Here is a 71,312-nt window from a genome sequence, read left to right as displayed (position 1 = left end):
GAGGATTTCTTGGTTGAGAGGTGCAATGCGCGCACCCATTTTTGTTCTGTTGTTTGAGTTTCCTTTGAGTACTAGAGGAGGATTTTTTGGTTGAGAGGTGCAATGCGTGCACCCATTTTTGTTCTGTTGTTTGAGTTTCCTTTGAGTAATAGGAGGATTTTTTGGTTGAGAGGTGCAATGCGTGCACCCATTTTTGTTCTGTTGTTTGAGTTTCCTTTGAGTACTAGAGGAGGATTTTTTGGTTGAGAGGTGCAATGCGTGCACCCATTTTTGTTCTGTTGTTTGAGTTTCCTTTGAGTAATAGGATGATTTTTTGGTTGAGAGGTGCAATGCGTGCACCCATTTTTGTTCTGTTGTTTGAGTTTCCTTTGAGTACTAGAGGAGGATTTTTTGGTTGAGAGGTGCAATGCGTGCACCCATTTTTGTTCTGTTGTTTGAGTTTCCTTTGAGTAATAGGAGGATTTCTTGGTTGAGAGGTGCAATGCGTGCACCCATTTTTGTTCTGTTGTTTGAGTTTCCTTTGAGTACTAGAGGAGGATTTTTTGGTTGAGAGGTGCAATGCGTGCACCCATTTTTGTTCTGTTGTTTGAGTTTCCTTTGAGTACTAGAGGAGGATTTTTTGGTTGAGAGGTGCAATGCGTGCACCCATTTTTGTTCTGTTGTTTGAGTTTCCTTTGAGTAATAGGAGGATTTTTTGGTTGAGAGGTGCAATGCGTGCACCCATTTTTGTTCTGTTGTTTGAGTTTCCTTTGAGTACTAGAGGAGGATTTCTTGGTTGAGAGGTGCAATGCGCGCACCCATTTTTGTTCTGTTGTTTGAGTTTCCTTTGAGTACTAGAGGAGGATTTCTTGGTTGAGAGGTGCAATGCGCGCACCCATTTTTGTTCTGTTGTTTGAGTTTCCTTTGAGTAATAGGAGGATTTCTTGGTTGAGAGGTGCAATGCGCGCACCCATTTTTGTTCTGTTGTTTGAGTTTCCTTTGAGTAATAGGAGGATTTCTTGGTTGAGAGGTGCAATGCGCGCACCCATTTTTGTTCTGTTGTTTGAGTTTCCTTTGAGTACTAGAGGAGGATTTTTTGGTTGAGAGGTGCAATGCGTGCACCCATTTTTGTTCTGTTGTTTGAGTTTCCTTTGAGTAATAGGAGGATTTTTTGGTTGAGAGGTGCAATGCGTGCACCCATTTTTGTTCTGTTGTTTGAGTTTCCTTTGAGTACTAGAGGAGGATTTTTTGGTTGAGAGGTGCAATGCGTGCACCCATTTTTGTTCAGTTGTTTGAGTTTCCTTTGAGTAATAGGAGGATTTCTTGGTTGAGAGGTGCAATGCGTGCACCCATTTTTGTTCTGTTGTTTGAGTTTCCTTTGAGTACTAGAGGAGGATTTTTTGGTTGAGAGGTGCAATGCGTGCACCCATTTTTGTTCTGTTGTTTGAGTTTCCTTTGAGTACTAGAGGAGGATTTTTTGGTTGAGAGGTGCAATGCGTGCACCCATTTTTGTTCTGTTGTTTGAGTTTCCTTTGAGTAATAGGATGATTTTTTGGTTGAGAGGTGCAATGCGTGCACCCATTTTTGTTCTGTTGTTTGAGTTTCCTTTGAGTACTAGAGGAGGATTTTTTGGTTGAGAGGTGCAATGCGTGCACCCATTTTTGTTCTGTTGTTTGAGCTTCCTTTGAGTAATAGGAGGATTTCTTGGTTGAGAGGTGCAATGCGCGCACCCATTTTTGTTCTGTTGTTTGAGTTTCCTTTGAGTACTAGAGGAGGATTTCTTGGTTGAGAGGTGCAATGCGCGCACCCATTTTTGTTCTGATGTTTGAGTTTCCTTTGAGTAATAGGAGGATTTTTTGGTTGAGAGGTGCAATGCGTGCACCCATTTTTGTTCTGTTGTTTGAGTTTCCTTTGAGTACTAGAGGAGGATTTTTTGGTTGAGAGGTGCAATGCGTGCACCCATTTTTGTTCTGTTGTTTGAGTTTCCTTTGAGTAATAGGAGGATTTCTTGGTTGAGAGGTGCAATGCGCGCACCCATTTTTGTTCTGTTGTTTGAGTTTCCTTTGAGTACTAGAGGAGGATTTCTTGGTTGAGAGGTGCAATGCGCGCACCCATTTTTGTTCTGTTGTTTGAGTTTCCTTTGAGTAATAGGAGGATTTCTTGGTTGAGAGGTGCAATGCGCGCACCCATTTTTGTTCTGTTGTTTGAGTTTCCTTTGAGTAATAGGAGGATGTCTTGGTTGAGAGGTGCAATGCGCGCACCCATTTTTGTTCTGTTGTTTGAGTTTCCTTTGAGTACTAGAGGAGGATTTTTTGGTTGAGAGGTGCAATGCGTGCACCCATTTTTGTTCTGTTGTTTGAGTTTCCTTTGAGTAATAGGAGGATTTTTTGGTTGAGAGGTGCAATGCGTGCACCCATTTTTGTTCTGTTGTTTGAGTTTCCTTTGAGTAATAGGAGGATTTTTTGGTTGAGAGGTGCAATGCGTGCACCCATTTTTGTTCTGTTGTTTGAGTTTCCTTTGAGTACTAGAGGAGGATTTTTTGGTTGAGAGGTGCAATGCGTGCACCCATTTTTGTTCAGTTGTTTGAGTTTCCTTTGAGTAATAGGAGGATTTCTTGGTTGAGAGGTGCAATGCGTGCACCCATTTTTGTTCTGTTGTTTGAGTTTCCTTTGAGTACTAGAGGAGGATTTTTTGGTTGAGAGGTGCAATGCGTGCACCCATTTTTGTTCTGTTGTTTGAGTTTCCTTTGAGTACTAGAGGAGGATTTTTTGGTTGAGAGGTGCAATGCGTGCACCCATTTTTGTTCTGTTGTTTGAGTTTCCTTTGAGTAATAGGATGATTTTTTGGTTGAGAGGTGCAATGCGTGCACCCATTTTTGTTCTGTTGTTTGAGTTTCCTTTGAGTACTAGAGGAGGATTTTTTGGTTGAGAGGTGCAATGCGTGCACCCATTTTTGTTCTGTTGTTTGAGCTTCCTTTGAGTAATAGGAGGATTTCTTGGTTGAGAGGTGCAATGCGCGCACCCATTTTTGTTCTGTTGTTTGAGTTTCCTTTGAGTACTAGAGGAGGATTTCTTGGTTGAGAGGTGCAATGCGCGCACCCATTTTTGTTCTGATGTTTGAGTTTCCTTTGAGTAATAGGAGGATTTTTTGGTTGAGAGGTGCAATGCGTGCACCCATTTTTGTTCTGTTGTTTGAGTTTCCTTTGAGTACTAGAGGAGGATTTTTTGGTTGAGAGGTGCAATGCGTGCACCCATTTTTGTTCTGTTGTTTGAGTTTCCTTTGAGTAATAGGAGGATTTCTTGGTTGAGAGGTGCAATGCGCGCACCCATTTTTGTTCTGTTGTTTGAGTTTCCTTTGAGTACTAGAGGAGGATTTCTTGGTTGAGAGGTGCAATGCGCGCACCCATTTTTGTTCTGTTGTTTGAGTTTCCTTTGAGTAATAGGAGGATTTCTTGGTTGAGAGGTGCAATGCGCGCACCCATTTTTGTTCTGTTGTTTGAGTTTCCTTTGAGTAATAGGAGGATGTCTTGGTTGAGAGGTGCAATGCGCGCACCCATTTTTGTTCTGTTGTTTGAGTTTCCTTTGAGTACTAGAGGAGGATTTTTTGGTTGAGAGGTGCAATGCGTGCACCCATTTTTGTTCTGTTGTTTGAGTTTCCTTTGAGTAATAGGAGGATTTTTTGGTTGAGAGGTGCAATGCGTGCACCCATTTTTGTTCTGTTGTTTGAGTTTCCTTTGAGTACTAGAGGAGGATTTTTTGGTTGAGAGGTGCAATGCGTGCACCCATTTTTGTTCTGTTGTTTGAGTTTCCTTTGAGTAATAGGAGGATTTCTTGGTTGAGAGGTGCAATGCGTGCACCCATTTTTGTTCGATTGTTTGAGTTTCCTTTGAGTACTAGAGGAGGATTTTTTGGTTGAGAGGTGCAATGCGTGCACCCATTTTTGTTCTGTTGTTTGAGTTTCCTTTGAGTACTAGAGGAGGATTTTTTGGTTGAGAGGTGCAATGCGTGCACCCATTTTTGTTCTGTTGTTTGAGTTTCCTTTGAGTAATAGGAGGATTTTTTGGTTGAGAGGTGCAATGCGTGCACCCATTTTTGTTCTGTTGTTTGAGTTTCCTTTGAGTACTAGAGGAGGATTTCTTGGTTGAGAGGTGCAATGCGCGCACCCATTTTTGTTCTGTTGTTTGAGTTTCCTTTGAGTAATAGGAGGATTTCTTGGTTGAGAGGTGCAATGCGCGCACCCATTTTTGTTCTGTTGTTTGAGTTTCCTTTGAGTACTAGAGGAGGATTTTTTGGTTGAGAGGTGCAATGCGTGCACCCATTTTTGTTCTGTTGTTTGAGTTTCCTTTGAGTAATAGGAGGATTTTTTGGTTGAGAGGTGCAATGCGTGCACCCATTTTTGTTCTGTTGTTTGAGTTTCCTTTGAGTACTAGAGGAGGATTTTTTGGTTGAGAGGTGCAATGCGTGCACCCATTTTTGTTCTGTTGTTTGAGTTTCCTTTGAGTAATAGGATGATTTTTTGGTTGAGAGGTGCAATGCGTGCACCCATTTTTGTTCTGTTGTTTGAGTTTCCTTTGAGTACTAGAGGAGGATTTTTTGGTTGAGAGGTGCAATGCGTGCACCCATTTTTGTTCTGTTGTTTGAGTTTCCTTTGAGTAATAGGAGGATTTCTTGGTTGAGAGGTGCAATGCGCGCACCCATTTTTGTTCTGTTGTTTGAGTTTCCTTTGAGTACTAGAGGAGGATTTCTTGGTTGAGAGGTGCAATGCGCGCACCCATTTTTGTTCTGTTGTTTGAGTTTCCTTTGAGTAATAGGAGGATTTTTTGGTTGAGAGGTGCAATGGGTGCACCCATTTTTGTTCTGTTGTTTGAGTTTCCTTTGAGTACTAGAGGAGGATTTTTTGGTTGAGAGGTGCAATGCGTGCACCCATTTTTGTTCGGTTGTTTGAGTTTCCTTTGAGTAATAGGAGGATTTCTTGGTTGAGAGGTGCAATGCGCGCACCCATTTTTGTTCTGTTGTTTGAGTTTCCTTTGAGTACTAGAGGAGGATTTCTTGGTTGAGAGGTGCAATGCGCGCACCCATTTTTGTTCTGTTGTTTGAGTTTCCTTTGAGTAATAGGAGGATTTCTTGGTTGAGAGGTGCAATGCGCGCACCCTGTTTTGTTCTGTTGTTTGAGTTTCCTTTGAGTAATAGGAGGATTTCTTGGTTGAGAGGTGCAATGCGCGCACCCATTTTTGTTCTGTTGTTTGAGTTTCCTTTGAGTACTAGAGGAGGATTTCTTGGTTGAGAGGTGCAATGCGCGCACCCATTTTTGTTCTGTTGTTTGAGTTTCCTTTGAGTAATAGGAGGATTTCTTGGTTGAGAGGTGCAAAGCGCGCACCCATTTTTGTTCTGTTGTTTGAGTTTCCTTTGAGTAATAGGAGGATTTCTTGGTTGAGAGGTGCAATGCGCGCACCCATTTTTGTTCTGTTGTTTGAGTTTCCTTTGAGTACTAGAGGAGGATTTCTTGGTTGAGAGGTGCAATGCGCGCACCCATTTTTGTTCTGTTGTTTGAGTTTCCTTTGAGTACTAGAGGAGGATTTTTTGGTTGAGAGGTGCAATGCGTGCACCCATTTTTGTTCTGTTGTTTGAGTTTCCTTTGAGTAATAGGAGGATTTCTTGGTTGAGAGGTGCAATGCGCTCACCCATTTTTGTTCTGTAGTTTGAGTTTCCTTTGAGTACTAGAGGAGGATTTCTTGGTTGAGAGGTGCAATGCGCGCACCCATTTTTGTTCTGTTGTTTGAGTTTCCTTTGAGTAATAGGAGGATTTTTTGGTTGAGAGGTGCAATGCGTGCACCCATTTTTGTTCTGTTGTTTGAGTTTCCTTTGAGTACTAGAGGAGGATTTTTTGGTTGAGAGGTGCAATGCGTGCACCCATTTTTGTTCTGTTGTTTGAGTTTCCTTTGAGTAATAGGAGGATTTCTTGGTTGAGAGGTGCAATGCGCGCACCCATTTTTGTTCTGTTGTTTGAGTTTCCTTTGAGTACTAGAGGAGGATTTCTTGGTTGAGAGGTGCAATGCGCGCACCCATTTTTGTTCTGTTGTTTGAGTTTCCTTTGAGTAATAGGAGGATTTCTTGGTTGAGAGGTGCAATGCGCGCACCCATTTTTGTTCTGTTGTTTGAGTTTCCTTTGAGTAATAGGAGGATTTCTTGGTTGAGAGGTGCAATGCGCGCACCCATTTTTGTTCTGTTGTTTGAGTTTCCTTTGAGTACTAGAGGAGGATTTCTTGGTTGAGAGGTGCAATGCGCGCACCCATTTTTGTTCTGTTGTTTGAGTTTCCTTTGAGTACTAGAGGAGGATTTCTTGGTTGAGAGGTGCAATGCGCGCACCCATTTTTGTTCTGTTGTTTGAGTTTCCTTTGAGTAATAGGAGGATTTCTTGGTTGAGAGGTGCAATGCGCTCACCCATTTTTGTTCTGTTGTTTGAGTTTCCTTTGAGTACTAGAGGAGGATTTTTTGGTTGAGAGGTGCAATGCGTGCACCCATTTTTGTTCTGTTGTTTGAGTTTCCTTTGAGTAATAGGAGGATTTTTTGGTTGAGAGGTGCAATGCGTGCACCCATTTTTGTTCTGTTGTTTGAGTTTCCTTTGAGTACTAGAGGAGGATTTCTTGGTTGAGAGGTGCAATGCGCGCACCCATTTTTGTTCTGTTGTTTGAGTTTCCTTTGAGTACTAGAGGAGGATTTCTTGGTTGAGAGGTGCAATGCGCGCACCCATTTTTGTTCTGTTGTTTGAGTTTCCTTTGAGTAATAGGAGGATTTCTTGGTTGAGAGGTGCAATGCGCGCACCCATTTTTGTTCTGTTGTTTGAGTTTCCTTTGAATAATAGGAGGATTTCTTGGTTGAGAGGTGCAATGCGCGCACCCATTTTTGTTCTGTTGTTTGAGTTTCCTTTGAGTACTAGAGGAGGATTTTTTGGTTGAGAGGTGCAATGCGTGCACCCATTTTTGTTCTGTTGTTTGAGTTTCCTTTGAGTAATAGGAGGATTTTTTGGTTGAGAGGTGCAATGCGTGCACCCATTTTTGTTCTGTTGTTTGAGTTTCCTTTGAGTACTAGAGGAGGATTTTTTGGTTGAGAGGTGCAATGCGTGCACCCATTTTTGTTCAGTTGTTTGAGTTTCCTTTGAGTAATAGGAGGATTTCTTGGTTGAGAGGTGCAATGCGTGCACCCATTTTTGTTCTGTTGTTTGAGTTTCCTTTGAGTACTAGAGGAGGATTTTTTGGTTGAGAGGTGCAATGCGTGCACCCATTTTTGTTCTGTTGTTTGAGTTTCCTTTGAGTACTAGAGGAGGATTTTTTGGTTGAGAGGTGCAATGCGTGCACCCATTTTTGTTCTGTTGTTTGAGTTTCCTTTGAGTAATAGGAGGATTTTTTGGTTGAGAGGTGCAATGCGTGCACCCATTTTTGTTCTGTTGTTTGAGTTTCCTTTGAGTACTAGAGGAGGATTTCTTGGTTGAGAGGTGCAATGCGCGCACCCATTTTTGTTCTGTTGTTTGAGTTTCCTTTGAGTAATAGGAGGATTTCTTGGTTGAGAGGTGCAATGCGCGCACCCATTTTTGTTCTGTTGTTTGAGTTTCCTTTGAGTACTAGAGGAGGATTTTTTGGTTGAGAGGTGCAATGCGTGCACCCATTTTTGTTCTGTTGTTTGAGTTTCCTTTGAGTAATAGGAGGATTTTTTGGTTGAGAGGTGGAATGCGTGCACCCATTTTTGTTCTGTTGTTTGAGTTTCCTTTGAGTACTAGAGGAGGATTTTTTGGTTGAGAGGTGCAATGCGTGCACCCATTTTTGTTCTGTTGTTTGAGTTTCCTTTGAGTAATAGGATGATTTTTTGGTTGAGAGGTGCAATGCGTGCACCCATTTTTGTTCTGTTGTTTGAGTTTCCTTTGAGTACTAGAGGAGGATTTTTTGGTTGAGAGGTGCAATGCGTGCACCCATTTTTGTTCTGTTGTTTGAGTTTCCTTTGAGTAATAGGAGGATTTCTTGGTTGAGAGGTGCAATGCGCGCACCCATTTTTGTTCTGTTGTTTGAGTTTCCTTTGAGTACTAGAGGAGGATTTCTTGGTTGAGAGGTGCAATGCGCGCACCCATTTTTGTTCTGTTGTTTGAGTTTCCTTTGAGTAATAGGAGGATTTCTTGGTTGAGAGGTGCAATGCGCGCACCCATTTTTGTTCTGTTGTTTGAGTTTCCTTTGAGTAATAGGAGGATGTCTTGGTTGAGAGGTGCAATGCGCGCACCCATTTTTGTTCTGTTGTTTGAGTTTCCTTTGAGTACTAGAGGAGGATTTTTTGGTTGAGAGGTGCAATGCGTGCACCCATTTTTGTTCTGTTGTTTGAGTTTCCTTTGAGTAATAGGAGGATTTTTTGGTTGAGAGGTGCAATGCGTGCACCCATTTTTGTTCTGTTGTTTGAGTTTCCTTTGAGTACTAGAGGAGGATTTCTTGGTTGAGAGGTGCAATGCGCGCACCCATTTTTGTTCTGTTGTTTGAGTTTCCTTTGAGTAATAGGAGGATTTCTTGGTTGAGAGGTGCAATGCGCGCACCCATTTTTGTTCTGTTGTTTGAGTTTCCTTTGAGTAATAGGAGGATGTCTTGGTTGAGAGGTGCAATGCGCGCACCCATTTTTGTTCTGTTGTTTGAGTTTCCTTTGAGTACTAGAGGAGGATTTTTTGGTTGAGAGGTGCAATGCGTGCACCCATTTTTGTTCTGTTGTTTGAGTTTCCTTTGAGTAATAGGAGGATTTTTTGGTTGAGAGGTGCAATGCGTGCACCCATTTTTGTTCTGTTGTTTGAGTTTCCTTTGAGTACTAGAGGAGGATTTTTTGGTTGAGAGGTGCAATGCGTGCACCCATTTTTGTTCTGTTGTTTGAGTTTCCTTTGAGTAATAGGAGGATTTCTTGGTTGAGAGGTGCAATGCGTGCACCCATTTTTGTTCTGTTGTTTGAGTTTCCTTTGAGTACTAGAGGAGGATTTTTTGGTTGAGAGGTGCAATGCGTGCACCCATTTTTGTTCTGTTGTTTGAGTTTCCTTTGAGTACTAGAGGAGGATTTTTTGGTTGAGAGGTGCAATGCGTGCACCCATTTTTGTTCTGTTGTTTGAGTTTCCTTTGAGTAATAGGAGGATTTTTTGGTTGAGAGGTGCAATGCGTGCACCCATTTTTGTTCTGTTGTTTGAGTTTCCTTTGAATACTAGAGGAGGATTTTTTGGTTGAGAGGTGCAATGGGTGCACCCATTTTTGTTCTGTTGTTTGAGTTTCCTTTGAGTAATAGGAGGATTTTTTGGTTGAGAGGTGCAATGCGTGCACCCATTTTTGTTCTGTTGTTTGAGTTTCCTTTGAGTAATAGGAGGATTTCTTGGTTGAGAGGTGCAATGCGCTCACCCATTTTTGTTCTGTTGTTTGAGTTTCCTTTGAGTACTAGAGGAGGATTTCTTGGTTGAGAGGTGCAATGCGCGCACCCATTTTTTTCTGTTGTTTGAGTTTCCTTTGAGTAATAGGAGGATTTTTTGGTTGAGAGGTGCAATGCGTGCACCCATTTTTGTTCTGTTGTTTGAGTTTCCTTTGAGTACTAGAGGAGGATTTTTTGGTTGAGAGGTGCAATGCGTGCACCCATTTTTGTTCTGTTGTTTGAGTTTCCTTTGAGTAATAGGAGGATTTCTTGGTTGAGAGGTGCAATGCGTGCACCCATTTTTGTTCGATTGTTTGAGTTTCCTTTGAGTACTAGAGGAGGATTTTTTGGTTGAGAGGTGCAATGCGTGCACCCATTTTTGTTCTGTTGTTTGAGTTTCCTTTGAGTACTAGAGGAGGATTTTTTGGTTGAGAGGTGCAATGCGTGCACCCATTTTTGTTCTGTTGTTTGAGTTTCCTTTGAGTAATAGGAGGATTTTTTGGTTGAGAGGTGCAATGCGTGCACCCATTTTTGTTCTGTTGTTTGAGTTTCCTTTGAGTACTAGAGGAGGATTTCTTGGTTGAGAGGTGCAATGCGCGCACCCATTTTTGTTCTGTTGTTTGAGTTTCCTTTGAGTAATAGGAGGATTTCTTGGTTGAGAGGTGCAATGCGCGCACCCATTTTTGTTCTGTTGTTTGAGTTTCCTTTGAGTACTAGAGGAGGATTTTTTGGTTGAGAGGTGCAATGCGTGCACCCATTTTTGTTCTGTTGTTTGAGTTTCCTTTGAGTAATAGGAGGATTTTTTGGTTGAGAGGTGCAATGCGTGCACCCATTTTTGTTCTGTTGTTTGAGTTTCCTTTGAGTACTAGAGGAGGATTTTTTGGTTGAGAGGTGCAATGCGTGCACCCATTTTTGTTCTGTTGTTTGAGTTTCCTTTGAGTAATAGGATGATTTTTTGGTTGAGAGGTGCAATGCGTGCACCCATTTTTGTTCTGTTGTTTGAGTTTCCTTTGAGTACTAGAGGAGGATTTTTTGGTTGAGAGGTGCAATGCGTGCACCCATTTTTGTTCTGTTGTTTGAGTTTCCTTTGAGTAATAGGAGGATTTCTTGGTTGAGAGGTGCAATGCGCGCACCCATTTTTGTTCTGTTGTTTGAGTTTCCTTTGAGTACTAGAGGAGGATTTCTTGGTTGAGAGGTGCAATGCGCGCACCCATTTTTGTTCTGTTGTTTGAGTTTCCTTTGAGTAATAGGAGGATTTTTTGGTTGAGAGGTGCAATGGGTGCACCCATTTTTGTTCTGTTGTTTGAGTTTCCTTTGAGTACTAGAGGAGGATTTTTTGGTTGAGAGGTGCAATGCGTGCACCCATTTTTGTTCGGTTGTTTGAGTTTCCTTTGAGTAATAGGAGGATTTCTTGGTTGAGAGGTGCAATGCGCGCACCCATTTTTGTTCTGTTGTTTGAGTTTCCTTTGAGTACTAGAGGAGGATTTCTTGGTTGAGAGGTGCAATGCGCGCACCCATTTTTGTTCTGTTGTTTGAGTTTCCTTTGAGTAATAGGAGGATTTCTTGGTTGAGAGGTGCAATGCGCGCACCCATTTTTGTTCTGTTGTTTGAGTTTCCTTTGAGTAATAGGAGGATTTCTTGGTTGAGAGGTGCAATGCGCGCACCCATTTTTATTCTGTTCTTTGAGTTTCCTTTGAGTACTAGAGGAGGATTTCTTGGTTGAGAGGTGCAATGCGCGCACCCATTTTTGTTCTGTTGTTTGAGTTTCCTTTGAGTAATAGGAGGATTTCTTGGTTGAGAGGTGCAAAGCGCGCACCCATTTTTGTTCTGTTGTTTGAGTTTCCTTTGAGTAATAGGAGGATTTCTTGGTTGAGAGGTGCAATGCGCGCACCCATTTTTGTTCTGTTGTTTGAGTTTCCTTTGAGTACTAGAGGAGGATTTCTTGGTTGAGAGGTGCAATGCGCGCACCCATTTTTGTTCTGTTGTTTGAGTTTCCTTTGAGTACTAGAGGAGGATTTTTTGGTTGAGAGGTGCAATGCGTGCACCCATTTTTGTCTGTTGTTTGAGTTTCCTTTGAGTAATAGGAGGATTTCTTGGTTGAGAGGTGCAATGCGCTCACCCATTTTTGTTCTGTAGTTTGAGTTTCCTTTGAGTACTAGAGGAGGATTTCTTGGTTGAGAGGTGCAATGCGCGCACCCATTTTTGTTCTGTTGTTTGAGTTTCCTTTGAGTAATAGGAGGATTTTTTGGTTGAGAGGTGCAATGCGTGCACCCATTTTTGTTCTGTTGTTTGAGTTTCCTTTGAGTACTAGAGGAGGATTTTTTGGTTGAGAGGTGCAATGCGTGCACCCATTTTTGTTCTGTTGTTTGAGTTTCCTTTGAGTAATAGGAGGATTTCTTGGTTGAGAGGTGCAATGCGCGCACCCATTTTTGTTCTGTTGTTTGAGTTTCCTTTGAGTAATAGGAGGATTTCTTGGTTGAGAGGTGCAATGCGCGCACCCATTTTTGTTCTGTTGTTTGAGTTTCCTTTGAGTACTAGAGGAGGATTTCTTGGTTGAGAGGTGCAATGCGCGCACCCATTTTTGTTCTGTTGTTTGAGTTTCCTTTGAGTACTAGAGGAGGATTTCTTGGTTGAGAGGTGCAATGCGCGCACCCATTTTTGTTCTGTTGTTTGAGTTTCCTTTGAGTAATAGGAGGATTTCTTGGTTGAGAGGTGCAATGCGCTCACCCATTTTTGTTCTGTTGTTTGAGTTTCCTTTGAGTACTAGAGGAGGATTTTTTGGTTGAGAGGTGCAATGCGTGCACCCATTTTTGTTCTGTTGTTTGAGTTTCCTTTGAGTAATAGGAGGATTTTTTGGTTGAGAGGTGCAATGCGTGCACTCATTTTTGTTCTGTTGTTTGAGTTTCCTTTGAGTACTAGAGGAGGATTTCTTGGTTGAGAGGTGCAATGCGCGCACCCATTTTTGTTCTGTTGTTTGAGTTTCCTTTGAGTAATAGGAGGATTTCTTGGTTGAGAGGTGCAATGCGCGCACCCATTTTTGTTCTGTTGTTTGAGTTTCCTTTGAGTACGAGAGGAGGATTTTTTGGTTGAGAGGTGCAATGCGTGCACCCATTTTTGTTCTGTTGTTTGAGTTTCCTTTGAGTAATAGGAGGATTTTTTGGTTGAGAGGTGCAATGCGTGCACCCATTTTTGTTCTGTTGTTTGAGTTTCCTTTGAGTACTAGAGGAGGATTTTTTGGTTGAGAGGTGCAATGCGTGCACCCATTTTTGTTCTGTTGTTTGAGTTTCCTTTGAGTAATAGGAGGATTTTTTGGTTGAGAGGTGCAATGCGTGCACCCATTTTTGTTCTCTTGTTTGAGTTTCCTTTGAGTACTAGAGGAGGATTTTTTGGTTGAGAGGTGCAATGCGTGCACCCATTTTTGTTCTGTTGTTTGAGTTTCCTTTGAGTAATAGGAGGATTTCTTGGTTGAGAGGTGCAATGCGCGCACCCATTTTTGTTCTGTTGTTTGAGTTTCCTTTGAGTACTAGAGGAGGATTTCTTGGTTGAGAGGTGCAATGCGCGCACCCATTTTTGTTCTGTTGTTTGAGTTTCCTTTGAGTAATAGGAGGATTTTTTGGTTGAGAGGTGCAATGCGTGCACCCATTTTTGTTCTGTTGTTTGAGTTTCCTTTGAGTACTAGAGGAGGATTTTTTGGTTGAGAGGTGCAATGCGTGCACCCATTTTTGTTCTGTTGTTTGAGTTTCCTTTGAGTAATAGGAGGATTTCTTGGTTGAGAGGTGCAATGCGCGCACCCATTTTTGTTCTGTTGTTTGAGTTTCCTTTGAGTACTAGAGGAGGATTTCTTGGTTGAGAGGTGCAATGCGCGCACCCATTTTTGTTCTGTTGTTTGAGTTTCCTTTGAGTACTAGAGGAGGATTTTTTGGTTGAGAGGTGCAATGCGCGCACCCATTTTTGTTTTGTTGTTTGAGTTTCCTTTGAGTAATAGGAGGATTTCTTGGTTGAGAGGTGCAATGCGCGCACCCATTTTTGTTCTGTTGTTTGAGTTTCCTTTGAGTACTAGAGGAGGATTTCTTGGTTGAGAGGTGCAATGCGCGCACCCATTTTTGTTCTGTTGTTTGAGTTTCCTTTGAGTAATAGGAGGATTTTTTGGTTGAGAGGTGCAATGCGTGCACCCATTTTTGTTCTGTTGTTTGAGTTTCCTTTGAGTAATAGGAGGATTTTTTGGTTGAGAGGTGCAATGCGTGCACCCATTTTTGTTCTGTTGTATTTGCCTCTTTCTATTTATGCTTATCCAGCTGCAATGCCAGCGTGCTTTTTTTATTTACACATTTCGAAGGCGCCTAGTCATTCACACTGGAATCGTTACAAATAGTTGTCGATTTCTGTGTATGGGTTTTGTACTGCGATATTTATATTGCTTCACTGTGTTGTAGCTTACTGCACTCATTATGAAGCGTTACCGCATAGTGTTTGCACTGTGATATTTTCATTTCGGCACAGTGAGGCTAAGGTGCAACGACTACAATGTCGTCTTTTTTTCAGAGCACCAAACTAGTCACTCTTTAAGTTGCATAGTTTCACAAATGAAAATGACCATCATCATTGCACCACACCAGTGATTGGTTTCCTCTAGTCTTCGTTCCAAGGGAGTCATTGCAAGAATAAGGTTCACGCGTGACACTTTCTGGGTGCTGTGAGATTGCAGAGCCAATTATTCATGTTTTATGTAACATGTCTCATCAGAGCTGGCAAGTGCACTCACCTTTTTACAATTATGATTCACCTGTTGTTTAGCATTGCACTACAATTGCTGCCGAGAAATGAATGCTTCTAGTCAGTGACTTGTAGCGTTCCTATTTAAAGGACACAGTAGACGTAAAGCATTGCTGTGGAACTGGCGTCCATCTTGTCTACATTTTTTATTCCCACTTCATTCTTCTCTTCTCCTGTCTCCCGGTTCTCGCGCTTCTTCATCTTCTATTCGAAGGCTCATACCGCTTCACCCTTCCAGGTTTCTTTTGCTAACCCCTCCTGGGGTAATACTTGAAAACGTTTCCAATCGAAGCACATTCAACTGCGCCCCGTTCACCAATGTACCACACAGTCTTCAATATTCCTTTCTGAGTCGCTGTCTTTGTCACAGAGTAAGGACCATAAAATTTGGCACTGGATTCTCTTACTCCTTTCCTAACTAGAATGAGGTCGGTGACTTGAATGTCTGGGATATCTAAGCAATGTCTCTTGTCAAAATTTTGTTTCATTCGTTTACGGTACCTCTCCTCCTGCGATTTTTGTTTCCTCTCCTCGACGATCTTGAGATTTTCTAACAGCCCCAATTCACGGTCCGCCTGAAGAATAGGAGTCTCTCCTGAAGAAGCGAACTGCGGGCTACATCCCAAGCCACTGGTGTAGGAGCGATTGTGATGTCGTACAGCTGCTTCTAAAGAGCATTTCCAACCACCAGGGAAACTATCGTACATCCTGATGTATTGTTTTACATCTCGTATAGCACGCTCTGCAAGCCCATTCGCTGCGGGATGGTATGGCGCACAGAATTTGATTGATATATTATGGTCTCGAGCCCATCTTGCTAGCTTTTCACTCTTGAACGCGGGACCGTTGTCACATACAATCGTCCTGGTTGTCCTAAACATTTCCCGTTCGAGAAGGGCGATGACACTATTCGCATCTTCTTTTCCTGCCCGTGCCGCGACCATCCTGGTGCATTCATCTATGGCCAGAAGAAAAGCTTGCGTTTTTCGGACTCCTTCTCGTTTCTTATTCAGCTCGGCAAAATCAAGGTGTATAACTTCAAAAGGCACGTTCGAGTGGCAAGGTATTATCATGGCGTCCGTAGGCTGCTTATATTTCACTTTGTTGACTTGACAAAGGTGGCATGAACGAACGTATTGCTTGACGTCTTTCATGTGAGGCCACGTAAATCTCTTGATTAGCTTGTTGTAGGTGCGCCAAAATCCGTCGTGTCCTCCCGATTCTGGGCTATCGTGGTACAAATAAAGAACCTTTGAAATCAGCGTTGGCGGGACTTGATAGCGACCTTCCATAAACATCAATTGTTCAGTGCCTTCCCACAATTTTACTTCATTGATTTTTTCAGATTGTTCGGCCTGTATCATCAGTCTAGACAATGCATCTGCATCAGTCAAAAGGGGTCCAGGTCTGTGGGAGATGGTGAAATCAAATTGCTGCAAATAGTTCACCCATCTGGCGATACGTCCCTTAGGTTGGGTCATATTCAAGAGATGAGTGAGGGCCTGGTGATCGGTGAACAAGGTAAACTTCGCACCTTCTAGGTACGTACGGAAGTACTGAATTGCTTTAAGGACTGCAAGCGCTTCCTTTTCAGTAGTGATGTAGTTGACTTCAGGTGGCTTGAGGGTGTAGCTGTAGTAGCCTACTACGTGTCGCTTTTCTCGGCCGGATGCTTCTGGACATTTCTGGTACAAGACTGCACCTGTTCCATAATGTGAGGCGTCGGTATTCAGTTCAAAGGGTAAAGTGAAATCTGGTATGCGTAGAATAGGGTCAGCAGAGATTCTGTGCACCAGATCACGGTAGACTCTCTCACATTCATCATCCCACACAAATGGAACTGCTTTCTGCGTTAGGCGCGTGAGGCATCTTGTTTTTATGGCAAAGTCTTTTATGAAAGGTCTGAAATGTCCTGCTAATCCCAAAAACACACGCAATGAGTGGACGTCATATGGTTTTACCAGTTGGGATATCCTCTCAACGGACTCTTGTTTCGTGCTTTTGGTAGTCCCATCAAAGACTCTTCCAAGAAACACAACTTTTCTTTGAAAGAACGCACTTTTCTTAAAATTAACCTTGAGGTGTGCCAAGCTAAAGGCATTTAATACCTGGGACAGGTGTTCCTGATGCTCTGCCTCTGTTTTGGAGAAGACGATAATATCGTCGATGTACACGTTACAAAAGACACCTAGGAAAGGCTTCAGGACTTCGTTCATTATCTTCTGGAACCATGCTGGTGAATTTTTCCAGCCGAAAGGAAGCCGGTTATACTCGTACAGGTCGAAGGGCGTGATAAAAGCAGTGTACATTTTTGTTTCTTCGGTTAGCGGGATCTGCCAGAAACCTTTGCACAAGTCAATACGTGAAAAACATCGGCAACCACCTGTCTCATCTATAATCGTGTCTATCTTCGGCATGGGAAATGGTATAAGCTCTGTCTGGCGGTTGAGAACCCTGTAATCTGTGCACAGTCTGAAAGTTCCATCTTCTTTCGGCGCAATAGTTATGGGAGAGGCGAAGGGTGACACCGAAGGCCGGATTATATTCGCGTCTAGCATCTCCTGCAATTCCTTCTTCAACCATATCTTGCGCTCTCTTGACATGTTATAAGGCGATTTTCGGATGACAGTCTTGTCGGTTAGTTCGAAAGGCACCTTGTGTGACGTCATCGCTGGTGGGTAGCTTCCTATGCATACCAGTTCAGGATAGGTCGTTGCAATATCCCTCGCGCACTTGACAACTCGCAGGTTATCTTTTCTATCAGGCTGTGTCTCTTGCCTTGATAGTCCTTCCACTAAAACAGCATCGTCCCAGTAAACGTTGATTTTTAGTTTCTTTATATCTGGTCTGGATAGCAGAAAGTCATACGTCACCCCCTCAATCACCAGTACTTCACTCTCTATTTGATGACCTTGGAACTCGATGTTTACTGAGGCCCATTGATTATGCATTGTCACTTTTCCGTCGTAGCCTTGCACCCGTAGTACTCTTCCACTATGCAGGTGACTTGCATCTACCAGCTTGGCATTAATTATAGACACAGAGGCACCGCTGTCAACCAAAGCCATCATATGTCTGTTTCCCACTTTGACAGGGATGTGAAGTAGGCTAGAGCAAGTTAAATAAACAGTCTCAGTTGTGGTCATCGGGTCGGACTGATCACCCTTGTTTATCAGTTTTGTGGTCGTCGGAGCCTCTTCAGCGTCCGAAAGGAGGGGAACGGGGTCGCTGTCGACGTTATGCACCCGACCTCTGGGAGCGCGCCAACCCAAGTTCTCTGTGCCGCCTGCAAGGCGGCGCGGTTCTCGCTGATTACGGCTTGACCAATCCGCGCCGGACCGTGTGAAGCGACCGCTTGAGCTAGCGTTTATATTTTCTTCTGAAGTAAATGATATGTCGTGAAGGCACTCCAGGAGCCCGTCCATAGTTTTAGGTGACCGTATTTGCACTTGCTTCAGGACTTGCGCGTGCAGTCCGTGCATTATTAGTGCTACTACGGCAGACGGAGGAAGCAGAGGCTCGGCCAGCTTTAAAAGGCGGCATTTGTCAAAGAAATACTCGACGAGGGAGCCTTGCTTGAATTTGAAATTAAGCGCGGCGTCCCACCTTTGCACTGGGTTGCTTCGGAATGTCGTCAAGAATTTTTCTTTCCACTGATTCCAAGAGTTGCCAGCCTCTTCAATAATGTGCAAATCATACCACTTCCGTGCAACACCGCTTAAGTAACTACGCATGTTAGTAATCTTGTCCTCATTAGAATGCGCTCACCCATTTTTGTTCTGTTGTTTGAGTTTCCTTTGAGTACTAGAGGAGGATTTTTTGGTTGAGAGGTGCAATGCGTGCGCCCATTTTTGTTCTGTTGTTTGAGTTTCCTTTGAGTAATAGGAGGATTTTTTGGTTGAGAGGTGCAATGCGTGCACCCATTTTTGTTCTGTTGTTTGAGTTTCCTTTGAGTACTAGAGGAGGATTTCTTGGTTGAGAGGTGCAATGCGCGCACCCATTTTTGTTCTGTTGTTTGAGTTTCCTTTGAGTAATAGGAGGATTTCTTGGTTGAGAGGTGCAATGCGCGCACCCATTTTTGTTCTGTTGTTTGAGTTTCCTTTGAGTACGAGAGGAGGATTTTTTGGTTGAGAGGTGCAATGCGTGCACCCATTTTAGTTCTGTTGTTTGAGTTTCCTTTGAGTAATAGGAGGATTTTTTGGTTGAGAGGTGCAATGCGTGCACCCATTTTTGTTCTGTTGTTTGAGTTTCCTTTGAGTACTAGAGGAGGATTTTTTGGTTGAGAGGTGCAATGCGTGCACCCATTTTTGTTCTGTTGTTTGAGTTTCCTTTGAGTAATAGGAGGATTTTTTGGTTGAGAGGTGCAATGCGTGCACCCATTTTTGTTCTCTTGTTTGAGTTTCCTTTGAGTACTAGAGGAGGATTTTTTGGTTGAGAGGTGCAATGCGTGCACCCATTTTTGTTCTGTTGTTTGAGTTTCCTTTGAGTAATAGGAGGATTTCTTGGTTGAGAGGTGCAATGCGCGCACCCATTTTTGTTCTGTTGTTTGAGTTTCCTTTGAGTACTAGAGGAGGATTTCTTGGTTGAGAGGTGCAATGCGCGCACCCATTTTTGTTCTGTTGTTTGAGTTTCCTTTGAGTAATAGGAGGATTTTTTGGTTGAGAGGTGCAATGCGTGCACCCATTTTTGTTCTGTTGTTTGAGTTTCCTTTGAGTACTAGAGGAGGATTTTTTGGTTGAGAGGTGCAATGCGTGCACCCATTTTTGTTCTGTTGTTTGAGTTTCCTTTGAGTAATAGGCGGATTTCTTGGTTGAGAGGTGCAATGCGCGCACCCATTTTTGTTCTGTTGTTTGAGTTTCCTTTGAGTACTAGAGGAGGATTTCTTGGTTGAGAGGTGCAATGCGCGCACCCATTTTTGTTCTGTTGTTTGAGTTTCCTTTGAGTACTAGAGGAGGATTTTTTGGTTGAGAGGTGCAATGCGCGCACCCATTTTTGTTCTGTTGTTTGAGTTTCCTTTGAGTAATAGGAGGATTTCTTGGTTGAGAGGTGCAATGCGCGCACCCATTTTTGTTCTGTTGTTTGAGTTTCCTTTGAGTACTAGAGGAGGATTTCTTGGTTGAGAGGTGCAATGCGCGCACCCATTTTTGTTCTGTTGTTTGAGTTTCCTTTGAGTAATAGGAGGATTTTTTGGTTGAGAGGTGCAATGCGTGCACCCATTTTTGTTCTGTTGTTTGAGTTTCCTTTGAGTAATAGGAGGATTTTTTGGTTGAGAGGTGCAATGCGTGCACCCATTTTTGTTCTGTTGTATTTGCCTCTTTCTATTTATGCTTATCCAGCTGCAATGCCAGCGTGCTTTTTTTATTTACACATTTCGAAGGCGCCTAGTCATTCACACTGGAATCGTTACAAATAGTTGTCGATTTCTGTGTATGGGTTTTGTACTGCGATATTTATATTGCTTCACTGTGTTGTAGCTTACTGCACTCATTATGAAGCGTTACCGCATAGTGTTTGCACTGTGATATTTTCATTTCGGCACAGTGAGGCTAAGGTGCAACGACTACAATGTCGTCTTTTTTTTCAGAGCACCAAACTAGTCACTCTTTAAGTTGCATAGTTTCACAAATGAAAATGACCATCATCATTGCACCACACCAGTGATTGGTTTCCTCTAGTCTTCGTTCCAAGGGAGTCATTGCAAGAATAACGTTCACGCGTGACACTTTCTGGGTGCTGTGAGATTGCAGAGCCAATTATTCATGTTTTATGTAACATGTCTCATCAGAGCTGGCAAGTGCACTCACCTTTTTACAATTATGATTCACCTGTTGTTTAGCATTGCACTACAATTGCTGCCGAGAAATGAATGCTTCTAGTCAGTGACTCATAACACTGACAAGGGAATGGACATACCTGGGATAGTCATACTTTCTTGCAAGGTCACGTAAATGTAACTGCAAGTTTTACATGCCGTGGTGAAAACGAATTGTGTGATGCTGATGTTGCAATGTTCTCACATGCTTTGCTGCCTGAAGCATGTTGTACTACAAGGTTTGTGATGTACTTGTCATCATAGTGTGATAAAGTTGACCTATCTATTTTTTGCGCTTTTACGTTAATTTACATCTACCCATTTGGACATGAGGTGACGAGTGTAATGCTGTCACTACACTCGGCGTTACATTTTGTTTGTGTTTGAATCCTCATGCATAACGCGTTACTTGCTTGCCTCGCCTGCGTATTCATGCTTGCACAGAAGTTTTGATACACCTAGCACAAGAGATGGCTAGCAAGCATATTTCCTCACTCCTACCAGCGTACATGTACCTGAGCGTCAAAATGCACAGGATGCGGCGGTTGCGTTCATTCTGATATGTTTTATGAACATTTTTCGCACCTTTTGCTGATGGTGACCATGAGTATAGAGTGCCAATCATATGTATTGCTTCCATCAAGTCTGTCATGACTATGATGGGTCAAGGGATGTTTTTATTTCATATTTCATGTGATATTTAAAGAAAAGGCTGCACTTTCACGTTGCTACCGTGTTTCATGTTCCACTAGGAAAGAAGTACTTTGTGATGTGCATATTGCATAAGAGAATGCTAGCTTGGGAGCAGCAGCGAATGCAGTTCTTCACAGATGAAGGGGCATGAAGCATTGCCTTACGACTGCTTCGCGAGTACTACTGTTAATAAGTGGCAGCCTTGGAGACTTGCATAGTGACGAGGGTACAATTGTTTCCACGGCTGTGGCATTCTATTTAAAGGATTCTTTGTATAAGTGTACTTCATCATCATCCTGCTTACACCCACTGCAGGGCAAAGGCCTCTCCCATACTTCTCCAACTACCCCGGTCATGTAGTCCCTGCAAACTTCTTAATCTCATCCGCCCACTTAACTTTCTGCCACCCTCTGCTTTGCTTCCCTTCCCTTGGAATCCATTCCGTAACTCTTAATGACCACCGGTTATCTTCCCTCCTCATTACGTGTCCTGCCCATTTGTTTTTCTTGATTTCAACTAAGATATCATTAACTCGTGATTGTTCCCTCACCCAATCAGCTCTTTTCTTATCCCTTAACGTTACACCCATCATTCTTCTTTCCATAGCTCGTTGCGTCGTCCTCAATTTGAGTAGAACCCTTTTCGTAAGCCTCCAGGTTTCTGCCCCGTAGGTGAGTACTGGTAGGACACAGCTATTATACACTTTTCTTTTGAGGGATAATGGCAACCTGCTGTTCATGATCTGAGAATGCCTGCCAAACGCACCCCAGCCCATTCTTATTCTTCTGATTATTTCTGTCTCATGATCCGGATCCGCAGTCACTACCTGCCCTAAGTAGATGTATTCCCTTACGACTTCCAGTGCCTCGCTGCCTATTGTAAACTGCTGTTCTCTTCCGAGACTGCTAAACATTACTTTAGTTTTCTGGAGATTAATTTTTAGACCCACTCTTCTGCTTTGCCTCTCCAGGTCAGTGAGCATGCATTGCAGTTGGTCCCCTGAGTTACTAAGCAAGGCAATATCATCACCGAATGGCAAGTTACTAAGGTATTCTCCATTAACTTTTATCCCCAATTCTTCCCAATCCAGGTCTCTGAATACCTCCTGTAAACACGCTGTGAATAGCATTGGAGATATCGTATCTCCCTGCCTGACACCTTTCTTTATTGGGATTTTGTTGCTTGCTTTATGGAGGACTACGGTGGCTGTGGAGCCGCTATAGATATCTTTCAGTATTTTTACATACGGCTCGTCTACACCCTGATTCCGCAATGCCTCCATGACTGCTGAGGTTTCGACTGAATCAAACGCTTTCTCGTAAGCAATAAAAGCCATATATAAAGGTTGGTTATATTCCGCACATTTTTCTATCACCTGATTGATAGTGTGAATATGGTCTATTGTTGAGTAGCCTTTGCGGAATCCTGCTTGGTCCTTTGGTTGACGGAAGTTTAAAATGTTCCTGATTCTATTTGCAATTACCTTAGTAAATACTTTGTAGGCAACGGACAGTAAGTTGATCGGTCTATAATTTTTCACGTCTTTGGCGAAACGAAGTGTACTTCGTTTGTGTTTAAATTATCATAATCTGTCGGATGTGTAGATTGGGAACATTGACCATCCGTATGGAGGTGCACTTGTTGTGTATACAAATTTTTTAATGTATTTTCCGCTGTACAAACACAGCCCTGTGATAGCCTAAGGGCACTGCACTTTGTATAAATAAATTATGTATTATGAAAACTCACCATTCCTGTGTCCTTCAGAAAAGGTTGACAACGGCGCTGCGCTGCTCCCTTCCTCTGAGGAACACGTCGCGTGGTGCCAGCACCTGGATGTCTCCTGGCTCCTCTGGCTCCTCAGGTGGTGGCACTTCCCCACCATAATCGTCCAATGTCCAGTCGCCCGCGTCCAAGGCAATGTTATGCAGAGCAACGCATGCATAAATGATTCGCGCTGCTCTATCGGGGCTGTATAGCAGTGTCCGAAAGCGCTGCAAGCAGCGGAACTTGCTTTTCAACACCCCGATACATCTCTCCACAACATTGCGCATGGATGCGTGCTCCTGGTTGTAGTGGCCTTCAGAGGTGGTGCCGGCATGGCTGCCAGGTACTGGAACAAGCAGCCATGGCTCGAGAGGATATCCTGAGTCTCCTGTTACAGAAAGGGACAGTTGAGTGCTCTGCCCTAGTTAGGGGTACGCATTACGAATACTAACCAAGCAGATACTCGCCAGGCTGCAGTTGTGCGGCTAGGCGTGCACGCAGTGGATTATGCTGCCACACCTAAGAGTCATGGCATGAACCAGGGAACCGGGGGTCCACAACAAGGATGCGAAGTTCCACGTTGCAAACCTGCAATGGGGAGCAATACAAAATACCGCTGCAGATATGCTCGAAATCCGTTTTGTCATTGATATGCACAAAAGAATACACGTACGCTGGTACAAGTAGCAGACTGTTTCAGCCATAGGCATGCACAGGGTCTTGCAATTGGGGGGGGGGGGCAATGCGCCCCCCCTTGTGTGGACGCCTATGGTTCGCACTAATTATGGCTAAATGAAAACTCGAGGCCCGATATTGCGCAAGAACCCCCATACGAGCCAAAGACAGCCCATGCACTGGTTGTAAGTACTTGCGTGTTCAAAATGCTTCCATCGTGTCTTCCCTACAGTGTATCCATTTCTGCTACGACTGCTGCCCAACTAAAACAATTTTGGAACGGCAGACTGATTATGCACAACACATGGCACTCACCATTAATCCCGACATGTGGGATTTCAACGAGCTCGTAAACAGTTCCCCGCATGTCCTCTTTTAATCGTTACATTACTTGTTATGCCAGCTTGGGCATTAAACTGAACAAGTGCAACTATGGGCGAGTAAAAACGGCGACAACAGTTTGAAGTAAAACATTCCAACGGTACTTACGACCATGACGTTTAGGGCGTAATAACCCTTTCTCGACATGAAGCTCGCCGTGTCGGCCGGGCTGAGTCCCTCTGGCTTCATGATGGCGATCAACGTGCCGTCGACGCACGCTAGCACGCCTGGGATGGCGCCGCGTCGCGCGAACGCCGCCTTAGCCTCATCCTTGGCAGACGGTGCGAAGGGAAAGTCCACCAACTTTCTCCGGGCAGATACGGAAATGATGGCCTCCGTCACCTCGTGAATGGTGCTGCTCACGGCCGACTGTGCCATGCCTACGTGTTCCTCGCGACCAACGCTCCTCTGGAAGCTTCCGGTGGCGAAGAATGGCAGCGCGCACAACACCTTCCTTTCTGTGGAAAGGCCACTCGCTCGCTGGCATCCAATGATGGGGTCAAGCTCGTCGCACAAGCTACGCGCTGTTCGTTTGGACAGACGAAAATACTGCCGGAACTCTTCTTCCGTCAACTCTTCAAATGCATCGTCTACCTCGGGTCTTCGTCTCTGCGCGACTGCAGCAGCCGCACAGGCGACACGAAAAGGCACGCCAGAGAAAAACGCCATGTTCTCCAACTGTTGGGAGCGCGGAATCGGATTGAATCGGATACAAAAGATGCTAACTGTCCCAAGCATTTACGTTTTAATCCAATCCAAGCCGTTTGGTAGCCGTTCTAATCCGTTCTATCGCTCCGGACGGACTCTCCGTCCGTTCCGTGGCGTTCGCCCGTTAGCAGACGACACGGAATAATTATGAGCAGCAAAACGTCACGGCTCACGTGACAATTGACGTCATGGCATTCGTCGCGGTTCAAATTGACCAATCGTGTGCGGCTCGATGGAACGGACCGCCTCCGTTCTGTTTTGGAACGCGTACAAGATCGCACCATAGTAGGCTAATGGCTGAGATAGCAGATATTAAAGGGAATCTGAAACACTTTTCGAAAATAAAATGAGTTCTCTGCGGCATTCTACAGTTTTGAGCCCCCTGAACACGAATATCTGGTTCAAAAAGGGCGAAAACAAACGCAAGCGGCTGTTTTTCCAAGAAAACGCTCACCAGTGCCTCAACGCATCGCGCGAACGCCGCTGTTGCCTGTGATTGGTCGGGGCCGCTGTGACGTCATTCGCGGCAGTCGCCGGTCGGCGCCGCCGTTTCAGAGCGTAGCACGCTGTTCTGTTCTGGCTTCATAGTTGAGTTGTACGCATTATGGAACGTTCTCGCTGTCTCGGACAGCTTGTGTTTTCGTCGTACATGTTCGAACCGACAGCCGATACGGTACGGAAAACGATGGCGGCAACGACGATGTTGAGTGTGCCAACAGTGAGAGCGATGTCTGCACCTTCTCGCGCGTTGGAAATATTAGCTGGTACGTATGTGTTTTTTTTTTTCATGTAGCTGCACGTTCAAATGGCGGGAGAAAAAATGCGCTAAAGTGTCACTGGGAACTTGCTGCTGGAAGAATGCCGAAGCACTAACTTCTCATTAGATTGTAAACACGGGTGCAATTACGCGATCTCAAACACCTTGCCGCTGCTTGTCTAAAGTTCCGTGGTTTTTTGCATGTTGATACACGATCGCGAACATAAGTGTCGCGTTTGGCTACTTCAAGCTCTTCAACATTATCTGCCTGTGTCAAACTGGCTGCTTCAAACTTTTCGATTGGTGGTGGTAGTGGAACAGGTTCATCAGGGGCTCGGTTCTAAAGGTGCTCTGCTAGAACCTGAACGAGTGCAAGTCATGGATGTCATGACTTTCAGCATATCATGCATATCAGCAAACATGACAACAGTTGGATTACTTCCAGTAATTGAAATACTTTTTCAGTAATTTATATGATGGATTAGTTGTCTACTGATTTAGTAATGAGAATTATTTGGTTTCTGTAATTTCATGGCTGAAGTAATTTATTAATTGCGTTAAATATGCACCAGTAAGTTGTGTACGGTGCCAGAACGTTGGTAGTGTCGTGAGGTATCGTGGAGGAACATGGGGGGAGGGCATGAATTGTTGGCAAGTGTATCTTACCTTGAAGAAAGGTTGGCGTCCCTTTAAACTTTGCTTTTTGCTTCTTGTATGCATGAAAACGTTTTGGAAGCAATCGTAAAGTAATACCATTTTTGAAAGCGGTAATCGGTAATGTAATTCAAATCGACGATTGTAATAAGAAAGCAATGAGTAATGCAATATAATTACTTTCAAATAATAATTTTGTCATGCCTGATACATAGCTAGTTCTCTAGGTACAAAGGCAAAAAAACATTTTTTGTACAGCAGCGATGCCTGTATTGGGCTAGACGACGTCGAAAGCTGACAAGTTCAATACCTCACAACGTTGCTTCATTATTTGAGCCCGTTCGCCTTGCCACGGGCGCGGCTGTGCCGACGCTTGTTTTTGCGGCATTTCGCTGCTGGTAGCAAGCTGTGAGTGCGAAATCTACGGAAGGAAGTTTTTACACACCGAGTTCAACTAGATGTATCGCGAGCATGACAATATTACCGTAACGCCTCATGTCATGCGATTTGAACACGAATGCTGAACAGCTAAACCTCCGGGCACCGCGTGGCAGGACGAATAGCAAATATCACGTAATGCGCAAGCTTACCCTCGGTCGGTTATTTCACCGTATCAAAACAGCGCCGAACAAAGAGCCGTAGTACAGTGTTCCGTGACACAGCGGAGGGGAAAAACAGGATGAAAATGGCAAGCTGTTTGCACGAATGTGCATATTCCCGGCTGAGCCTCCTCCTGGCTTCGTCAAAGGCCGCTGTAAGGCCGTTTGTTCGACACTCAGGTGATCATCTGTTTTAAACATTGACCGTGTGCACACTAAAACCCTTACCTCACCCTTTCTCCTCTTAGCGAAGGCCGCTCTTGGCGGTGGCGAGGGCGTGCCGCGGGGGGGGGGGGGGGAATTTAGAAAGCTATTTCTGCCCCTTATATTAACAAAACAAAGAAAAAAATTTCACAACCGTAAATGAATAGGTCTGTTCATCCCAATCCCAGCAATTCATGGAAATTGAAGACCGCTTCAGCTTCCCTTTAAGGACGCTAGGAACTCGCAACCCACCGCTACCGTCAACTCGGAAACTCTGGAAGTCCCGATGGCTGAGGGTAGCGACGGGTCACGACCACCGAAGAAGAGGGCATTAGATTGTGATCAGGAGAACGTGTCCCGTAAAGCTAAATCCGAGGTGCTCGAGATGTTAAGCGCTCTCAGCGAAAGTGGGAAACAGTTAGGTGATAGGATCACTGAGATGCAAAGCAAGATGACGACCTTAGAAGCAAACACCAACCAACGGTTGGCCAAAATGGGATCCTTTCTCGAGTTTGTTGTGGGCCCGGTAACGCCACCGAACCCACCGATACGTCTTTCTGACCCAACAGCTAGCAACGTAGCCCCGATTGTAGCCCCACCTAGGGTGGGGCTAGAATCAGCTCGTAAGAGATGTCTCCGCCCCTTGAGACATTCCGAATTTGGCAATGGAACTGCAGGGGCTTCTCTAGGAAGAAGGCTCCCCTACAGCAAAATCTACGCAGTTGTGAAAAGATGCTCCATGCTATCTTATTACAGGAAACCATCTCGCCTGGCATCTCGACGACTGGGTTTTGCTCGGTTGCCGTGCAGTCGAGGGGGGGGGGGGGACGGGGGCATGTACTCTCGTTAGCGAGAAACTCACTCATGTGACACATGATCTCGAATTGGCTGGTATATATGTTCTTAACATATGTAGTAGTCCCAACGAGAAAAGGCAACGATTTAAGACTGCTCCGCAAGGCCGTAGACATGTCAGGCTCAAGCCCTTTTATTGTCGCTGGGGGCTCTAATGCCCGGCTTCATGTCTGGGGTTATAAATATGATACCAATAAGGGTAAGCATCTCTGGCAGCATGCCATGGATCTGGACCTGACGCTGATCACTGACCCTAACTTTCCAACCCGAATTGGGACATCCACGTGTAGAGACTCTACCCCCGATCTCATCTTCGTCAAGAACGTGACTGAGGCCAAATGGAATAACCTAACTGAGAACCTTGGTAGTGACCACTATATTTGTGAGGCCCAGCTTCCTATCGTGGGTAAAAAACAGCGCGAATTCTCGTACACGGACTGAGATAAATTCCGCAAGCTTCGGGAGAAGAGACCTCCCTGAGATTCCCGACCTACCATAGAGCAATGGATGGATCAGGTCCAAGAGGACGTTCGACGTGCAACCTCTAAGGTATGCACCAACCTTCCTGTTGTGAAAATGGATAGCAGGTTAGCCCATCTGTTAGAGGCCAAACAGTCCATTCTCAACAGATGGAAGTGTCAAGGACTTAATCGCAGGCTGCGCAAAAATATATCTGAGATTAACAAACACATTGAGGAGCATTGTGTAACCCTCTCTAATAAGCAGTGGGATGAGGTTTGCAATTCGATACACGGCTAAATGCGCAATGGTAAGACTTGGAGCTTGCTTAAGCAACTTAAGCTTAACGAGACCAATGCAAAGTCTAATCAGAGGCATGTCATCGGTAGAACCATACATGAGGCCGCACGAATGACCTCTGAGGACGAATTAATCCGCACGCTTGCTAACAAATATCTCCCAGTCGGCTCAGGGTGGTCTCCTGTACATCTCGATTACCAGGGCCAGACCAATTCCTACCTGGGTGCGGAGTTTGGCATTGAGGAGATTCGTAGGGCTCTACATGGACTCAATGGTAGATCCGCACCAGGGCCGGATGGCGTCTCCAACAAGAAGTTGCGAAATCTGCATGATAAATCAGTCGCATACCTCATAGAGGAAATTAATGAAATTTGGAGGAATGAAACCGTCCCATTGCCTTAGAAGACGCCTCTCGCAGTACTCATCCCCAAACCTGGCAAGATACCTATCGGTGACAACTTGAGGCACACCTAGCTTACATGCTGTGTGGGTAAGGTAATGGAGATCGCGGTCTTGAATCGACTCTCTCAGGTCATGGAGAATAACGACATTTACCCACATATTCTGATAGGATTCAGAGCAGGCCTATCCACACAGGATACCATGAAACTCATTAAGCATCTAATCATAGGCAACGACTCTAGCGACACTCGGGCCGTTCTGGGGCTTGATCTTGAGAAGGCCTTCGACAACGTTCTACATGCCCATATCCTACTCTTGATATCTCGGCTCAATCTGGGTGAAAGATTTAACAACTACAATAGATCGTTCCTCTCGGATCGGAAGGCTACCCTCCGGGTGGTCTATCTTGAATCACAACTGCTGGAACTTGGCGAGAGGGGCACCCCAAAGAGGTCAGTCATTTCCCCCTCTTTGTTCAATATAGCCACGGTCGACTTTAGCAGAATACTTCTCGAGATTGAAGGCTTCAAGCACACTATGTATGCTGACGATATAACTATATGATGCACAGTATTATAGGCAAAGATGTGGGAGCCTTACAGGAGACTATAGACACTATCGAAATCTATGTCTAACACACCGGTCTCAGATGCTCCCCCTTGAAGTCGGAACTCTTACTGTACAGCCCCAAAAAACGCGGTCCAAAGCCCAAGGAATGGACACCGTTAGAAGACAGATACATTAACCTATATACATGAAATGGTTGCCACATACCCAGAGTCGATTCAATGAATGTGTTGGGTCAGGGGGTACAAACGGGGTACTCAACCGTCAGGGTACCCCCTGACCGTTGAGTCAGGGGGTACAAATGGCAAGACTATATGCAAGGTAATTGCTAAAACTGAAAGTGCCGTTGGTTTAGTTCTGAGGGTGTCAAATCGGCATCGTGGACTCAAGGAGGATAACCTCATTCGACTGATGCATGCCTTCGTTCTGTGCCACTTTACATCGTCGATGGTAATGGGCAGAGCGGAATAAATTGAAGGCACACCTTAGGAAGATTACTAGCCGGTTCTGTAGTTACCCGTAAACACTTGTACAGAGCGCTTAATGCAGCTTGGCATTCATAATACTCTACAAGAGATTGCAGAGGCCCAGGAGTTCGCACCGCTAACTCGCTTCACTACAACGAAGGCAGGGAGATCCATCTTGCAGGAACTCAGATATCATCCCGATTGAGTAGCGGAAGAGTTCTTTGACGTTCCTCCGTCGATTGGTGAGAACATTAGGTTTGCGCCCATACCTAGGAACATGCACCCCGATCATAATCGCGGTACAAGGAAGGCAAGGGCGGCCAGCCTCCTTAGGCAAATACACAGTGATCAGCGACAGGTCAGCTTTGTTGATGCCGCGTCTTGTAAGGGACGAAGGGCATCGGATGTTTACCTTCATCACTGTCGATGATCGGCAAGGAATCACCAATGCTGCCTCGGTTCGGACGAGGGACTATAAAATTGCTGAACAAATGGCTATTGCACTAGCCCTGCTTGATAGCTCACGGGGTGTCATCTATAGTGATTCAAAGTCTGCCATCAGAGCATTTGAAAAAGGCACTGTTTCCAAACAAGCCCTCGGAGTTCTTCGGGGCAAGGCAATCACGCACCACTTCATTTATTGGTTTCCCGCACATCAGGGTCAGATAACGGGTGCTCCTCCCAACCCCAACGAGTCGGCTCATGGAGCTACGCGTGAATTCGCCCACCGCGCTATCCTCGACCAATCGGAAGCCGACTCCCTAGAGAACAGGGGCACGCCCTCCATCTACAACGAGATTACTAAACACTACTATCTCAGCCGTAGAACCAAGTTCGTTCCTCGTCCGCGGCTCAATAGAGCTCTAGCATTAACGCTCCGTCTACTAAAAACGAATACGTATCCCAGTCCTTCGTGCTTCCATAAAATCTATCCGGATACTTACACCAATGGTACTTGCCGCGATTGTAGAGAAATAGCCACGTTAGAACACATGCTCTGGTGGTGTGCCCGGTCAAGATCTGTCAACGATAACAGCTCGGCCAGATGGGAGGCGGTTCTCCGCAGCCCCCTTCTGGCTGACCAACTCTGGGCTGTCCAGCAGGCCCACGATATGGCCAAGGTGCTCGGCATCTCGGTTCCCACGTGGGAGTGGCCCGCTTTGTGAAGACTCACGATCTGCAGGACTTCAATAAAGCTTTACTATACCATACCATTTACGTAAGCGTTCTGTACTTCTTGATTACGCAATGCCTCTATGACTGCTTGTATCTCTACTGAATCAAATGCTTTTTCGTAATCTATGAAAGCCACATAGAGAGGCTTATTGTACTCTGCTGATTTCTCGATAACCTGAATAATGAGACGGATGCGATCCATTGTAGAGTATCCCTTCCTGAAGCCAGCCTGTTCCCTTGGTTGACTAATGTCCACTGTTGCCCTTAATCTATTGGAGATTATTTTGTAAGTATTTTATATAATACTGGGAGTAAGCTAATGGGCCTATATTTTTTCAATTCTTTAACGTCTCCCTTTTTGTGGATTGGTATTATGTTTGCATTCTTCCAGGTTTCTTGGACCCAAGCAGTCGATAGACACTTCCTACAGAGCACCGCCAGTTTTCCTAGCATTATCTTTCCTCCATCTTTGATTAAATCGACTGTTATTCCCTCCTCTCCTGCCGTTTCTCCCCGTTTCATGCCTTGCAAGGCCCTTCTGTTCTCATATCTAATTATAGGAGGAGTTTCTGTATACTGTTCATTATTGGTTCGAATAGAGTACTCCTGAGTTCTCGGGGTACTGTACAGGTCAGTATAGAATTCTTCCGCTGCTTTTATTATACCTTCGAGATTGCTGATAATATTACCCTGATTTTCTTTCAGCGCATACATTTTTATTTGTCCTATGCCAAGTTTCCTTCTCACTGATTTCAGGCTGCGTCCATTTTTTACGGCTTCTTCAGTCTTTCTCACGTTATAGTTTCAAATATCACTTATTTTCTCTTTGTTGATCAGTCTTGATAGTTCCGCGAATTCTATCTTACCTCTTCAGTTAGACACTTTCATTCTTTGTCGTTTCTTTATTAGGTCCTTTGTTAATTGGGTGAGCTTGCCTACTGGTTGCCACTTCAATTGCTGCCTCTGAAGCCAGCCTCGTTACGATTTCATTCATTACCTCTATGTCATCATCATCATCTCTGTTCTAAGGCTGCATATTTGTTTGCAAGTACCAGCCTAAATTTGTCGGCTTTTAGCCTTACCGCCTCTAAGTTGACCTACTTTTTCTTGACCAATTTTACTCTTTCTCGGTTCGAATTGAGGTGAATCCTAGCCCTCACTAACCTATGATCACTGCACTTCTATGATCACTACCTATCACTTCTACATCCTGCACTATGCTATGATCGGTAGAAATTATGAAATAAATGTCATTTCTTGTTTCCCCATTAAAGCTTTTCCACGTCCACTTACACCCCAAAGGGTGTACGCTACAAATATACACCCCAAAGGGTCACATTTGTTCAAGTGTACTAAATCCATTGGGCATCCGAATCGCGTCTCAATGTCTATGCGGCATTTCGGATACAAATAGGACATCCGCTGGACGTCAGCTTTCGGATAATCTATGACGGATGTTCCAAGGTTATTCCGCATAAGGTCCTTTTTGACATACAAGTGAATATTTGCCCTCGAATTGAGGCGTTGCCTTTCCTGGTCACTGAATTGTTTTCTCGCCTGTTCGAATTACAATCGCGAGCTAGCATGCCCACATCTTGTGTGTACGTCGTACGTTACGAATTTTCCGATGCAACTGTGAAAACTTCAATTAGTTCAATAGGCCTTAATTAAATAGGTTCCATAAGCAATAAGCGCTTGGCGAAAGGCCTAGAAAGAATCGAGGATGCCATACTTCCGCCTACGTGCGTGCGCGCGTAACGTGTGCACACAATTGATGCATCTGTTCTTCATGAGTGGGCGTTCAGCCTTTGCATGTGACACACCGTGTGATGCTACATGTAAATAGCATTATGGTAAACACTGTGCAAAAGGCACCGACATACAACCGTAAAGTGCACGCAGCATGTCCCCATAATGTCCTTTGCGGACATGCAAGGGATGTTCGCAGGACACCAAAAGTGCGGCCAAACGGTCGTGCGAGAGGCGTATTCGAGACATCTCTAGAATATCGATGTCATGGTAGCGGATGTCCGTCGGATATCTATAGTACGTCATTGTTGTCCCGCACCGGTAGAATGTAGGGTTGTACGCAATGACTGTAGCGGCAGATGTAATTTTGTTGGCTATTGATTACAAGAAAATAAATTTCTCTGAAGTATTGAATACTTTAGCGAAGCACCGCCGCAAGACGGTGCAGCCGCGATGTCTCCATACGTGTATACCGACTCACCAATGTCGACGGCCCCACTAAGGCACTCTCTGAATGTTGTGTACTGTGCACGTAATTTCAGTTTTCATCATACTCATCTGGATGAGCACCCTAGGCGTGCCACCAGACAGATGTCTCCAAGATGCATTAAAGAGCCTATCTCTTTTAAAGGGGATTCATCATGGCTTACGGGTGTCTGTTATCCGGTAGGACTGTTTCGAGATCAATTTAGGGACTGGCTGCTGATTGAAACGTGCCAGAGCAAATAGCAGCATGATCGAGGTCTCCGGAGATTTCAAACCTTCGTCATGGCTTCGTGTCAACATTTTTCTACGCGCTACCGCCTGAAGCATTAGAAAAAGCGCTGTGTGAACGTCGTCCCGCGGCTACCAGGTAGACCGTGACGAACGTACACCCGGCGCGCTCTCTCAGAATGGCAGCATGCTGCAGCAAGAAACACGTGTCCGGTGGCAAAGAGGACGAAGCGGCCGAGAGGAGTATTTGGGAGCCGTGGCAAAGCACCGCGCCGCTCGACCAGTGGAGCTTCTAGTGGAGCTGTTCTTGCCTCGCAGGGTTTTGGCCAAGGATGCAGTAGCTATTTTTTCTTTTATAGACTGTCAACAGTTTTGCTAGTTTCATCATTATTTACCTAATCAGACCATGCAGATGCCCTTTTCTTCACCCGGACTAGGGGCCTCCCCTGGTCCGCTTCTATTCCTCCGCAGGAGTTACCTGTGGATCTGTTTCTACGCAACGGCGTCACGTAAGTTCCTGTGGCTCTTGTTCCAACCAATAACGGAGTCATACGGATGAAGAATTCAAAAGTGATTCAGGCGGAATTGCGATCGGCGACGGCCCATTTCCAGAACATCACCGAGGTCCGCCATTTTGTCAGAGGTGGTGTCCTCTGCTTTTCGGCAGACCAGTCCTGTGTACAAGACCTTTTATAGTGTTCGCTGTTTGCCGCCAATCCGGTGAGCGCATTTATTCCTCCCCACTTGGCATGTGCGAAAGGGCTTGTCCGCGGTGTCTACGTCAACATGACACCGGCAGAAGTTTTAGAGATGCTTTCACCGGCGGGTGTAATTTCAGTTTATCGGTGTGGACATGTGGTCGAGAAAAACAAGATCCCTACTGAGTCGATCATAGCCACATTTGCAGGGACAATTCGACCCTCAGAGATAAAGGCATGGCCTCTAATATGCAGAGTGGAACCTCTGTCCCCTCGTCCCCTCCAATGTGTGACATGCTGGCGCTACGGACACACGGTAAAAGGATGTAGATCTGCTCCCAGGTGCCGAATTTGTGGTGAAGACCATAATTCTAGCGAGTGCAAAAGCAAGAAAGAAAGATGCTGCCTCTGCAATGAGGCGCACTCTGCTGATTATTCTTATTGCTCAGCAAAGGCACGGGAAATTCAAATTCTGGAACTCGTTTAACGAAGACGCTCCCGTAGAGAAGCCGTAGCGGAAATTAATTCTAGGACACAGGGATACGCTGGCGTCACAGCCCACCAGGTGACAGCAACGGATGCGTCTCTTTCAATTTCTATTGCTGATGCCATCGAAAGGGCGACGGAAAAATCTATGAAGTGCCCAGCTGGAAACCTTTGTGAGTTCTTGACACAAATTCTAACTAGCCAGATGGCGCAGATATTCGGAACAACAACAGCAGTTGGTATAGCTTCTCGAACGACTCAGTGTACACGTCCTTCAAATGAAGAAGTAACCGCCAATTGCACGTCGCAAGATGCCCAAATTGTAATTCCACCCGTCGATGTTAACCAGAGCCAATGTGCAGGCATCAACGATAACACACTGGGCATGGATCCACGATCGTTAAAACGGTGTAGGTCCCCTTTGTCTGAAAAAGCTACGACTCTAACTCAGTCAAAGACAAAAAAGTATCAGAAAGACAGCCTTACAAAGGAAGATTTCTTAAAGGAAAACATATTAAGTAAGGGAGTTACTCAGTCCATACTTACGCAACCATAGGTCTCTCAAAATTATTCAATGGAATTGCCGATGAATTTACTCTGCAGCAACATATTTATTGTATTTATCATCGAAATTCTCCCCGGATAATATTGCTTGCAAGAAACATGGCTTTCGGACATCAGTATTTTCATTTGAATAACTATCGATCTTTCCGAATGGACCATCCATCGAAGGGCGGTGGTTTAGCTTTCTTTATCAATAACAGAATTAGCCTTAAGGCAAAGGTTTCATATAAACATATGTCTCCCGAAAGTGAAATTTTTGCGTTAGATATAACCTTACCAGGGTGTCTACCTTTCTCGTTAGTAAATTTACACTTTCCGGCGGGTGTGCAGAACACTCGATGTTTGAATTCAGCAGTGACTTCATGGTGTAAGGACAAAATTCTTGTTGGAGATTTCAACTCCCATCACACGTGCTGGAGCTTTCGAATTGACCAATTTGGCAAATGCTTGTGGGATTGGACAATAGATAATAATCTGTCTTGTCTGAACTCTAGAATTCCTACATATATTTGTAAACAGTCCTGCTCCACATTGGATTTAAGTTTCGTAAGTTCGTCCTTCACTAACTCATCCTGGACAGTCCTGGACTGTGCAACCAACAGTAACCACTTTCCAATATTGATTGAAATTGCTTGCCTGATTATGGCATCATGCTCCCAGGTACACGTATTTGTAGACTAATAAATTTAAATCCGATCTTAAGGTACATTTGGCTTCTCATTCTGAAGAGCATGAAGACACCAAGGCTATGAAAGTTTGTGCGGTAATTAAAAGAACATACAAAAAGGCTGAATACAGTGTTACATCTGCAAAGCAAACATCTTATAACCCTTGGTGGCATACAGACTGCACGCGAAACCACCGACGGCGACAGGCAGCTTGGAAGCAGCTCCTCTACAACAAGTGCCCCAAAAATTGGTCTGATTACAAGTTTCACACTGCTGTCTTTAAACGTACAGTTGCTAAAGCTAAAGAGGATTATGATAGCAAACCCTATGATTTCCTTTCTAAATCTAAAAACAAAAAATCGTAGTTTAGATATATGAGATATCGGAAAATTCTGCCATCGCCAACTAATATGGATTATGTCAATCTGTCTCCCGATGAAATGAGAAAATCTCTTGAACTCCTTGCTAAATGCTTGGAGAGTAGACTCAAGCCATCGATGTCGTATAATTTGCAAAAGTTAGCCCCATAATTAATGTATACCGAAGTTACATTGCCTCAATTAGCTGAAGTGATTCGAAACTTACCTTTGTCAGCCCCTGGTCCTGATGGAATTACCGTTCACATGATAAAAATTTTATTTGATCTATCTCCTGGAGACCTTCTAGACGTTATAAACTATTCCTTACATAAAGCCTGGGTACCTTACGATAGGAAAGTAGCTAAAGTAATCGCGATACCTAAAAAACAAGGGCTAGGTTATAACATAGAAAACATCAGACCTGTTTCTCTTACTTCCAAAATGGTCAAACTCATAGAGAGGATATTACACTGCCGAATTACTATCTGGATGACGGATAATATAATATCAGAGTCCTTCCATGTTTTTCTGGTCACGAAACTGCGCCGTCACGCTATGGGAGAGGTTCATATGCTGCCCAAAGGTGCCGCGACGCGGCGCCACTGTGCCACAGAGGGCATCGTTCGCGTACCGAAACGCGTGCGCAGTGCGAGGCGAGCCGAGTGGTCGGGTGCGTTCTGTGCATGTGCTGCGCTATTTTTCGAGTGCTGGGCTGTTTAAATCAAATAGGCTTTAGAGCTAATTGCTCAATATGGTGTGCCCATGCTGATTTAGAGAGCCGCATCCAACTTGCTCGGAAAAGGAGAGAATATTCTGCTTTGATGAAATTAGATATAGCTAAAGTTTATGACAGCGTCGAACATTCAATTTTACTGGATATTATGCAGCGTTGTAATTTCCCCAAATATATTACCGCGTGGGTGGCAGAATTTTTGCGATCAAGAGAATTTTATTGCTTCAGGGACGGATGTTCTTCGTCTAAATTCAGACAAGCTCGCGGAGTTCCCCAATGATCAGTCCTATCCCCAATATTATTTATTATATTAATGAGCTCCATCCCCACTTGTCAGAACGTGCACGTTAACGTGTATGCAGATGACATTGCATGCTTTGCGGCCGACACTGACATTAACACTTTATACCAAAAATTATAAAGATACATGAGTTTGCTAGAAGTATGGCTTCAGACAATTTGTATGTCATTCAATTTAAGCAAAAGCGCCATTTTAGTGTTCTCGGTCATGGATCCAGTTTCGATTTCTATAACGTATAAGCAAGAACCCATTCCACAGGTTGAGTCTCTAAAATATTTGGGAATCACATATAATAGACAACTCAACTGGAGTCCACACATAGAGCGTTTAAAAGGTAAGGCACAACGTGCTTTAAGTATTCTGCGCAGAATGAGCAACCGAAAATATGGACTACGTAGGGATTCATTTTTGATGATTTATAAAATGTATATGTGCCCCATATTGGAATTGACGTCTTATTCTGAGGTGGCCCTGCTTATAAAATAAAGCCTATGGTTCTTTTGGAGCGTGAGGCCCTACGCCTGTGTCTGGGATTCCCCAGGTTTGTGGCTATTAATGTTATCTATCAAGAATCGCGCCTTCCAACATTGCCCTGCAGATTTCGCACCTTAACAATTCAAGCATTTCTGAAATTTTACAGCTTGCCGCTTAGACGATCTGAATAGGCATTCATTAATGATCCAAATTTTTTCTTCCTTGCTCATTGGCCTCGCTTTCACACTCCACAGATTATATTGGTAAAAAAATAATTAGATAGCATGAATGTGAACATTCCAGAGGTAATTCCGTCAACCGAATCACATCAGAATATTAAGACAGATTTTGATGACATTTTCCCCCCAAACTCTAAGTTTCAATCAGCCACTTTTTTAAATAACCTGTTGCAAGATTGCCTAGCACACGTGCAAACAAATAACATAATAGCTACAGACGCTTCAGTGAACAACGAAAAGGCGGGCGTAGGCATCTTCTCTTTTCCGCTTGGCTGGTCATTCCCCTTGAGACTGCCAAATTTCACATCTGTTCTTGAAGCCGAGCTTCTAGCAATTATTTTAGCGCTTCGGAAACTCCCATCGAACTCAATAAGTGCAGTTATATTATAACAGATTCCCTTTCGGTCTGTACTTCGCTCACAGCTTCATCCAATTCATCACCACTAAAGACGTTTCTAACATTAGTTCCTTCACAGTTAAATTCTCTAAAACTATTATGGGTACCTGGCCATTGTGGCTTATATTCAAATGAAATGGCAGACTCATTAGCGCGAGCATCCCTGAGTGGAACTATAGTGCCTGTTTTTCCTTTGGTGGCGCACGTAACAGCAATCAGATATAGAAATATTCAATTCGTACAGATGTCAGTGAATCAATAACAACATGGATATAATATCAGCACCTCAAATTTCCGGGGAAAATCCAGTGGCGTCCATCAAGGCAATCAGAAGTAGCGATCACGAGATTACGCTGGCATGTTCCTCCATTAAACCTATATTTACACAGGACTGGTCTGACGCTATCGCCTCTGTGTCCATACTGCCAACAAACAGAATCAATAGATCATTATTTTTTGGTATGTCAACGATACAAATTGTTAAGGGAAAGAAATCTAGAACTTCCGCTCGCTAAATTAGGGTTAATGTTATCACCAGAAATCATACTATCTTTCGGTGCGTCAGTTATAGGGGTCTGCCACAGGGACGTATTTGATGCCGTTTGCAGTTACATACAGCCAACAAAACGAATATCTTTTTGATTTTTGTCTTGTAATTTGGTTGTTTCGTATGTTTCCTTATCTTTCTTTCTTGATTTTTTTCTCATCGAATAAGTAGCACTTCAACAGAATAGGTAATCGTTTCTGTACGCAATTCTTGGCCAATCCCCCAGTGTGGGTATGAGCCATAACATGAGGCCGTCATCATCCTCATCATCTTTCGGCCACGGAGGTCACAGTATCTCCACTTTCTGACGACGCAGTACCGGCAGCCCTACCAGAAGGGACCCACCAGCACGCGGTGAGCGGAGGAGGCCAATGACCCCGACATAGTGAGCGCCTGCGGTGGCCGCGTAGACACGTGCGTTGCATAATCTGGGTCGTTGCGCTCGGGCGAACCGTTCATAGCATGCCCGACAGAATGAGGTCGGGTTCAGGCTCAATCGCGTCGTAGAACCTCAGGAGCCAAAGGCGACGGTAGCGCCCATTGACAGACTTATCGCAGTTGCGGGTGTTTAGGGGCCGTATAACGTTAAACTATTCCAATATGTTTTTATTCCAATCTCCTGACATCAAATTTGTGCACCCGCCGACGCAAGCATCGGGCGGTCACCGCAGTGTTGTCTCAACAAATCAATCAAATATTCCCTGCTTTCATAGGAGGCCACCTCTGTTGGCTTGAAAAACGAATAACATTGCCTGCGCTGAGCGGCTTGTCTTATCTAATTGGTTCACAAGAGGTGAGGACCATGCTCAAGTGGAGAGGGATTCGATGGGGCCGAGCCACTGCACTGAAAATCGATAACCGGATGAAGAGGGTGGTGCCGGCGTCTGCGATTGGTCCGCTTTCTTTTACTTAGCTTGCGGTGGCTCGTTGACAATCGCGGCAGCATGTAACGGAAGCTTAAGAATGAAGCTAAAACGGATCCTCAGCAAAGAATAGTTGGCAGAACGAGGTCGCAAAGGTGCCGAAAATTCTCGATAACGTTACATGGCCACGCAAAAAGTTTTATTACATGCAAATAAACCCATGCTCTCCGGCAGGGGTGAGTAGCCAGTGCCGAAGCGATTGGTGCCAGCCATCTTTTATTCCTTTCGGAACGGGGCAGCATGTGGCTATTCAGAAGAAAAGTTAATTTGGTTCGGCATATTAATGCACCTTTAACGCGTACACGTCACTTTGACGAGGTGAGCTTTTGCCGTTTCGTGACGTCGCGTGACAAGCAGGTGAAGTGGGTGCAGCCCGAAAACTTGGACCAATAGCCGAGGGCTAATGGCGAAAAGCGTGGAATCAGAAATAACTATTTTTTCTTTTGTTCGGTCCAATCATGCATGATCAGTGTGTAACATCATATCAGATGGGGAGCTATCGCGGTTTTCCTGACGTGGCGTGACAGAGAGGTGAAGTGGGGGTGGTCCAAAAAGTTTCTGACCAATCGCGGTGGGCTGATAGCAGAATTGGAACAGAAAAGTTTGGAATAGTTTTACGTTATAGCGCCCTAGGTTATGTCGACTTAGGGTGCGATCTTGTACGCATTCCAAAATAGAACGGAGGTGGTCCGTTCCACCGAGCCGCATACGATTCGTCAATTTAAACCGTGACGAATGCCATGACGTCAATTGTGACGTGATATCTGCTGTCAATCATTCCGCGTCGTCTGCTATCGGACAAACGCAACAGAATGGACCGCCTATTTCATGACGTAAGGAGCGGACCACCTCCGTTCGATTTTGGAACGCGTACAAGATCGCACCCTTAATGTGCAACGCGTTAATGCAGCCACGTCCTGCTGAAGGCATCGGGCAGTACAATTACCGGTCGTGGCAACGACTTTAGCAGGGCCATGGTACCGGGCCAGCCACCGTGGCCGTACCCGTCGGGTCATGGTGGGGATATCGAGGCCGAACAGTTGCGGGCCGAAAGCGTAACTACCGTCTCCAGTGAGTACCTGACTCCGGCCGAATCGTGTCTCTCTCAACACATCTGCCCAACTTACGGTAATGTTTCGTGGAAAGGCGACCAGGCAAAACCGAGTCCGCCGCCATGTTGCGTAGAGACGTCGTATAGCCCCACCGGCGTCCTCTCGCCGCCCTCCGGCGAGAAAGAGCGCGACGATGAGGCGACTGAAAAGCCAGTGGCGCGAATCCTGGACGTGAGCGGCCAGCGCGCAGACTTGCGTATAACGCGTAGCGCCGCGTCGCTCCTCAGCGACTCCTCGACAAAGTCTGCGCAGCGAGGCTACTTCGTCGTTCAGGAGTTCCAGAGTTTCATCAACAGTGACAGCAGCGATCACTGGTCCAGCTTCAGCGGCGGCAGCATTTACGCGCCCAGCAGCAGCGCCAGCCACAATCCTGCGCGCACGCCCATCCGAGTGGTCCCGGATGCGTCGGTGCTGTCCACGAGCAAGTTGCTGAAACAATGGGTCGAGGACCCGCTGGATCCGTGCATGGAGCCGCGACGCCGACCGACGTGGGCGCGCCTCTGGGCGGGACTGCGCAGGCATTTGCAGCAGATGGTCAAGTGCTGCCGTGACTGCGCAGGGCGACGTAAGCTGTGCAGCGACGGCCAGGGGCTGAGTTCCCGGCACAACGTCGACGAAGTCGTCAACAATGTCATCTTGGACGAGGTGAACTCGGCCTGCGCCCGGTGGTGGCACGTCCGCATCTATCAGCGGTGCGTCTCCTACCTGCACGCCCTCTGGTGCTGGCGCGGCCTGTAGGTGGGCCTGCCACGACGCGCTGCCCTGGGCCTGCAACAGGTACTGCCGTTGCTTGCTGGCTTCTCTTGGGTGAGGCAGGGGGTCAAAGGTAGCAGTCGCCATAGAGCGTGCAAATACCGCATCCTATCGAGGGTGCTAGGGCAGCTGAACATTTGCCTGGCTTCACCTGCCACTGAGGCGACGTGCACTGTTTTGCTGACTTACTTAACAAGGTGTCCTTGTTTTTTGTTTCAAAGGTTAACACAACCTCGTCTCATCTCCTAGCTCTATAATTCACTTTTAATATTATTTTTTTCTTTCAGCGAGCCGAGGAAGCTGCCAAGGGCCAACAACCCTTGGCTGAAACCTAGGTGGGGTCCAGGCCCACCCCACCAAAGTTATTTGAATGAATGAATGAATGACATCACACACAAACACGTCTCTGGGCACAAAGCACGTGCCATATGATACACTCTCGCCTTCTTGCGGTCGCGCTCCCCAGTCTCTACGCATGGCAGAGGAGGTGCAGCCCACCACACACAAGGCTTCCAGGGGTGAAACACGGCTTCTAGACACATACACACACACGCACACACATGCATGCTACGTTTTCAGATACGCGTGGTGGTCAGACAACTCAGTCCTTTCTATCACCATTCGAGCACCCCCCCTCGGGAATTGTGCGACCTCGAGACAATACAGAACTCACAGGGCCCAGACAGAGAGAGAGAGACAGACAGACATAGCACGGGGCACCCGTGAAAAAATACTTGAGAATCTCGGAGCCTTTGCACCCCCCTCAACTAGGTCCGGCTTTGTGTTTGGCCTATTTACGACGACGTGGTGCAGGCAATAGGCGCTGGAAACGAGTGATAAGAGCAGCACCACATCCCTGGGACGACACTTCTTTCATGGCAAGCAGCGCAGATGAGTGGCACATGCAATGCACGCTGTGGCACAGCAGCATGTTCCAGGAATGAAACACTTGCAATAAATTTTGACTATTACAGTGAGACGAGGATTGAAAGAAAATTATAAGGTGTCTATGACCTATTAAAAATGCGATAAAACAAACGCAAACTCAGTCCACAATAAAAGAAAAGCTTCTTTAGGCTCTTCAGGCTCTTTAGGTAAGGAGGCCAATGGTGCCTAATCAACCGCTGGGCAGATGTCTTCACATTCTAATAAAACATGCTCCACCGTTTCCTTAGCTTTACAGCAGCAAGAACATGCTTCTTCGTCCTTATTATATCTCGCTTTATAGGCGCATGTTCTAAGGCATACTGATCTCGCTTTGAAAAATAATGAGCTTCCCTTTGAGTTATCATAAATTGTTTCTTTCCTGATTTCCTTTATCCTCTTAAGTAGGTACTTATGGCAGGTTTCTTTTCCATTGGCGCCAGCTACGAGATTATTTCAGCGTCTCTGACTTTCCGCTTGACGTTCTTCGTTGCTGTCTTGCCCACCATACAGGCCGCATACTTGCTGGTAAGCTACCTAGTTCTTTTCCTCCACTGTGAATCAATGTTCTTCCTGTACAGATACCTCGACACTCGCCCAGCCCATTTACTTCCTTCCATATTCCTCAGTCGTTCTTGATAATCAATGTTACTGTGAGGTTCCCTCACTTCAAAATTAGTCCAGCCCATATCAACCTGCACAGCTTCATTTGTAACCTTCCCTTGAGCGCCCAATTCGAGGCGTCCCATTGACCTCTGGTTGCCATCGAGTCCTGGTTGCGCCTTGATTTCAAGGAAACAACCACACTTCCAAAAGTAAGTCCTGGAACCGTTGCACTTTTCCACATACCCTGGAGCAGCTCGTACTTATTGTATCCCCATAGCGCTCTCTGCTTTATTATGGCTGGATTTCTCTTCCCCTTTACTGTTATTGTTTTGCCCTGTGTTTCCATATACCTATTGTCTTCATTTATCCATATACCAAATTACTTATATTGCCCGAGGTGTTTCTTGGCACTGTATTGCCACTGTCTGTTCACTATGTTCATTTAATACCATAGCACCTGATTTTCTAGCACTAAATTTCAAACCTAAATTCTTGCCTTCCTGTCCAAAGATATTAGCCAGACGTTGCAAATCACATTGCTTGTTAGCTAGCAACATAATGTCGTCGGCATAAAATAAACGTGGAAGCTGCTGCCCTACTACTATACCCGCCTGTTTGTATGAGAGATTAAACCCGATAGTACTTCCTTCTTACGCCCCCTCCATCCTCAATATGTACATCATAAACAGCAGTGGGGATAAAGGACACCCCTAGCTGCCTCAGTCACTTGTTGATGTTAACTTTCTCCTCGCGCCTCATCTCTTCCCATTCAACACAAGCGGTATTTTCTAGGTAAATCTCTGAAAATCTGTAGACAAGCGTCAGCTAACACTTCCCCTTCCAGAATATCCCACAAAATGTAGCAGTCTACGTTGTCATACGCCCCTGTAATGTCTGAAAAGGCCGCATATAATGGTCTGCTTTCTATTCTTGATAATTCAATATACTGAGTAAGAACAAACAAGTTATCATCCAAACGCTTATCTATTCTGAAGCCATTCTGAAGTTCTTCCAAAATGGCATTACTCTCTGCCCATGCTTGCAGCTTTAATTTGATTGCCTGCATTTCTAGCCTGTATATTACCGATGTAATGGTCAATGGTCTATACGAGTAAATTCTTTCTTTCTCTACCTTACCTTTATAAATTAAATTAATTCTGTCTGGAATTCGTCTATCTTATAAAGTTTTTTCCACTGTTTTCACCCCATCTTCCTTACTTTTTGGTCCTAGTTCATTAATCAGCCTATAGGGAACCTCGTCAAGTCCTGTGGCTGTGCGCTTAGGAATCTTCTGTTTGGCTTTCGTCCAGTTGAAATTTGTCAGCACCAGCTCCTTTTCCATCGGGTCCTCATTCATGCTCTATTTTTCTTCAAATACAACCTCGTCATTGCCGTGGAAAGATTCGGCTGTCACTTTTCGGGTGTAATTTAATGCCGCTTCCCCTTCCAATTTGTTTCCATCTTCGTCTAGGATATGTTGTTGTATTGTAGTTGACTTCCTGCCTAATAATATTATGTGGTTCCAAAATACTCTAGGTGCGGCCTTCTTCTTCTCACGTATTTCTGACTACGAACGTTCACCTTCACCTTTTATCTTTGCTTGCACCAATATTTGAACCATAGACTTTTTCTGCCGGTATATTTACCATTTACTGGCTACTTCATCCTGCGGCAACTGCGGCTTCTTTGCCTGCCTGTGCTCTCGGAATGTTTTCATTCGTTCGGCGATCGCTTCTCGTATCTCCCTGTTCCACCAGCTTTTCGGTTTCCTTTTTCTTTTCCAACGAACATATTGTTTCTCTTTCCGTATTTCTGTCATTATTACACTTAGACGCTCACTATATTCCCACGCTTTACTTGGCCATTTGGCAAGTTCTTACTCGACTCTACTGTCTATATTTGCCATTTGTTCAGCGTCCAAATTTGGACTGGCCATTTTGCACTCCTTGCTCTCGTTCCCAGCTACATATCCCATTTGAAAATGATAGGTTTATGGTGACTCCCTATGCTGCTACATCTTTCCTCATCAATGACCGTTTCTCTCAACTTATCATGAATTCCGTGTGTCATTAGGCAGTAATCAATAGTTGACTGCCGGTTTCCCACTTCCCCCGTGATCTTACCTTCACACTTAGGCCCTCTATTTACAATAACGAGGTTATGTTGCTCACAAAGGTCTAGCATTGACTTCCCGTTGTTGTCGGCATAGCCATCTGAATCCTGTATGTGGGCATTCGTGCCACGCAATTGGGCGGGGAGCTCCACCACTGGAAAAGCTGGCGCCACCGTCGGCGTGACGTGACATGAGGGATCACTTGGACACAGCGGCCGCGTCAGCTGCTCCGGATGCGCCGAAGCAAGCTGAAAACGAAAGTTTCAAGTCCCAGCTGCGCTACGGTTCTGATAAAGTGGTGGGGCTTTACCGCCTTGGGTGTCTGCTTAACAATATTTGAAAGTACTATAATAGGTAGTGGCTGCCCCCGGAGGCGTGCAGCATGCTAGGCTACTGTTCGGTGCCCCAGTGCCACACGTACGCAACGGAGCCCCGTGTCAGTCTTATTCACATGTAGCCGCAGGACAAGGAGCTGCGTGAAGGTTGGCTCGCGAAACTTACAACCGGCAGACAGCCATCGGCTACAAGTCGGGTATGCAGCATGCACAAACTCGAGGAAAATTTCTGCTATGGCGACGGTACTGTGTTGTTCGGTGAGTAGCAGAAAATGCGCACTGAGACGCTTGCCCGCGCCCGCTGCCGGGCTAATGTCATGACGGTTTGGTCTATGGCCTTGTTGATGCTACATACTGGCAAGTTCACCGGAACGCAAAGGGAGCGGTAAGACGCACATTAAAAAAAGTCATAGCATATGGTCATGTTTGTGTTATGAATTAATGCACTGCATTACGAAAAAGAAGCAGAGGGAAATCGCACGCTGAGATGACCGATAAACATACAGTGCGACGCAACCTGAGGAATAATATTGAAATGTCCAAGAATTTCGAAGACAAAAAAGATTGAATCGCCGCGACAGCACATCAGTCGCCGTAGCTAGGCGTCTAAGTGTCTTTAACGAAATTATTTTTCAACAATGGTGATAGCGTCCAGGCAACAATGGTTGCTTGTGTACTGTCAAATGCTCATGTGCTGCGGCGTAATGAAAGCTCACGGCACGGTGCGAAAACGCGCTCATAGCGAAAGCAAAACATTGTGCGCGGACATGCATGCAGACGTGCAGTCGGTCGCTGCGAACCCGTGCGATCGCTGCATTGAGGCTTCCATGGCGTCCACTGTACGTATTCAGTTAAGAGATAGCGTCTGTAAACGATTCTGTGCTTTCAGTTTGCGCAAGATTATTATAACGACAGTCAAAAACTACTCTCGTTTTGAGGGTACTTACATAAATGTCCAGGAGGGCTGCCGTGTGGTGTTTTTATTGAGCGCCGTAAGCGAAACCTATGAGGAGCGCGCCGCGGGATCCCTCATACTACGCAAGGCAGGTGCTTCCGACAGATGGCGACTCCGTAAGTCCTCGCCCCCGATAGGATCATTTCAGCGTCATTTCCGAAACCCTTAATATCAGCACTTATGCATTCCACTAGCTGTTTATTCTTCTCTGTGCAATTCCTGCCCCAAATACGTAACGCCCAACCAAGTGTTTTTCGAACTCATTTTACCTGATAACCAAAGATGCTCTTGACAGTTCGAATTTACTCTTTTCATTTGACTCCGTGATGGATGAGCATCCGACTTCGCCAAGCGCTGGGCTAGTCCTGTCTCTTTCCTGTTTGGGACGTCACTTAGCCCACCTGCTACTATGAGAAGGTTCCGCGCGTGGGCATTTTACGCGAGCTTTTCTTTTGCTCGCGCCATGACAGAACCCAGTGTCCCCCCTGGAAATGTCCCTACCGCCACTCTTTTATCGCCTTTCACCCACTCCGTAATTGCTTCTGGGCACGTAGCGAGGTTTGAGTCGCGGGTGATAATCACCATTACACTTTCCCCTAGCTCTCTCTGCTTCCCTTTGTCCTTTTCCGCGTCATTAGGACACGACAAGGGGCATTGACTCCAGCGCTCCTGCTTTTTTTTCTTGTGGCGACCTCAAGGGAGGTGCCGCTCTTTCCAGCTAACCCCTCACCACGTTGCACGCATTCCACGTACTTTGCTGGCACTCCTCTCCTGTCACATCGGGGGAGTACGTTTCATTGTCACGGCCATTCTCCTTCACAATGGCGGCCCTGTTTAGCTTTTCCTCGGCTGCTTCTAGTCTTTTTTCCACTACCTTCCGTGCACCACGCTCCCTAATTAGCTCATTTTGGAGCACTTCAACCTGTTTGACAAGCTCTTCCTGGAACATATAGCGGTTTCCAGCAAGTACAGACGCGAGCACAATAAGTAGAAACGGACAGGACAACGCTGGACTTACTATGTTAAGTTGCCAAGTTACCAAGGTATGTCCAGCGCTGCCCTAGCTGTCCGTTTCTACTTCTTGTACTCGCGTCTGTACTTGCTGGAAACCGTTATATGTTCACCATGACCAACTGGCTCAGCAAACTACTCTGCTAATCTTCCTGGAAAGTCTCCATTTTCTTCAGCCTAGCATAGACATCACAGTGTGTGCCGATTGACTCGACTCCCTCTTCATTCTCATCCGTCCCCTCATCTGCCTTGAGGAACAACCCGCCCACTGCCCGCTTTCCCGGTTTTCTTGCCATGGACGTCCGCACACCAAGTTTCATCCTAGACGCCAGCACTCGTTTCTCCCCTGGCGGAACGGTTTCACCTCCAACGGGTGTAGGTTTCCGCCACCGCTTCCCTTCGCGGTCACGCCCGCGTTCAGTTCCCGCTGTGCGGGAAACGCCTCTTGTTTGCGACGGCGCCTCTTCGGATGGCCGGAAATTATGATTGTGTTGTTAACTGTCACGACGGCAATGTAAACACGAAAGCGTTGATGCCACCAGTGAAATTCTGCCGATTCACAAGAAAACGGTATGAAAAAATCAGACGACAGACATGGATTACTTCGGTGCGCCGAACGAAGTAAACATCTGGCAAATGAAGCGAGCTGGTTCATTGAAGACTCCTGAGTGTATTACGGTTTTATATGTACCCCACATGAATTTAATAATTACACGGTATATAATCCTTTTATCCATATAATAACTTTAAGTTGTTCGACCAGCGCTTGCCCTGTCCTCTTTCCCGTGTTTTGTTTGTGTGTGCGCTGCCCAAAAATGGAAACCACTTCTGTTGTATGCGCTAGCAGTGGCCGAAGTTCACGCGTGCCGAGAACTTGAATACGTGCACGATGCATTAACGTGACCGGAGTACATTCCTGCATCACCGCTGCACCGATCAATCGAGTTACTGGACGATACACGCCCGCGCCTTGATCACGCCGGCATTGTTGAAGGAGAAATGATTACTAATTCTTTCCACTTCCGTCTCTTGAGCACTGTTAAAAAATGGCCAAGCTATTTACATTGCTGCCTCTATTCTATATTGTAGGGTACGTACTAGTTAAAGTTGTGTGCGCATGTCGTAGTTGTGCAATGCAGAGATATATTTTGTTTATTTCCGCACAGTGTCGATGGAAGTCCGTTGTGGCTATCAGGGACAACACGGATTTATAGCAAACATTTTGTGAGAAACTGCAAAAATGACTTTAGCTCGTTTGTGCCTTATGTATGTGCCGACGAAACTCTGAGCCTTCATTGGCGATGATGGAGTTCCGCAAACTTCTTTTGACAGCATGCTTCGTTTGTTCTTTCGAACGGCCGAGGTACTGAGCGTGTGCCACGCACATTTCTTCACTGTGTGTGCTACCGTAATAAGCAGCGACAAGACGCACCAAGATGTGCGCGCAACGCGTTCAGTCTTTATTTGACTCGAAAGGAAAACAAAGCACTCAACAATGACAACTATGGGGGTCGAACCCGATGAAACAAACGGATACGATTAAAGAAATGTTTCAGGTTAAGACAATGAGCTGGAAGTGATTTTTCTAGACAATCAATCACTACACCACACAGACCCTGACCGCCGGCAGGTAATTGGACATGTCACGCTCCGAACATCGGTTAGTATCTCTTCATGTCCCCAGCGGCAGCGACGACAGCGCTCATCCTGGAAGGCAGTGAAGTGTAGAGTGACTTGATCAGGGATGTGTTCATTCGCAGCATGTCTCAGTCACTGACGATGGTGGATCGAAGCCTATCCTCGAGCGACTGATAGAGGGGATGGTGCGCCAGCGATACTTTCAACGAGCCCCAGACATTTTAAATGATGTTGGCGCCCGGGGATTGAGGCGGCCACTCCAAGAGAGTGACTGCGCACTCTTCCAGCAGCTCTTGCACAACACGAGCAGTGTGGGTCGGCTACCTATCGTGTTAGAATATATAGTCGCCTTCCAGAAACGAGCCGTCAAGAATGTATGGAATCAGTACGTCGTCTATGACTGCCCTGCACCTTTCAGCGATGAACTTACCTTCGAGGCGTATCAGTGGGCGTCACACAACGCTTAGTAAAGAATACCGGCTGATTTCACGCAGTAGCAATGAGATCGACGCACTGCAACTAACAGCAGAACGCTTCCCGACAATGCGGCCAGCGCACGCCGCCGTAGCAGACGACGCCGTTCGAGTCGCCGCACTCGTGCACCTGAGCCTCCGCGAGCTGCTGCCGCCGCCCGACTCAAGCGCTCGCCGCATCGCGATGCAACGCGCTCCGAGTTTTCCCTTAAGTCTGAAACAGACTGTAGATCGTCCTTCGAATAAAACGTCCACGCACACACACGTAGGCACGCATCGCGCGCGGTACGAAACGTGCCCAAACACGCGCAGTGCAAGAGGCAATCAAGGCGGCGCGAACGAGTGATGGGAGAGGCGTACCACCCGCTATTGAATTTGGCCTCGCATGCGGTGCTCTCAACGCCGGCGCAGCAGCGCTGCTCTCGGTGCCGTTCTTGTCTATGTATTGCACGGCTTTTTCAATTGCAAATACGCGATACTTTAATAATGCAGAGCACTTGCCTCGCAGCTAAAACCGATACGCACAGGATCTAAATCCTTAGAATGTTGCAAAGTAATTCTCAGTAATGTTTTAAAAAGCAATCAATGCCGCCGAGACTTAAGGTATGACACGTTTTCGCACGTGTTCAACCACGCGGCCACGCTCTCACTTTCCTATAATATAGACACAGTAAAACCACTAATAGCTATTAGCCCTTAGTCTTGCCACTTCCAAGCTACTATTTAAAGCCTATTAGCGGCGAGAATTTGGAGTGGCGCCCTCTCGCGAGTGACGTCACGGCCAGGGCGCCACTCACTCCGACTTGCTCGGCTGCGGCGCGCGCTCGTTCCCTTCGTGCATGCTTGTGGTATAGGCGGCTTGAGCCGTACTTCCCGACGGTTATTTCAGATTATTTCTGTTGCCATGCGTGGGCCGCAGTTTCTTCTTTGAAAACGCGTGATTGGATTGGAAAAACTTTAATAAAAGTCCTGCAGGGCGCACGTCAGCGCACAGTGGGCGTCTCCCACGCAGGGACCGACAGGGAACCCTTATGAAAATGACTGTTGAAATGTAGTTGGCATATTGTTGACAAATGGCTGACTCAATAGCCTTTCAACAATACCTCAACATTTATTGAAACCACAGAGCAATAATTCAACAATAAAGTTGTTCGGCAGTTCACAACAAAAAAGTCGTTGACTAAATTCTGTTGGTATATTGTTGGATAATATTGAGTATTATTGAGCCATTGTTGAGTAGTTTTCAACAATAAAGTCGTTGACTATATTCTCTTAATATATTGTTGAATGGTATTGAGTATTATTGAGCCATTGTTGAGTAATTTCCAGCAATAAAGTTGTTGACTAAATTCTGTTGATATATTGTTGAATAGCATTGAGTATTATTGAGCCAATGTTGAGTAGTTTTCAACAATAAACTCGTTGACTAAATTCTATTGACATATTGTTGAATAGTATTGAGTATTGTATCATTGTTGAGTAGTTTTCAACAATAAAGTCGTTGACTAAATGCTGTTAACTTATTGTTGAGTCATTAAGTCCCGAGCAATATTGAGTTTCGAAGTACATGTGAAAAACACACGCACATATGTATGTGTGCGTCTTTTGCACACATATGTTGCTTTACTGATCACTTGATCACCATTGCATATATACAGGGTGTTGTTTCATGTTACTTCAACCATAGACGTATATACACATGTTTCAGCTAACTTTACTCAGAGTTTAAAAATATGCCGATGCACCATAAGACGATGCGGCCAAATGCACGTTGCTAATTTACTCTTGTACGTGTCACGCTATTCTTGTATTTTTCCTAAGTAGTTAATTTGTCAAGAAAATTAGCCATTCTTAAGGAACAAAGGCGAAAAATTCCAATTAGAAGGTTCTAGAGCACTTTGCAAAACGTCCGATTAGGCAATTTCTAACTTTCTATCTATTAAGTGTTAGTGTTTTTCAGCTTACTGAGGATGCCCGCGAAGTACAAAAAATATCACCTGACATACCCGCTTGCGCGCCGTGCTTGCAGCGCTCCCAAACGAGCATACCATCGAGCAGGGTGTGTTGTCGCTTAAAAGGCGACAGGTGACAAAGGCGTTAAAAGGTGACAAAGGCGTTGGCTGTGGTATTGAAGCCAGCGACGTGCTTCCCCCGCTGTGGTTCATGATGGCGATAAGAAGACGGGTGCTCACACCCAGTGGCGTAGCAACAGGGGGGGCCGGGGAGCCGTGGGCCCTGGGTGCAAGGGGCCAGTGAGGGGGGGGGGGTGTCATATACGTCTGAAGACACCCCTCTTTCCGCCGGCTACACCCGGGGAGGGGGGTGACAGAAGACCTATGGGCCCTGGGTGCCAGGCGACCTAGCTACGCCACTGCTCACACCGGTTAAATGGTATGTTTTCGTTTGTGCGCAGAAGGCTTAGGAGCAGTGCAATCACCACTCGCAGGCGGGCATGTCACGTGGTGCTTTTTGTATTTCGCGAGCATCCACAGTAAGCTGAAAAACACTAATACTTAACAGATAGAAAGACAGAAACTGTTTATTCGGACGTGTTGCCAACTGCTCTGCAACTTTCTAAGTGGAATTTCTTTCCTAACTTCCTTGCTTCAGAAGTTGGTTAATTATCATTGACTAATTCGTTAATTAAGCAAAATACAGAAATAGCACGACACGCTACATACCAAAGGGAGCAACATGCATTTAGTCGCGTCGTCATAGAGGGCATAGAGTTTACACCCAGCCTAAAGTTAGCAGAAACACCCTGCATACCCTATTGGAAAATGCTATTTAAATTCAAACTGGGTTATACAGGTTTAAACTGGTTTTAACAGGGACCTGTTTAGCAACAAACAGGTATAAACAGGACCAGTTTACACACGAACAGGTTTGAACGGAGTCCCGTTTGGCATGCAAACAGGTATAAACTGGACCAGTTTACACACGAACAGGTCTGTACGGGGTCCCGTTTGGCATGCAAACAGGTATAAACTGGACCAGTTCACACATGAACAGGGCTGAGCGGGGTCCCGTTTGGCATGCAAGCAGGTATAGGCACGACCAGTTCAAGCAGAAATGGGTCTTAACAGGGGCCCTGTTTGCAACTAAACTGGCTTATACTGGACACAGTGGCACCATATAGGGTCGCCTGTTTGGCACAAAAGCTGGTTTATTCTGGAGCTTTGTGGCAACCATACTGGATGGTATCATGCATACGAGTTTAATGCTTGAATAGAACTGGGGAGGAACTTTTTTATTGTTCGACATCCTGACAATGTCGCCCCTAGTGCTAAATTGGGGCCATTATCAAGCCCTACAGAAATTGCGTGACCTCCTCGGAACATTCACAGACCAAACTGCGATATGCTAGCTGCGAATTTCAAACCGATTCCCGGTCCTACCCAGTTGAAAAAGACACAGGAATTCCTGCTGCAACTACAGCAATTTCTGTTGTACGACAGAAGTTCCTAACGTTTCTGAAGTTGCAACAGACATTTCTGACGTTACGACAGCGATTCTGACGTCGCAACAGAAACATTCGGTCGCGACGGCCAAGAGTTCTGAAGTCGCAACAGAAGCACTTTCCGTCGCGGCCCTTTAAAATGTCAGCTTCGCATCGGTGGTGTACACTATTTTTTTTTCTTGCACGGTATTCAATCGTGCTTCTCTGAAGCCGGCAGTACTGATAGCACCGACACCGGCATTAAAGTCGACGGGACGTTGCCAATTGTTATAATTGTGCCGTGACGACGCGGCACCAGCAACGCCCTACCGGCCTCCTCAAAATCGGCCGCTGATCAAAATCATACCATCAGCGGGAATGGCTGCGTATCCGCTTTGTTTTATTTGGTAAGATGGTGCACACAGGCCTGTGGACTTACATGTGCGGTTACACTGACACATTAGTTAATTTCCTAGAAATATTGCACAAGCATATGCGAAGCGGAAAAGAAGTTTTGGATTGTTCCACAAAGTTGCGTGAAAAACTGTTTCGCTCGGGTCTCATTAATCTGGTACAGCGCTGCCGTGAGAAGCCAGTATTCTGTCGAGATGAAGACTCACCCACGAGTGTTTATGTAGCTATATTGCATTGAACACACGAATTATATGCGAGCTCAAAAGTGTAAAGAGCAAGAGACAACTGTCGAAATTAGCAGTAACAACCCTCAGTGTCCCCGGTCACCGTTGTCTATTTCTGAATTTCGTATGAAATATGGATATCGTTACAGCAAAATCGATGGTCTAGCACTCCACGATGTACCTGTCGATGGTAACAACACTTTTGCTCATCTAGAGATGCGGCAGTTGACGCGGTGAAGTGAAAGCGCATCGTGGCTTTTGAAATGCAAATGTAAACAGCAACCCAGACAGCAATTTACACTCTTGACATAGCTTAAACGTTCATTAGTAGTGATGTTCGGCGTGGTGCAGTGGTGAGATGCTTGTCTCGGAAGCGTGAAGTCCGAAGTTCAAATCCACTGCTAAGATTTTTTTTCTACTTTTATTTTTTTATTTTATTTTGTATTAATAATTTTACATATCCTTAAAATGGCCTCTGTCAATTTTTAATCAAATATTGATCAGGAACTACAGAATTTTCGACTACAGGGCGTCACACTACAGAGAACAGAACGACAGTCGCAACGTCCCAAAATACGACAGACTGAAAATTTGCTGTTGTGTTTTTCAAGTGGGTGAGACGTCTATACGGCGTATACGCAGATTGCTGTCCTCTCTATTAAAAGCAACGTTGCTGAAACACGTCGTACAAGACGCTGTACGACTCAACGTTACTAGACTAGCCTCAGTTCTAAAACTCCCCGCCCGCGCGCTTACAGCCGCTGTCGCCACTTCTGTGACAGCCGCCAGAGGGCAACGCTGTTCCATCGGGATCCACTGCAGACGCCTCGTCACAGCCTTGAGCTCGTGCGGACGGGCAGTTTGCGCGTGTTTCACGCTCGCTGGCGTTCTCCCTTGTCCGAATTAGTGATACTGGTGATACCACGAGAAAGCGTTATCCACCTACAGCAATAAGATTTATCGCGCCAGTTCGTTAATACTGAAAGAATGGTAAACTGCACGAAAGGAAGAAACGCATACAGCGAAGCGCACAAGCTGCGTTTCTAAATGCCATGTGTTTCTTCCTGTCGTTTTAACGCTTCGCGCAGTTTAGGCTTACGAGCCTGAATATCTGGCCAAAGTGCGTGATTGTAGGATGATGTTCACCCCCACCGAAACTTCTCACCATGCCAAAGAAGCGCTACAAAAAGAAAGATGAGGTCGGTCTTTGTACACACAAGCCGCAAGAAAAAAAAAGGCGGATTTTTCATTCCGTGAAGATGCTTAATCAGCGAAGCTAAAACGTGCGGCCCCTGTGTTTATGACTGGGTTAATCCCGAGGGTTCATTAAGGTATTTCTCAGTTATGAGGTTGCACACACAATAGGCTGCGAGAGAGAACGACGTCACTGACGGTATGCCCGCAGTCCGCAGTTGTCGCTTGCGTTAGATGTCTCGAGTTTGCTCGGCGGCGTGGTTAGCAACCTTCGCCTGCGATTTGCCACTTGTGATTCTTCGAAATGAAATCTTTCCATTACGTAAGACCATGAGTGGCTCATACTCCCTTAAGCAATGGCTCATACCCCCATAAACGCGGCCTTCCCATTACGACGACAGAAGTGAAGTGAAATTCTACGCTGGAAAGATAATCGGCCACACAGCCAGCTGTGGAAGACGACGACTAACGCGGGAGCAGTGGCACGAGCGCGTGCCGTTGATTTCGCAGAGAGTTTCCGGTCGGCACGATGAATCGCTCTGTTTCACGCCGAGCGAAGCGTCGCATTGCTGGGAGCACAGAAAAAGTGGTGCGCCGAACTGTTGACATCGCTCCGATAGCGGCCAATGCAGCCAGGTACGCAGCACGTCGGCATCGTCTGCTGATATTCTTAAAAAACTCGGCGAAGCCTACAGTTCCACGGATGACATGCTTACTGAAATTCGCTTTCAACAACGAACCACAGAATACACCAACGCCGCACCGCGTGCTTAGTCCGGCCCGCCCGCGTAGTCGGCTAGTGAGGAAGTGAAGCTGGGCGCGACTGCAGCGCCACGAAAGCGCGGGCGGGTGGCGGTTCCGCGCAACGGCGCCGAGTTTTAAAACTGAAGCTAGTCTAGTAACGTTGGTACGACTCGCATAACATCGAAATACAACGCCGTCACCATCCATGAGATCACCGAAAGCACGGTCGCTTTCGGTGGCGGCCTACAGATGGCAGCACAGGTAGCGCCGGTAAAGTTACAGCAGGCCCCGTACACCCTCAAGTTCAACAAATGGCCACAGAGGGCGAAAAATCAATCGAGGCGCGTTTCAGCGTAAGCGCGCAAGTGGAGTTACTGTAATTTGGTCGAATACTTTAATTTGTGCTTTCTCTGCTAGGGGCGCTAAACATGGTGAATTTTTTACTTTACACAAACCATTGACATAAACAATCGAGGTGTCTAAAGATGTTTTGTTACCTCAGGCAAATAGGCAGTTGATTTTTTTTTTAAATTTGATTGTTGAAGCTGCTTTTTAGTCATAGCGTCAAGGTTTTTGTACTTGATTAACCACCGACAGCCGACAGCCTATTGGCATCGATGTGTTTCCTGGCCGTTGGCGTTCGAATACTACGGCGGTAAAACTTTTTCGAAAGCATGCTGGTTTCGTCTGCGAGTCATTACATAAACTTGCTGTAAAAAGGTCTACTCTTGGCAAAAAATAGTGCCTCATTTTGTTTAGGCGTTGATTATCATGATGAATGCGGCGGAGGTTGAGGGAGTACGCTTGAAGGTACGTTTTTATGCCGTTGATCTCCATAACACCGTAAATACGCAAAGCGATGTCACAGAACACCCGATCATTGTGTGTTCTCCGTCATCGCTTGTTTGCTGTACGCCTACTAATTCTTCATTTCTTCAAGTGTTGTATCCTCCTTTTGTCCTTGTTCTCTTGTGCTTCACTTACAGTATGTCGTTCCGTCAGCTGTAATGCGCATTTGCAAAACCAATACGTTTGATAAGACGCAGTGGTTGTCATAATTTCACTACACATGTATTAAGCTGGTACATATATGGTTCAGATACAGATGCCTGTATGCGGACTTGCACGACGTTGATGCGGAGATTAGGATAATTATGACAGAGGCAGCTGACGGCCGTAAGCTGTTGCATTCTTTCCGCCAAACTACCCGGCCTGGTAGTGCTGTATAAGAGTGACACGCGGTGACAGGGAAATTATTATACTTAGCAGCCGACCGTACGTTTTGTAGCTTAGGTCTTCTTTCTGGTGCGTTTGTGCTACCCTTATTAATGAGCCATTTCTTGCCTATGTTCTTGACTATGTAACCGCGTTTGTGTGGATGCGTAGACGTGTGCTTTTTGTTGTACTTGTAAAATGCAAATAAAATATTTTCAGACTTACTCAATCTTTAGTGTCGTGTGCGTTTATTCCAGTCGAGGCCATCGTGCCACCTGGAAACCGCATTTTGTCAGTAGCCCTACACGAAATGCAAAAGCTGGAGCGCGGCGGCACAACTCGGCGTAACGGCGGCGTAATAAACGAAAAACAGCTCGGGATGCCCTTAAAAGTCAGTTCAGAGTGTGCCTTAACTCGATATGACTCAGCGCTACATGTATTCTGCGCCTCGATCGTGCTCCCGCCAGTTTGGTTGCTGTGTGGCAAACGTAGCGCCTACCTAATATAGACCAGAACACGCTAGTCTCGCACCCAGACTAACCGAACGCATACTCTCGCACCCGGGTTGCCCGGTCGACCGGCGCTTTTTTGTACTGGGCTGCCAAAGTGTGTTCGCCGGCGACCAGTAGACATGGCAAGCGCCAGCTCTAGGGCTCCAAAGTGCGGAAATGTGCCCGTTCACACGGATCCAAAGTAGAAGAAGTCATCTGGGAATCATTGCGTCGTGTTTGGATGCCAAAACAACCAGCGGAAAAGGAGCAGGTTGCTTAGCGCTGTTTGTGAAGAGCACAACACACGTAGGGAATCGTGCCGGTGCGTTGTTTTCAGCCTGCGCCGATTTCCATCCGCAACGAAGAATGCCAAGCTGCGCCACCGGTGGATAGCTGCAGTGAATAGGAAGAACTACCAAGCCAGTGAAAATGCACGAGTGAGTATTCGATCTGTGTATATTTTGGTGCCACGTTCAACTTTGCGCCCTACAAATGTAATACGCAGGTTTGCTCCGAGCACTTTCTGGGCAACAAGCCTACAGAGCAGAATCCCGCGCCGGTGCTTCGCCTTGGCTATAACAAAAAGGCAAGCCTTTTCGTGTTTTCATTCAGACAGAGGTCCCGACGGTTAAGCGGAACAGTTGAGTTTGCGGTTAGCGATACTTGCAGCTGGTGCACGGAATGACCATTAAGCGTGAACGACAAGTTGTAGGCCTTGCTGGTGAGCGTTATTGCTAATGAAAGTAAACCGAAGTCTGCTCATCACGTAGCATGCGTCCACAAAAACGTAAACGACGACTACTCGTCGCCGAAGGTGTTCTTGCAGCGCACATACCTTTAGGAGCTGGTGTTGCAGGTGTCATTCGTAACGAATTCATTTGAGCCTCCTGAGCTCTAAACTGCGTGCGGGCTGTTATGCGGGGCAAAGCGCAAAATATTTCCATTCATATGGCGAGTAAAATAAGGTGCTTAATTATTCTTGTATTTTGTAACAAAATTTTGATCGTTCTCACTAGTTTTTTTTACTGTTTTCTTTTCTAAGGGAGCGCCAACAATCCGATGGCCTCGCACAAGCGAAACAGGTCTGGTACCAGGTAGCTGCAGTTGGTGGGGCTAATTTCTTGGAATGCAGGTGCGGTTGTTGTCTTGTACCAAAGGGGTCCTGATGATGCAGCTTTAAGTAGGGATGGTAATTTTACGTGCCCTGTCATGGTTTGTGCAACTGTTCAACACCTGCATCTGTCATGCTCGCCCTGTTATACGGGCTTTGACTGCACATGTAGTTGAACATTATAACTACTGTAGTACCTCATTTTCCAATGAGTGCAGGTTTAGCATAATATGCTGCTTGTTCGAGTGCTGTAGGCTTTTGTTCTGAATGTTGTACTCTTAAGTGGTTGCACGATACAATTGGCCTGGTGTATTTTCTATTTCATTTTGAGAGGACTTTATATCTTCGCAAAAGTGATGGCATGGGAAAGAACTACAGCCCTTCTTACTATAACATCTATTTTGTTTTCAGTGTGCAGGTGGTGAAGGGCAGGCGTCTGCTAACCAGGCAGTCAAACCACAGAACACCTATACAAACTTAGAGAAGGGAAACTGTACCTTCCACAGTGCTACGGAAATAAGCGTAGCGGTGGCGTCGTGAACTAAAGTATGTGACCACGGGTGGCGCTGTACAACAGGAAACGGAAACGGGGTTTTGCACACGCTTTACTAGCTGTTCTGTGGCTTTACTGGGTTTCTGGCTTCTGCGCCTCGATCGTGCTCCCGCCAGTTTAGTTGCTATGTAGCAAACGTAGCGCCTATATTAAGTAGGCGCTACGTTTGCCACACAGCAACCAAACTCGCGGGAGCACGATCGAGGCGCAGAATACATGTAGCGCTGAGTCATATCGAGTTAAGGCACACTCTGAACTGACTTTTAAGGGCATCCCGAGCTGTTTTTCGTTTATTACGCCGCCGTTACGCCGAGTTGTGCCGCCGCGCTCCAGCTTTTGCATTTCGTGTAGGGCTACTGACAAAATGCGGTTTCCAGGTGGCACGATGGCCTCGACTGGAATAAACGCACACGACACCAAAGATTGAGTAAGCCTGAAAATATTTTATTTGCATTTTACAAGTACAACAAAAAGCACACGTCTACGCATCCACACAAACGCGGTTACATAGTCAAGAACATAGGCAAGAAATGGCTCATTAATAAGGGTAGCACAAACGCACCAGAAAGAAGACCTAAGCTACAAAACGTACGGTCGGCTGCTAAGTATAATAATTTCCCTGTCACCGCGTGTCACTTTTATACAGCACTACCAGGCCGGGTAGTTTGGCGGAAAGAATGCAACAGCTTACGGCCGTCAGCTGCCTCTGTCATAATTATCCTAATCTCCGCATCAACGTCGTGCAAGTCCGCATACAGGCATCTGTATCTGAACCATATATGTGCCAGCTTAATACATGTGTAGTGAAATTATGACAACCACTGCGTCTTATCAAACGTATTGGTTTTGCAAATGCGCATTACAGCTGACGGAACGACATACTGTAAGTGAAGCACAAGAGAACAAGGACAAAAGGAGGATACAACACTTGAAGAAATGAAGAATTAGTAGGCGTACAGCAAACAAGCGATGACGGAGAACACACAATGATCGGGTGTTCTGTGACATCGCTTTGCGTATTTACGGTGTTATGGAGATCAACGGCATAAAAACGTACCTTCAAGCGTACTCCCTCAACCTCCGCCGCATTCATCATGATAATCAACGCCTAAACAAAATGAGGCACTATTTTTTGCCAAGAGTAGACCTTTTTACAGCAAGTTTATGTAATGACTCGCAGACGAAACCAGCATGCTTTCGAAAAAGTTTTACCGCCGTAGTATTCGAACGCCAACGGCCAGGAAACACATCGATGCCAATAGGCTGTCGGCTGTCGGTGGTTAATCAAGTACAAAAACCTTGACGCTATGACTAAAAAGCAGCTTCAACAATCAAATTTTAAAAAAAATCAACTGCCTATTTGCCTGAGGTAACAAAACATCTTTAGACACCTCGATTGTTTATGTCAATGGTTTGTGTAAAGTAAAAAATTCACCATGTTTAGCGCCCCTAGCAGAGAAAGCACAAATTAAAGTATTCGACCAAATTACAGTAACTCCACTTGCGCGCTTACGCTGAAACGCGCCTCAATTGATTTTTCGCCCTCTGTGGCCATTTGTTGAAATTGAGAGTGTACGGGGCCTGGTCAAACGACCTCGCCAGTTGGTTGCCAAGCGCGGCCAACGCAGTAGAGACCATTACAAACAAGACCAAACTGAAAGTGCAGATGACAGTGTTCTGCGTGCTTTAATAATATATGGCACCAACACAGTGCTGTAAATTCCTTCACAGGTTACGTGCCAAAAAGCTCACAGGTGTTCTAGCATATAGCGCGCGGTTTGTACAAACGTAATAGCGTACCTACCCGATGTATTCGCTTCTGCAGTCTGCACAGCACTCAGTGTGTCCATTGTGGACTTGCACGAGGTCTTGAAGTTTGATTGAATCCAGACAGCGAAAATGACAGGTTAGAAAAAACGTGAAACACGCCTTCCGCCCAGCTAAAATGCCCAAGTTTCGCTTTCGCGCCGGGTCGCATCTCCCGGTGTGGCAGCCCAGGCCTGCTACTTCGCGGCTCTTGGGATAGATGGCGCGACCGGCGCTCATCAATATGGCGGCGCCCTTTGAATTCACGGTGTTCTGGTGTATAGGCGCTACGTTTGCTACATAGCAACTAAACTGGCGGGAGCACGATCGAGGCGCAGAAGCCAGAAACCCAGTAAAGCCACAGAACAGCTAGTAAAGCGTGTGCAAAACCCCGTTTCCGTTTCCTGTTGTACAGCGCCACCCGTGGTCACATACTTTAGTTCACGACGCCACCGCTACGCTTATTTCCGTAGCACTGTGGAAGGTACAGTTTCCCTTCTCTAAGTTTGTATAGGTGTTCTGTGGTTACAGGTGATATTATTTTGCCGTCCTCAGTTGTCGCCACATGTGAGTGCTTGCTGCATTGACGCCGTCCGATGTAGTTGTTGAATCGTGTGTACGCTGTGCCGAGAGAAATTGTGGTGCATTTTGTATGCATTGAGAATCACAAAACCCCTGGGACCGCGTAATGTAGCCCGCAGTATCCTTCGTGTGGTGCGCCGATGTCGAAGATATAACCCTTCGCGCTTCCTTTGTTCCGGGCTCATGAACAGGATCTCCTCCTCTGGCACTGTCGCATCGTATCGCGCTGTACGGAAGAATTTGGTGAAAGTTGTGCTCTTACGTCCTGTAGTTGATCCGTAATTCAACAGTGTGTGCGCCGGAAGGACCGTTGGTGCAGTCGATGCCACGGCACCTGCGACACTAAAAGGAGCGTTTTCCGAGTACGCTTAGAAAGGTAAGTCCGGCGCTTGCGCGCATTCTTCCTGTCTATGGTTCGTGAAGTGTGCGTTGTTGTACGTATCGCAAGATCCGTACAACAACCGGATCCGGATTTGTAAAGCAGCAAGAATTATAAATGTGCTTTTCAAATGGTTGTTCTTCATGTCGCAGTGCACATTTAGCAAAAAGTTCCATGGAAATTGCCCTAAAACGTATTCATGTTACCAACAGCTCTATCTGTGGTTTATTTACTTTCACCTATGAAGCACGCTAGCGCGGGTGGATCTTTGATCTAAATGGGCACAAAAATTCAAGCAAAGAAAGTTACTGTTTGTGTACATAATTTTTCATTAAGAAATGGTATAGGCATTTCTAGATGTAGTACGTCGATGTGTCGTCGTCACAGCTAACAGCTGCGCGAGATAGCACCCGATTTATTCGTCGACACATGGCCAGATTTTTAGCTTCTATGGAAATTCTTCTCTTTATAGAGTGTCGTCAGATGACGTGTATTAGTGTCCTGTGTGTTTTCGTGTACTTGTAAAGGATTCTGATCTAGCAGAGAAGCCGAAATTACATAAGCAATGTTTCTTTTTAATCGAAAAATCTTTCTCTTTTCTGTATTGTCTCTCCAGAAATGAGGTGGTCTGTTGTAATTCTAAGCGCATCGTCCTTTGGGAGCAGTGCTTTGTTGCGCCGCATAGACAAGTTAGGTTTTGGAACGTTTTTCATGTCCTAAGGAATTTTTTGATAGTACATTTCACATTTCACGTTATACAGCTGTACGTTTGTGTGAACCTTTTCATAGTATATTCATGTTCTCTACAGTTCGATTTACGTGTTATTTAACCGCCTGTGATGTTACAATCAGATATTTGCACAACCAGTTGCAGCTTCATGTAACTGGTTGTATGAGACTTTTTTCAAAATATGACGTGATCTTTTTATATCACAAGTTTGCAGTTTCAGCAGGGATTACAATAAATAGGTACTTATTATTGTTTAGGGATGGCAAGATTTTGTGAACCAGAGGCACCTCCACATATGCACCTGCGGCACTTCTGCAGCCTCAACAGCATGGAAAAGTACCTGACGTGCATGCTGTGACAAGGTGTGTGCAAAGCAGTTGCTGCCACTTACACGAGCTGCAGATTTTGTTGGTATCATCCATGTTTGGAAACTCTCCTGAATTTTTCGTGGGTTTACAAATGTGGGCTCATTTTACAATTTTATGAATGTCATTTTAGAAAGACAATGAAGTTGTGTTGGTTAAGATGTTTTAAAACTGTTGAGAGATTGACGGCATGACATTGTTAAAATGCATGTAAAAAATTAATTGTAATGTTACTTGTACTGCTTTATTATTAGCGATGCAATATCTCTAACGAGAACATCAGAGGGGCACTTGCTTTTAGGAAGTTTAGTGAGATAAATTCCTGAAGCAGCGTAAAGCTCTGTAATCTAAAAAAAATGTTGTCAGTTACTGGTTTCAAGTTCGCTGCTGCTTTTCGTGCTGCACGACAAGTTAAATAATGGTTGATAATGTGTGTGTGACGTAATAGTTCTGCGCAAACACACGAGGTGGAGAGAAGTAATTAATAAAGGAAAAATCAGACATCCACCCGCTCGTACCATTTGCTACAAAGGAAACCTGTATGTGTTCCTCAAAAGGAAAGCCGCACAGTTGAAGAAAAATTCGTCCTGGTCCGGGACTCGAACCCGGGACTACCGCCTTTCCGAGGCAGCCACTCTACCATCTGAGATAACCAGCTGGCTAGCACATGGCAGAGCGAAGTCGAATTACTTGACAACGCGAAGCAAAAGCAAGGGTTTGACGTAATATTTTTTTCTCCTTTATTAATTACTTCTCTACACCTTGCGCGTTTCCGCAGAACTATTAGGTCAGACCCTTGCCTTTGCTTCATGTTGTCGACAAATTCGACTTGGCCCGGCCATCTGCTAGCCGCCTGGTTATCTTAGATGGTAAAGCGGCTGTCCCGGAAAGGCGGTGGTCCCGGGTTTGAGTCCCAGACCTGGACGGTTTCTTTTTTTCAACTGTGAGGCTTTCCTTTCGAGGAATCCGTACGGGTTTCTTTTGTAGCAATTGCTACGAGCGGGTAGATGTGCGATTTCCATTTATTAATAATGTGTGCGTGTATGCAACAATGGGGGTGCTGAGAGCAAGCTTTAAAATAATGTGTGCTATGTCCCCAGCAAAGAATTTAGTGTCTGCAGCATTTTTACAAAATATTATGTTCACAGGTTGGCAGGTATGACATAATGTACAACAATAATGTACAACACTTTTGCTGTAGATGCATTTTCATAACGTCCATTTTCTGTCTACTTGAATCGTATATTTAGAATTTGGCCCACCTTCTGTTTGATCAAGTTACATAGGTAGCCCCCTCCGAGTTAAATATAATTAGGAGCTATTGTAGATATGCATGATATACATACTCACTGTATTGTGACAGATATTTTTAGGGACTGTGTTGTGAGGCATGCATATCCTTTTACCTGTATGTCTTGCTGCAGGTTGCCCGACAAAAGCATAAATGCTTTGCCCGCCTTTATTATTATGCTTTCATGTAGACTTCTAACATCTGTGCCCACATAGACTCCATGTTCTTAATTACATTTTCCTAAGTATTCACTGTTGTGCATTACATTATTGTGTTACATTACTGTGCATTACGTTTTTATTTGTTTTATTTCGGAGGGGGTATTCATTTCTATAATAGTACAGAGAATAGGAGTTCAAAACAAAAAGCCACGAAAGGTGGCTTAAAAGTGTATGAAGCTTGGAATTCTACATTCCATCCCCTAAAGCGCTACCAGTAGTAAAAGGTTCCTAATTGTCTTTTTTAGAAGCTAGCTGCCAGATACATAGTCCCATTATGAGAGTATGTTATTTTTTCTTCTTTGGTCTGACTTGTTTTGTTGAATGTTCTCCTTGTTAGTTCAGAATTCGCTTTCTTGCCACCTCATCCAATACTCCAACTGGAGCCTATGAACTATGTGTATAATAACTAAGTAAATTCCTAAAGCATGCAACAAACCATGCAGCATAGCATTTAAATGTTGCCAGTTTATAATGCTTCTTGAGTGCAGCGCATCATGGAGCTTGAGGCTGATCTCTTCAGATGTAAAACAAATTGCAGGTTATGAAAATGTGGTCCTACAAACTGCTGGTTACACATGTCAGTCAGCCTGTTGCAGTGGTCACAAGTGAGAATGTAACCAGAAGCTGGGCGTGCTCTGCCATTTTGCATATGGCACATGATAAAGCTTCACCTCTGCCATTGCTTCTCTTATAATAATGGCCTCCGAGTATACATGCCGAGTTATGCTTCTGGGGACTCCTATTAGTTAACTTTATCAGGTAATACCATTAGCCTTATGGATGCTATAATGTTGCAGTGCCTGCAGGATGGCCAGCATTACAACACATTAAAATTATTGTACAAGTCATGCAATGGTATAGGGATTGGCCCACCAAGTGACAACCTTTAATTACACTATACCTGGGATCAGCTCACTCAGTCAGGGAGACATCCATGCATAAGGGGAGGGGTATGGCAAATAGAGGGCGTTCGATTAATCTTTCTCACATCGATAGCTGATACATATAATCTTTCTTAAATTGGATGCTTTGTTGCTCAAAGTGAAGTTACTTATCGGCATAATGTCAGCATTTCGATCCTATTTATGCTTAACGAAAGCTGCTTTGTTCAGTGTCACTTTTTATATTGTTTCGCTTGTGATTCTAAGCTCACTTGTTTTATAGCTGCTGTAGGTATGGCTGGACCAGGAGAAGTGTAAGCAGACCATGCTATGTTGCTGATCTGCGCTGATCTCCACATCCAAGTTGGTCCCGCGACAGTTGGGCACCATTGTGCCTTGCTTCATTGACAAGGTGATATAATATGGTGAGCTTGTACTTCAATATCGGTATTGAAAATTATGTTAAGAAAAAAAGACAAGGATTGGTCTTTATGATAGATACACTCATGTTCTTTCTTTAAGGTGTTCTTTTGACACTGTTCTGCATGGACAAATTTTTAGAGAATTATAACAGTCCTTTATTGCAAAGTGCCATGGCGCTAGTTTATGCGTTAAACTAGCACTCTTTCACCAAAAAAATTCTTATTTAGCACACAATTCACAAGGAAAGAAAGGAGGCAACAGGACAGAGTGCTACTAACAGTTCAGTATTATCGCTCGCACAGTGATATTGTGCAAAAGATGAAAGGGGGAGAATAGATCTGAATACATGCTGTTCGCACAGAAACGATAAGGAGGCATCACACGGTGAGCGTGACACTTGTTTTACAATGATAAGAAGCAGCCTCACTGTCTAGTAAATCTCTGCATCGGGAGCTAGCGCTAGGTTCCTCTTCATACATATAAAAAAAGCCTCAGATATCTCTCCAGCGCTGTTGTCTTTATATTTTGTCACGATCAAGCAGCTTTCAAACATAGGTGCATGTGCGCCGAGAGCAGTGCACTACCACTGCTAACTGACCCATGCATCAAGTTTGCTTGGTCACGCTGCCAGTCATTTATACATTGGCCGGTTTATCCGATCTAGCCTCTACTGCACGAAATGGTATGTGATAGACACTGACCTGTGTACTGTACGTGCTTTGTTACATGATCTTTTTTTTCAGAGATAGTGATGCAGGCCTTTTCATTATTTACATGCCTACACAACAAACCAAGCCAGCATGAGGCAACTGTTCTCGGCACGAAACAAACTTGATTCGTTAGTTTTCGTTCATTGGTGCGATCACACTAAGGCAGACAAGCTTGTAGGCTGTGCTTCTGCAATTTGTACAGCACACTGACAGCACTGGTGTGGGCCTCATCTGTGGGCTGACTGATGGCACCTTCTACAGCGCAGACCACTTGTGTTGGGCGAGGCACCACTGTTGACGTTTGTTCCCTTGTGCAAAACAGCAGTCCTAGGTTTTGAGTAGTTGTAGGAAGACAAGGTAAACACAACTTCCATGGCTTGAGTGGGCTCATTTCTCTTGGGGCATCTAGCTTTTTTTCTTGCAACTGTGCAGAGGTGCTTCCCTAGAGTCGGTGTGAAAATGGCATAGAGTTGTGCATTCGGGAACTCCTGAACAATGATCTGCTGTAGTTAGGGCTTTGCGAAAATGCACTGTCTACCAATTGGTAGAAGGTGCATTATTCAGCCACTGATTTCCTGTTGGCATGCTTGCACTCGTGCTGTCAGTAATTTATTGGTTTGCCGAATTATCTTGAGGCCCCACGCTGATGATGCTACCGATGTCTTCATGTGCAGACTTTTCAGGATGAGGTTTTTTGCTTTGCAAATGTTGTTGAAAGGTAGGTGGTGCTTACAGGTAGCTATTCTAGATATTAGTGGAATGAATTGGCCCATCTTGCTTCATCAAACATCGTCACGCCGACATCAGTTGCACAAACAAAAAACCTGGCCTACTCGCAGCGTCATGCACGAAGAAACAAACAAATCAGCTGCTGGATTGTCTTGACATGGCATACTAAGCTGAGACCGGAACTGCTGTAGCTACAAACCAGGCAGAGACGATGATGATGAGCAGGGATTTGCAGTAGCGCCACTTCGTGCGGCAGCAAGGAGGCTCCGTTCAAAGCAAAAATGTCGTTCAGCAAGTAGAACCATGCAATGGTCAGAGTCGGTGCATGGTGCTCTCGATCAAGTTGGCTCAAGGAGTGTCCGAAAAATCAGACGAGAGGTTACAAGGCGTCCGAACTTTCGGAAGTTGGTATACATTATGGTCCATGGGGAGAATGGCGGTGCCGTGAAGCAGACCGAGTAATGAAGTCCGAATTTTCGGAGTCCGGAAAATCAGTCGGTGACTGTACCTATACCTATGTGTCTATGTATACCTAGGTGCAACAGTGTTTGCTATGATCTTTGCAAGAATTGCTGTTGCCCGTAGATGCCCAACATGTCGGGTGTCAAGTTGTAAAATACCTTGCAAAAGTGATCTACGGAAAAATACCGCTTCTGCTATATTTCGCTTTTGAAAGAAATTTTGCGGCTGCTGGCACCTACCTTAAAAGGCTTTATATGGTCTTCGCATGGCCAGGGCCTTCTACTTTTGTGAGCTTGCTTATCTCGAAATTTACCCCGGTTTTTATAAGTTCAAGTTGGCGGGATCCCTAGTCTCCTTTAACGTGTACCCAATAGACCTTACATAGGGGTTTTGGCATTTCCTTGCCATCTAAATGCAGCCATTGTGGCCGGGATTCAATCCCATACCCTCTGCCTGAGCAGCGCAATGTCAAAGCCAGTACACTACGGTATTTTGCTGGCAGAAGGGTTTAGTTTCTGAATAATTTATTATCTCAACCTGTCGGTGTTGTTTTTAAAGGTATTTCATGTTTGTATTCTGTTGCTTCAATACTAGTAATTATTGCTAATCAAACGATGTGTCCACCTTTTTCCTATAACACTTGCTTCAATCGCCTGATAATTATGACAGCTTATTCTCCCACAGTAATCCATGTTCCCTTGAAACATAGGCATTGCATGAAACCACATATTTTTGAATAAGATTTATTCATTATCTTCTATCATCGGAATGCTGAACCTTTCTTATCTGTGGGAACATAGGCGAATTTGCCTATGTGCCAACCTGTTGCATGAGTCAAGATAAATTATTGGCTTTACTTTTTCAGGTGGCCTGCTCGCTCTCACCCAAGCAACCCACTCCAGCGGTCTTCTCTCGGCAGACTGGATGCATCGAAATACCGTTAGAAGGTCCAATAAACAGTGCTTGGGACATTTATGACATGCTTTTTTTTAAGCCGGATGACTTCAGGCTTAATAAAAGCTCAAGTTGGTGTACAGAAATACCTATGTAAAGTATACTTGTCTTTTTCACTTACAAGTACATGCCAATACTTTGCCTGACATTTTTCACCCCAAAATTACGCTTTACTGTGGATTTGTGAACACACCATTACAACAAAAACACTGCATTAAAACGAGTACAAGTAATCGAACAAATACTAAATCTGCAAGAATTACATTTGCATACTTGTAGTAAATATGAAAATGAGGTACAGTCTTCTTCAGGGTGCATTTTCTTGCAGGTCATACATAGAGAACGTACTCGTGGGTCATACAAAAATTGTTCATGATGTATCACATCAGTGTTGGTAGTGCTAATCAATTTATGCTGAAAATTGTGTTCATCTTCGTATCAAGCAATGTACCAGGTAAACCTACATGCGAAAGTGGCATTCTTGTTGCGAACATAATGCAGATCTACTTCTCTTCAATGCTGATCGCAAATACACAAATGTACAAAATAGGCTTAAGAGTAAATTATATTAAGCATCATCAATCCATTCTGAAAGGACCAGGTATGAATGCAGCAAAATATAGGTCTGAACAGGGGCAAACAGGTCTGGGTTAGATAGGACGGGATTAAACGGGTCAGGATTAAACAGGATTTAAACGGGTCAGGTTTAACAGGTCAGGACTGAACAGGATCAAACGGGGTCCCGTTCCATAACCCTATTTGATGAAACCCGTTTGAAAACAAATAGGATTTTCTAGAAGGGTATATATATATATATATATATATATATATATATATATATATATATATATATATATATATATATATACATATATATATATATATATATATATATATATATATATATATATATATATTTCATGACTCAGCGAACCGCGTGGGTCATGAAAATTTTCTACTTGGATATCGCAAGCTATGTAGCGCTTAAGGGGCCTACTGGTCTTGCAATGGATATATGCACCCTGTCTGTTCATAAATTTTGCTTAAAAATAACGTCTGCAAGTTCAAGACGCGAAGTTATTGCTTATGCTCCTCTAAACACTTACCATTCGCTTACTAAAGTATGAGGAGACATAGCATTTTGCATGGAAGACATACATTGATATTTGATGTCAACATTATAAATCCGTGTTAGAAGGACACTGCCCAGCAAAGCTTTCATCATAATTCTTATCACTCTGGTGAGTTGCTTTAATCAAATATGGCAACTGTAAAGGCCTTAATGGAAGAGAGAGGCGCGCATTTTGTGTGAAAAGGTTTGGCACTACTTTCACCGTTCTCTGAAATAGGCACCCAGAAACGTATTGGCTGTTAACACAACGGCGCATCGTGTATAGTAGATATATATTTAACGAATACCAAAACAGCAATCACATGAAAGAAAATTTCGTGTTGAAGATCGACAAGCAATCAAATGGAAGCGATGAAATGTGTCATAGTGACCCTCGGTAGCTTTCATCGACGATATGGCACACCCTTCCCGCAACGGAAGCAACCTACTGCCATTATGGCGAGGCGCGCATTGTTCGCGATACCCAGCATTTCACTACAACTTCGAACTGAAACAATGAAGTAGCTCTTTACAGCTCCAATTACAATGCCTTACAATTACAATTACAATTACAATGTGTCCATGGATGACTAAGACTATATTAAGCGCCATTAAGGAAAGAGACACTTGGTATCAGAAGTGGAAACAGCAAAGACATAATATGTACTATTTACAGCAGTTTCGTAGATCCCGCAATTTTGTCGTTGCAATCATTCGTATAAGGAAAAAAGAGTTTAACGCGCAACTAATCCGTAAGGCTCAGGGTAATTCTAGAAAGATGTGGGACATTATTAACAACGTAATTAGTGCGCCTGTGAAAAGGCACATTGCTCCTGACCGGATTGACACCGAAAAAGTTGATGAGTTCAACACATACTTCACCAACGTTGGGCCAGTTCTAGCTGACAGTATAACTCATCAGACATGTGATGTTAATTACCCGTTATTGTGCTGTACATTTTGCCTTAAACCAATAGAAGATACTCTAGTACAAAAAATATTAACCGATATGAATGCTAACAAGGCGGCTGGTCACGATGGCATTACTGTCAAAGTTTTAAAAGATAACGTTGACCTCCTCTTCCCTGTTCTTACAATCATATTCAATCTTAACATCGCACGCGGTACATACCCTGAAGCTCTAAAGATTGCTAAAGTATCTCCTATATATAAATGTGGTGATAATAATGACCCTGGAAGTTATCGACCAATCTCTGTTTTGAGTATTATTAATACCGTGTTTGAAAAGGTTATTTCTATTCAATTGAAAGAGTACCTGAGCACAAACAACATTTTAAATGAATCTCAGCATGGCTTCAGAACCGGTCGCTCTACGTCCTCAGCAGTGCTAGAGTTGTCGCAGCATATAAACGAAGCACTCCATAATAATGAATTAGCCCTAGTAATATTTCTAGACCTCAAGAAAGCTTTCGATACAGTTATTCATTCCATACTACTAAAGAAACTTGAATACTACGGTTTCAGTGCCAGTACTTTAAATTTATTTGCTACTTACTTAACCAACCGACAGCAGTTTGTTAAAATTACTAATTTTACGTCTTAGTGTTCTTTTGTTAAAACTGGTGTGCCACAGGGTTCTGTCCTAGGACCAATTTTATTTTCCTTGTATGTCAACGATTTTCCTTCAATTCTCACATCTGCCAAAGCTGTCATGTACGCGGACGATACTGCACTAGTGTTTACAGGCAAAACACTTCACGAAGTCATACAGATTGCTAATAAAGAACTAATCTGTGTTTCATCGTGGTTTGGAGCAAACAAACTTACACTTAACAAAGCTAAAACTCACTACATGATTTTTCATTCTAGACATAGTCATGTTAACAGTGCACCCCTGCAAATATATCTTGAT

The 71,312-nt window shown here is 45.0% G+C and overlaps 2 protein-coding genes and 1 long non-coding RNA gene across 3 annotated transcripts; 2 read left to right on the top strand and 1 right to left on the bottom strand.

Annotated features, from left to right (window-relative positions):
- Positions 1-22,430: 22,430 nt before the first annotated feature.
- LOC139051684 (putative nuclease HARBI1) lies at positions 22,431-24,159 on the bottom strand. Its single transcript, XM_070528651.1, has 3 exons — positions 23,599-24,159; positions 22,887-22,953; positions 22,431-22,822 (listed from the first exon to the last, which is right to left on the bottom strand). The coding sequence occupies exons 1-3, from the start codon at positions 24,157-24,159 to the stop codon at positions 22,431-22,433; spliced, it is 1,020 nt and encodes a 339-aa protein (XP_070384752.1).
- Positions 24,160-38,827: 14,668 nt separating this feature from the next.
- Positions 38,828-42,295, top strand: LOC135915701 (uncharacterized). Its single transcript, XM_065448840.1, has 3 exons — positions 38,828-38,921; positions 40,401-41,379; positions 41,643-42,295. The coding sequence occupies exon 2, from the start codon at positions 40,465-40,467 to the stop codon at positions 41,338-41,340; it is 876 nt and encodes a 291-aa protein (XP_065304912.1). The 5' UTR covers positions 38,828-38,921; positions 40,401-40,464; the 3' UTR covers positions 41,341-41,379; positions 41,643-42,295.
- An 18,866-nt stretch (positions 42,296-61,161) lies between these two features.
- On the top strand, positions 61,162-68,405 carry LOC135915702 (uncharacterized). The gene is made up of 4 exons (XR_010568727.2): positions 61,162-61,559; positions 62,550-62,654; positions 65,334-65,475; positions 68,240-68,405. It is a non-coding gene; the product is annotated as an uncharacterized lncRNA (long non-coding RNA).
- Positions 68,406-71,312: the final 2,907 nt, after the last annotated feature.

Source organism: Dermacentor albipictus, unplaced genomic scaffold (assembly GCF_038994185.2).
Source record: "Dermacentor albipictus isolate Rhodes 1998 colony unplaced genomic scaffold, USDA_Dalb.pri_finalv2 scaffold_13, whole genome shotgun sequence".
Lineage (NCBI taxonomy): Eukaryota > Metazoa > Arthropoda > Arachnida > Ixodida > Ixodidae > Dermacentor > Dermacentor albipictus.
The sequence above is the reverse complement of the archived record's forward strand: the minus strand, read 5'-3'. Positions and strand labels throughout refer to the sequence as shown.

Excerpts from the sequence above, each read along its gene's own strand:
- LOC139051684 (XM_070528651.1), bottom strand. The coding sequence starts at position 24,159 with ATGGCGTTTTTCTCTGGCGTGCCTTTTCGTGTCGCCTGTGCGGCTGCT. Across the intron at positions 22,954-23,598 it reads ACGCCCTAAACGTCATGGTC|GTGTGGCAGCATAATCCACT; the intron begins GTAAGTACCGTT and ends CATGACTCTTAG. Across the intron at positions 22,823-22,886 it reads GCCTGGCGAGTATCTGCTTG|GAGACTCAGGATATCCTCTC; the intron begins GTTAGTATTCGT and ends TTTCTGTAACAG.
- LOC135915701 (XM_065448840.1), top strand. The coding sequence starts at position 40,465 with ATGGTACCGGGCCAGCCACCGTGGCCGTACCCGTCGGGTCATGGTGGG.